The sequence below is a fragment of the Diabrotica virgifera genome, chromosome 5 (assembly GCF_917563875.1).
Source record: "Diabrotica virgifera virgifera chromosome 5, PGI_DIABVI_V3a".
Taxonomy (NCBI): domain Eukaryota; kingdom Metazoa; phylum Arthropoda; class Insecta; order Coleoptera; family Chrysomelidae; genus Diabrotica; species Diabrotica virgifera.
Genome location: NC_065447.1, coordinates 119,871,248 through 119,943,336, shown reverse-complemented (window position 1 = coordinate 119,943,336; position 72,089 = coordinate 119,871,248). Strand labels below are relative to the sequence as shown.

Below are 72,089 nucleotides of genomic sequence, written 5' to 3'. Positions count from 1 at the left end.
ACGACCACAGCGGCTGGACAGCTGAGCCAGCAGTAGCTGTCAGACGTCACCGCTGGAAGCCAGCCGCTGAGAGATTTACTAAGCTTTCCCTATCACGGCTGGATACAACCACTCAGCCGATTTCTGCTGACCGCCAGCCGCTATGGTCGTCCGAACGCACCCATTATTTATATTTATGAGCTCATAATATAAAGACATATCGGTCAACGGACTATTTTAGTGCGCGGAACATTTATGTAAGTTTAGATACAGTACCGTAGTTTTTCTCGTAGTTTTCGTTCGGACATTTTCATTAGATTTAGTTTATAAAATCTGTCATTTTTGTTTACTGTTCATAATTATTTATTTTAGGTACATATTATTTTATTTATACGTATATATCTTCTTCTTCTTTTTCATACAGAGGAAGAATTATTTATATATGTATATATTTTTCACTTCTCTTTAATTTCATTGTTTGATTTAGAATAAATGTGTTAAATTCTTATCTTATCATAATTCATTGCTCTAAATTTATCCCTTTTGGAAGCAGTCTCGCTGGTACTTTTAGTGGTATCAGCTAATTACCTTTCTCAGCGAACCAGCACCTATAGAACCTGAGATTGGAACAATTTCATTAAAGTGGGGTCTATTTACCAGCCTCATAACATGGTCCTTCGAGCCGGATCTGAATATATTTTGGTAATTGCTTATTTTGCTCTTAATTTAACTCATTGAAGATCATATTAATTTTTCTCTTCCATTTTATTAAGTTTCTTTGTTTCTCTTAATATAAATTAACACATTTATTCTAAACCAGGTACTTCTCTGAACTTTAAGAATGGATATTAAAACGGCCAAGGAAAATTGCAAATCTGCGAAAGCGTCTATGACCAGAATTCAGAAATGGGTTAATAGTAAATTAAACTCGGAAACTAATTTATTCATTGTAGAAAATAAAATGTCACTGTTAAAAGATGCCTTTGATAAATTTTCGGTAAATCAAGATATAATAGATTTAGCTACACCTGACACACAAGAACCTGTGGACAGGTCCCTTCAGGAGGATTTGTTTTCTGAGTTATCAGCTCGTCTAGCTGAGAAGATGAATCCTCAGAAGCACAGAGCCGTAATAGATTCAACTCAAGTACTAGTCAATAATAAGACAAGTACGGCACCTAGTGTAAAGTTACCCAATATTTCTATTCAATATTTCTCTGGTGACCCTAGTCAATGGTAAAATTTTTTCGATTTATTTTCTGCCCTTATTATAAATAATAATGAAATTACCGATGTACAACGTTTTATTTATTTAAAGTCATATCTTAAAGGTGAAGCTCTCAAAATGATTAATAATATAACAGTTTCAAATGATAACTTTCATATAGCTTTAAAAACTCTGAAAGATAGATATTCAAACAAGTATAATATCATAAAAGCATTGTTAAACGAATTACTCGATATTAAGTCTCTTAATAGTAATGCAAGCCATATTCAAGTACGCGAATTTTATATTCAAGTAAAAAATACATTGCAAGCTATAAATAATTTAACTCTCTCTGACTCTAAATTATTGCAATTGATTTTGATTAATTTTATTGATAGGCATTTAGATTTTGGTACACGTAGGTTTATAGAATTTGAAAGAAAAGGCGAAAAAATAGACTCTCTTGATGAATACCTTAACTTTATAGATGAAAGATGTTCTCACCTAGAGAATCTAAACGTTAAAGAAAGGAATAAATCTCATTATAGAAAGGAGGAAACACAGGCCTCGTTTCATACAACGGTGGTAAATCGTAAAGCTAGTCCATCTTCGGGATATGTCAATAAATGCTCATTTTACAATAATACGGGTCACAAAATTTACGCTTGTCACGCATATCAAGCACTCTCAATTCAAGATAGGTTGTCTTTTGTGAAACGATCGAAGCTTTGTATAAATTGTCTAGGACATTCTCATCTAATTACTAATTGTACTTCGTCTCAGTTATGTGCTTTATGTCATAAAAACACCACTCGTCCCTGCACCATTCGTCCAACAGTGAAGGCAGCAGGAATATGGGAAGTAGAAGAGGCTTCGCTGATGCATCCAGAGGACAATCTCCTACAGTTTCAGCTGACAGTCAGGTACAACGGAGTGCTACTATTTTAAATGACAATAGAGAAAATGATATTTCTCGAGCAGCGCTAGCTGTTAGCAGACCTCTAGTACAAAAGGGCTCTATTCTATTGGCCACATGTAAAGTAAAAATAGCAGATGCATTTGGCAATTATATCTCGTGTAAAATGCTGGTCGATACGGCTAGTCAGCTATCCTTGATAAAGAGTAGCTTAGTAGAAAGACTAGGTTTTCAAACGTACGCAAACACAACTAGTGTTCTAGGAGTAGGATCTCGGGTAGCTAAATCAACAGAAATGGTTGATCTCGTAGGTTATTCAAGTAATACAAAGAATAGTTTAAATATTAATTGTGCAGTATTAGAAAATATCACTTGTGAGTTACCTCAGGTAGAGATTGATATATCCAAGCTCAATATTCCTCTCGAGTATAGATTAGCTGATGATGAGTTTCACGTTAGGTCAGAAATTTCTATTCTCCTCGGCGCAGATTTCTGTTATAAACTTTTCTCGGATGGCATATTTCACCTAGGTAAAGGACTCCCGACTCTTCAAAATACCTTGTTCGGTTGGATTGTTGGTGGTTCTGTTGATAGAAAATATCATCGCCACAAGGATTCTACTAATCCTTCTCGAAATTTGGGTCTAGTGAGTTATGCATCTTGTGAAGAACAGGACCGACATGTATCGTTGCTAGTGTCAGAGGGAAATGATGAAAGCCTTAACACTCTCGTGGAAAGATTTTGGAAGGTTGAAGAGATACCGATAATCCATACACCCGGGTCTGAAGCTGAAATGGCTGAGCGTATATTTAAAGAAACAACCAAGATATTGCCGGATGGCAGGTATCAAATCTCTATACCCTTTAGTTCTCAAAATGCGACGTCTAAACTAGGCGACTCTTATAGAATTGCGCAGAAAAGGTTTTTAAATGTTGAAAAAAGGCTGATTGCTAATCCCGAAGTATTTGCCCAATACCATTCTATTATAAATGATCATTTGAAGGTAGGAATTTCACAGATAGTCAAAGATCCTCATCCCGTGGTAGGTAAAGATCAACACTTCATTCCTCATTTTAATGTTTCGAAACAGAAAGCGGACGGTAGTATAGGTATTCGTGTGGTTTACGATGGTTCTTGTCCTACTTCTAACGGAATTGCTTTAAATGAAGTAATGTTAAATGGTGGCAATTTGCAGCCGTCATTGTTTTCAATTATATGTCGTTTCAGGATGTTTAAGTACGTTCTTACTGCCGATTTAAGTAACATGTATATGAACATTGCCATTGATCCCACACAACACGCATTATTGCGCATAATATGGCGCAATGATACCTCGGACCCATTGCAGATAATTGAGTATAAAAGGTTGTTATATGGGTTAAAATGCAGTTCATACATTAGTCAAAGAGTTTTAAAAGATATAGCGGACAATGCCCATGAAATGCCCTTGGCCACCAATGCGATTCAAAATCAGACATACATAGACGATATTTTAGCCGGTACCCAAACGTTAAATGACATGCAAGTGTTGTATGAACAATTGTCTACTGTTCTGAATGCAGCTTGTTTTTCTCTTCATAAGTTTAACTCAAATTCATCAGAGTTCTTGATGTCTAACAATCTGGTAGCTCGCGATAATGTAGAAATTCACACTAACGAATCTCAAAATAGTAAAGTGTTAGGACTGCATTGAAATCCGCAAGAAGATAGTTTTTATTTTTCTAGTCCTCGTCATCTAATTGAAGGTAAGCTTACTAAACGTCGCATATTGTCAATAGTAAGTCAGTGTTTTGATCCAATAGGCATCATTAACCCATTCGTTTTAAAGGGAAAGCTGTTAATGCAAAAATTGTGGAAACTGAAAATTGGATGGGATGACGTCATCACGGACGATTCCATCACTAAGGAGTGGTTAAGGTTGGTCAATGGCTTTGAATCATTGAATATGTGTAAAATTCCGAGATGGTATTTTCATAACAAGTTAATACGAGAACAGGAGCTTCATATTTTCTCAGACGCCAGCAAGGATGCTTATAGTACATGTGCTTATATAAGGTCCCTTTATCTAGATGGATCAGTCTCGTCAAGTTTGGTCGCAGCAAAATCTCGGGTAGCTCCTTTAAAGGAAATTACAATTCCTCGATTGGAATTAGCAGGACTAGTGTTAGCTGCTAGGTTATTTGCAACTCTAAAACAGGTTTTTGAGAATGGTTTATCCTTTAGCTCATATCACATATATTCAGACAGCATGATAGTATTAAGTTGGTTAGCCAGTGATTCGTCTAAATGGAAACAGTATGTTGCGAATAGGGTAGCATTAATTAAGGAATTGACTCCAGAGGTACATTTTCATCATGTACCAGGCTCAGGCAATCCTGCGGATATATATTCTCGAGGTTCCTTTCCTCAGGAACTCTCAAATAATTCTCTGTGGTTTTATGGTCCTTCTTTCTTACAAGAAAGAATTATTGACTATTCAAATTTAAAGTTAATCCTACTAGACTCGTTACTGGAAGAAAAAACAGAACATTCTCGTTCACATCACGTCGCAATAGACGATGTGCTAGACTGGGTTGAATTTTTCTCGCAATTTTCTGAATATGAAAGACTAGTTAAGGCCGTTAGCTATGTATTTCGGTTCGTTCATAATGCTCGTTTCAAGGGAAGTAATAGTCGCTTGCAGTCAGGCAAGGTAGTAACCGCGGATGAACGACTAAATGCAGAAAATTTTATCGTTAAAAGTCTCCAAAGAAAATATTTCAAAGCTGAATACAAGGTTCTTTTAGACAATAGCACAAGAAGCTCGTCACGTATTTGGTCTCTATCTCCCTTCATCGATAATTCACGTGGACTTATATTGGTAGGTGGTCGGTTAAGCTCGTCTGAGCTGTCCTTTAACCATAAACATCCAGTTTTGTTGCCAAAGGACGACCACACAGTCTCGCTTTTAATAAAGTCTGTGCATATATCACTCGGACACGCTGGAGTTCAAGCTACTCTAGCTAATATTCGGCAACGGTTTTGGGTAATAAACGGTTTAAATGAGGTCAAAAAGGTTATTCACCGATGTATCCTTTGTCATAGATTTCGAGCAAAATTTGCTACTCAAATGATGGCCGATATGCACAAGGACCGAGTTCAAATTTGTAGACCATTTTCTAAAGTTAGTGTCGACTATGCCGGTTACTTTTTGCTAAAAACCTCTAAATTACGAAAGGCCGCTACTGAAAAGTGCTATATCGCCGTATTTGTTTGTATGGTGACAAAGGCTACACATCTCGAGGTTGTTACCAGCTTGTCAACCGATGCCTATCTAATGGCATTGAAAAGGTTTATAGCACGTAGAGGCAATCCTGCCCTTATATGGAGTGATAATGGTACAAATTTTTCTGGTGCAAGTAACAGATTCGTTGAATTGCACCACTTTTTTGCAAATAATGCAAACTCTAATTGCATCTTGGATTTCTGTGCAACAAATAGAATAGAATTTAAATTTATAGTACCTAAGGCACCACATTGGGCAGGTCTTCAAGAAGCCGCCGTAAAAAGCACGAAACGGCATTTATACCGAATAATGAAAAATCTCACAGTTACATATGAAGTTTTCTCTACAATCGTGACCCAAATAGAAGGAATTTTAAATTAGCGTCCTCTCTCCCCACTTTCTGAGGACCCAAATGATTATGGCTGCCTTACCCCTGGGCATTTTCTTATCGGAACTGCATTAACTGCTCATCCGGAAAAAGATCTCTCGCAACATAATTCGAATAGGTTGAATATATATCAGAAAATTTGTCAAGCTCGACAACTCTTTTGGAAAAGGTGGAAGTTAGAGTATCTTCATCAACTGCAACATCGACCTAAATGGTGTAAACCTGTTAAAAATATACAGATTAATGATCTAGTTATCTTACGCGACGACGATTCGCCTCCCCTTTGTTGGCCACTTGGACGTGTGATTGAGACATATCCCGGTAAGGATGGATTAGTCCGATCTATTAAAGTTAAAACTTCATCCGGGGAGTATGTTAGGCCCATTACACGTGTTTCACTTCTCCCGATTGATGATTCCAAACTCATTGAAGTTGGAATGCCATAGCCCAGGACATGATAGTCCAGTCATATTAGTGATAGAGGTAATAAGATTCAATTTTAGATTTTAGCATTGTTACACAGTAGTATAAGATTAAGTTTACGGTTACATTCTGATCCATCTGGGATCTGGTCCTTCGAGATTTTTTTTGTTCTTGTTTTTTAGCTTATTAATTTATTTAGACATTTTGACAAGACATCGCCTTGTCAAGGCCGGCCAATATGTTCGAAACTCTCACAAAATATTCACAAAATTCAAAGAAGTACGTTCCTTATTTATATTATTGTACATATGCGGCATTTCCCATCTCTAGTGACGTCAAAAATATGATTCTGTCACGTAAAGCAAAAACCCAAAAACGTCAAAGTGACAATATAGAAAAAATTCATCTCCCGTAATTAGCAGATCATCTCGTTCAAGAAAGAAATTAGAAAAATAACCCCAAAAGAGACAAATATTTGTGTTTCTCTCCACATAATAATATAAAGGATAATTAAATAGAAGATACAAATACCCAGAGTCTCTCCCGTTAAGTATTTAGTAATCGTAAATTTGGCCATCTGATTCGTAGCAAAATTTGAGTGGAAATTCTCGTCATACCTAGGCAAGTGGTATTAAGTTGGAGGTAAGGACATTATTTATATTTATGAGCTCATAATATAAAGACATATCGGTCAACGGACTATTTTAGTGCGCGGAACATTTATGTAAGTTTAGATACAATACCGTAGTTTTTCTCGTAGTTTTCGTTCGGACATTTTCATTAGATTTAGTTTATAAAATCTGTCATTTTTGTTTACTGTTCATAATTATTTATTTTAGGTACATATTATTTTATTTATACGTATATATCTTCTTCTTCTTTTTCATACAGAGGAAGAATTATTTATATATGTATATATTTTTCACTTCTCTTTAATTTCATTGTTTGATTTAGAATAAATGTGTTAAATTCTTATCTTATCATAATTCATTGCTCTAAATTTATCCCTTTTGGAAGCAGTCTCGCTGGTACTTTTAGTGGTATCAGCTAATTACCTTTCTCAGCGAACCAGCACCTATAGAACCTGAGATTGGAACAATTTCATTAAAGTGGGGTCTATTTACCAGCCTCATAACACTTAATGTATTAAGAAATGAAAAATACGCACCAATATGTTATATTTTTTTGCATAAAAACGGTGCACCATATGAAAAAAGACAAGAAAGGTTTTTGATCATAAATTAAACGTGGGATATAAAAATGATTTTTAATTTGACATACCTCAGTGGCGTACTACTTTTTCTTTAAACAAATTCAGCCGATTACTCATATGCGCGCCAATGATGAATAAAAAATTCGTAATTGTATGTCAAAAAATGCATAATAATTACCTCTTAAAACCCACCAAATTTCATTTTCATTCCTTCATCAGTCTTAAAGCAATAAATAAATTGGCAGTTTGAAATAAAAATTTCAACACCCCGTATCTCGGAAACGAAGCATTTGCGGACATACATTTATGAAACAAACTGTTACTATTTTCTCATGTAGAATTACCCCCTTAATGTTCGTCATACTTATTTAGGTACTCCCAAACCAGGAAAGCCGCTGGAAAATGTCAAATCATATCGACCCATAAGCTTACTGCCGATAGTGTCAAAGATCCTAGAAAAACTGATACTCTCAAGAATTCAACCACTCCTATCAGATCGAGAACTAATCCCTGCACACCAGTTTGGATTCAGATCCCAACACGCAACCATAGAACAGGTTCATCGGATATGCAGAACTGTTAATCAAGCATTGGAAGACAAAATGTACTGCACTGCCGCTTTTCTAGACATCTCGCAAGCATTCGATAAAGTCTGGCACACAGGCCTTCTATACAAATTAAAAAATATGCTTCCTCTCACTCACTTCCTAATTTTAAAATCCTACCTCCATAACCGTTACTTTTTTGTACAACATAGAGATGAGTGCACGTCTCTATTTCCAGTTGGATCTGGAGTTCCACAGGGCAGTGTTCTGGGGCCAGTGTTATACCTATTGTACACAGCAGACTTACCAACAAACTTTCAAACCACTACAGCTACATATGCAGACGACACAGCAGTGATGTCAGTACATCAGGACCCACGGATAGCTTCTCAACTTCTGCAAACCAGCCTCAACAAAATGCAAACTTGGTTAAAACGGTGGCGTTTTCAAACAAATGAAACAAAGTCGGTTCATATTACCTTCACAAACCGTAAAGGTCACTGCCCGCCTGTATATATCAACAACCACCAACTAAAACAGCAAGCAACAGTCAAATACCTTGGAATGCATCTAGACCAAAGATTAAACTGGAGAACACACATTTTTATGAAGCGTAAACAACTTGGTCTTAAATTACACAATCTTTACTGGCTGATTGGTCACAAATCATCACTTTCGATGAAAAATAAAGTACTTGTCTACAAAGCAATTTTGAAGCCAATATGGACTTACGGGATCCAACTTTGGGGTACTGCATCAAACTCCAATATCGAAATCTTGGAGAGGTTCCAGTCGAAGGTTCTTCGAATAATCACAAATGCCCCATGGTATGTTGCAAATATTATTATTAGACGCGATCTAGAAATTTCAACAGTAAAAGAAGAAATTACCAACTTTGCACAGAAATACGAAGACAGACTGGCACAACATCCAAATGTACTAGCCAGAAACCTGATGAGCCAACCAGTCAGACGGAGACTTAGACGAAATACACCTAGTGATTTACCATCGCGATTTTAGTTATATGTGCCGTAATTCCCAGAGACAAACAATTTTATATCTATGTAAAATATTTGTAAAGAAAATGATTATTGAATCATTTTCTCCAAGTCACCTACACTAGTGGTCACAACATTTACTTATTGTAACTTGTTTTACAGATTGTAAATAAATTAGGACGTTAAATAAAAAAAAAAAAAAAAAAAAAAATTTAGGTACTAACATCCTGTATACAGGGTGAGTCACCACTAACGCGACGGAAGATAACAGCGAAATGGTAAACGATTTGAAAAAAATTTAAATTGAATAGTTTGTAAGTTGATAAAAGCTACATTTTAAAATTATTTTGAAATATACAGGGTGTCCCAATAAATGGCGGCGTATCAAAGTTATACTTTTTCTTATGGAACACCCTGTATTTTATTAAATTTTTTAATTGTTGTAAATAATATGATGCTTATTTTAAATAGAACACCATGTATATTAATAAATAATTATACTAAACAAATTTACCTCTTTCGAATGGTATATGGATGTCCTATACCTAGGTGTCATAGTTTTTGCGTAATTTACAATTATTTAAATTCTTAATCTGTAAATCGATTTTAAAACAAAAGATGTAGTTAATTAATGTCATTGTATGACATTGTCAGTTTAAGACAGTACGGTCTGGTAATTATCAAAACTATAAACATCGGTGTATGATATTCAAATTTTTTTTTACTTAAAAATGGCTTTGGCAGAGCCAATTACATTCCAATTGAATTGTTTCTAAAAATGAATAATCACGATATCTATGAAAGAGTAGACATGCTACTTTTCATTGGGAAATATTATTAAAATTGTCTCTTAGCTTCTAAAGTTTACGCTTAAAGGTATCCTGATAGAAGACACCCAAAAAATGACGTTTTTGAGAGACTTCTCGATAGATTCCGTGCTACTGGTAATGTTGCATATGTACAAAAAGTTAAATAAAAATAAACCATTTATTTTTAATGACGTCAACAAACTTGATGTCCTGCTTTCTGTTACGGAAAACCCAAATACTAGTACGTGAAAAATTTCGAGTCAATTGGAAATCAGTTAAACAAGTGTATGTAGAATACATAAGAAAAACCACTATCATCCGTATAAAACTCAACTACACCAGCATTAGACAGAACAGGAACGTTTAACTTTTCGTTTATAGACTTAAGAATTTGGAGAAGATCCTGATTTTTTTTAAGAATGTATTGTGTACAGACGAATCTACCTACTTTTCATAATAATCGTCTAGTTAATAGACATAGTTCATTTTATTATGATACAGTAAACCAACATTTTACTGTTGATCACCAACACCGATGAAGTGTTAATGTTTGGGGCAGTATTCTGAGCGAGTACGTTATCGATCCATATTTTTTTGACGAAAATCTGAATAGAGCAGCTTTTTTAAATTCCTTAAAATAAGGTTTTGGATCCTTCTTAAAACCTTCCACTTAGCGTGTAAACAAACATTTGGCGCCAATTGGACAGAGCTCCTGCTTATTTTTGACGTGATGTTAAGAACAACCTCAACATAAAATTTAGAAATAAATGGATAGATAGATTAAATAGATAGGTAAAAAAATGGAAAAAATGGGAGATAAAAAGAAAATTACTTCTTTTGGAGGTAATTCATCTCAAATAGATGACATAATTGAAAATAGTTTTAGAATTAGTATTAATACCTTATCTCAAAATAATAATAATGAAATATTAGATAATAGTATTGTAGATAATAATATAAATAATACTGAATTAAATATAAATTTGAATGAAAATATTGATAATACTAAAACAAAAATTAAAAACTTACTTGACTTCATTGAAGGTGAAATGGAAATAGGTAAAAGATTAAGTAAAATAGGAAAAGATAATTTAAAAAATAGAATAATGTTATTAGCAATGGAATATGGAAATATGGAAGGACAAATAAAAATATTAAAAGAAGAAAATAATAGACAAAGAATAGGATATGAAAAATTAAGAAAAATAACACAAACACAAGAAACGAAACAAACATATGCTGCAATAACATCAAAACCAATAAATAATAAAACTGAAAATCAAAAACTAATTGAGACACAAAAACAAATAAACACTCTTTTTATAACAAGTGAAACAGCACAAACTGGAAGAAAAGTACAAGAAGAACTTACGAAAGTTCTAGATCCAGAAAAAAATAAATTAAAAATAAACAAAATGAGAGCATCAGGAAGAGTATTAATAATTGAAACGCCAACACTAGAAGACATTGAAAAAATAAAAAATAATGAAAAAATAAAAGAAAAATTTAAATGTGAACTTCCAAAAAAAGAAAACCACTAGTAATAATGTATGATTTACCAAGCAACGAAAAAGAAGAAATTATATTAAATAAAATATATACTCAAAATTTTGAAAATATAACAAAAGAAGACTTTACAAACAATTTTAAATTAAAATTTAAGACAGGACCAAGAGAGAAATCTACGGTCCATTATGTATTAGAAGTATCACCTGATATAAGAAAACAATTAATAATAAATAAAACATATGTTGGTTTTACAAGTGTAAACACAAAAGATTACATAGTGGTAGCAAAATGTAATAAATGTAATGATCTAGGACACGTAAGCAAACACTGTAATAAAGAAACAACATGTAACCATTGTGGTGAAAATCACGAAAGAAAAAATTGTAATAAAACAGGACAGCCAAAGGTATGCATACCTTGCAAACACAGAGGAAAACAATGTAATAAAGAAACTAAAAATTGTACAACTTATGCTCTACTTTTAAATCGTCTAATTTAAAAAACAGACTACGGTACATAAATATTATTTAAAATTAAATTAAAATTAAAATTAAAATTAAAATTAAAATTAAAATTAAAATTAAAATTAAAATTAAAATTAAAATTAAAATTAAAATTAAAATTAAAATGAAAATTAAAATTAAATTTGAAATTAAAATTAAATTTTATAACATTAAAAATTAACATAATAAAAAATCAAAAATTTCAAAAACATAAAAACCAATGTGATGCAATAGTTAAAAACAGAGTAATGAGAACAAAAAATCATACTTTAAATGCTAAAAATACAAAAAATATAAATCATAATATAAAACAAAAATACTTTAAAAATAATAAAAATTATTGTATCAGAGAAGAGGGAATAAACTCAGATAAAATAATTAAAAATAATAAAATACACAGATATGGTGATAAAATACTAAAAATGAAAATTTATTCGATTCTAATAAACACGGAAACCAAAATGAAATTAATAAAAAAAACAAACCAAATTAATTAATTAATGACAAATAAAACATTCAATATAAAAAGAGGACAAATAAATGGTATGAGAAGTATCACAGTACTACATGAAATAAGAAAAACAGCAGAAGAAAATAGTCTTGATGTGGTTTGCATTCAAGAACCATACACAAGACTAGGAAAAATTCAACACATGCCAATTAATGCACAATGTGCAAGCATAGGAGAAAATCCAATGGCGGTAACCGTATTATTCAATAAAAATATGAGACTTCTAATTCTAAAACAATTTAGTGATCGACACTGTATCTGTGTAGAATTGCTAACAAAAGCAGGTAAATTTATCATAGCTAACCTATATTGTCAGTTCTGTGAAGATATTGATGAATACGTGAAAAAGATAAGAGCTATATTTATAACGTATAGAGAGGAAAAAGTTATAGTTGTAGCAGACGTAAATGCAAAATCAATATTGTGGAATTCAACTCAAACAGATCAAAAAGGATTATTAGTAGAAGATATGATTAATGAACTAGAGTTGATAGTACACAATAAACCAGGAAACCCACCAACTTTTCAGAACAGAGCTGGTGCGGCTAGCAATATAGATATAACAATATCAAATGTTGCAGTAGCACACCTAGTTAAGGATTGGAAAGTGATGGAGCATGCAACAATAAGTGATCACAACCTTATAACTTTCAATCTTAATAACCTGAATCCACGTAATACGGAAATATCTTCGGTGAGATAATACAATATAGGTAAAGCAAATTATGAACTATTAAAGTCTGAGTTTCGACCACCTTGTCTGGTACAAAGGGGATCTAATATAAATATTGCAACAAAAGAATTAACCAAACAAATTAAAAAAGCAATGGATATAGCAATACCAAAAATAAAAGAAAATAGTAAAGTAAAAAACTCAGCTTGGAAGGAAAACCTCACAAGAATGAGAAGCAGAGTTAGATATGCGCGAAAGCGATATCAACGATGTGGTATCTATCTTGAGAGGCAAATCCTTCTAGGTGAGTATAGAAGACTAAAACAAGAATATAAACAAGAAATAAAAATAACAAAAGCTAAAAGTTGGGAAACCTTCGTATCAAGACACTTAGAATTAGATATGTGGGGAATACCATATAAAATAGTTTCTAAAAAAATTAGATGTCCGACAATGCTTTCTACTTTAAAAAAAGAAGATGGAACATTTACAGAAAGTTGGGAAGAATCGGCCGAAACATTACTTAATGTATTATTACCTCCAGATAAATTAGAAGGAGAAACATTAGAACAAAGAAATATAAGAGAAGAAATGATACAAGAATACCAAATAGAAGAAGAAAGAGAAATAGAGGAATTCACAAAAGAAGAAGTATATGAAAGTATGAGAGAAATGAAAAGAAAGAAGGCACCTGGACCGGATAATATTCATGTTGAAATACTTCAAGCATTGTCGGAACAAATAATTCCAGTACTAACATCATTATATAATGAATGTCTTAGACAAAGAAGGTTTCCCAATAATTTTAAACAAGCAGAAGTTATAATAATACATAAAGGGGAAGATAAAGATCCTGCCTTACCGAAATCATATAGACCGGTATGTTTATTGAATACAATGGGAAAATTACAAGAAAAATTACTATGTAAAAAATTAAATCAAATAAGAACAGAAATTGGATTACATCCTGGTCAGTATGGTTTTAGGAAAGGTAGATCAACAGAAGATGCAATAAATAAAGTATTTGAAATAGTAAACGAAAGCATAAAAAAGTATGTTTTAATGATCTTTATAGACGTGTCTGGGGCTTTTGACAATCTTTGGTGGCCGTCATTCTTTGAAAGACTTCGAAGAATGAGATGTCCAAAGAATCTGTACGGAAGTCTCAGAAACTACTGTCAAGACCGATATGCAAGCAAGCCTAAGCTGTCCAACAGGAAAAAAGACAAAACATATCACAAAAGGATGTCCACAAGGATCAGTTTGTGGACCTATGTTCTGGGATGTAATGCTAGAGGAACTGTTGGAACAATTGACTATAGATCCTGAAGTGCTTGGAAGCATAGCATATGCAGATGATTTGTTGTTGATCATAGATGCAAACTCAAGAAGAGAATTAGAAAATAAATCAAATGAAGTATTAATAAGAGTAAATGATTGGATGAATAAAGCAAAATTAACAATATCAGATTCAAAAACAACATATAATTTAATAAAAGGAAATTTAGAAAGAGATCCAATTATAAAAATTAGAGGGAAAACAATAAAAAGAAAAATGGAAACAAGATATTTAGGTATTATAATAGACGAACAAAAATTATTTACAAAATACATGAATTGTGTCTGTGAAAAGGCAACAAAGATCATGCATAGCATTGCTAGTCTAGCACAGAAGGAATATAGAATTTCGTTCCGACAGATGAGAATATACCTAAGTACAATACTTGCATCAATTGTAGGGTACGGTTCAAGTGTATGGGCACATAGATTAATAAATAAAGAAAATGCAGAAAAATTAAATAGAGCTCAGAGAGGATTTCTTGTAAGAATGACGGGAGCATTTGGAACAACTGCAACACAGGCACTCACAGTTTTAACTGGAGTAATGCCAATGCATTTAGAAACACAAAAAAGAGCATGTAATTATTGGCTAAAAAAAGAAAAATATGAAAAAATAATACAAATAATAGGATTAGATATAAGAAATAAAAGAGAATTAAAAGAAATAATAAATAAAAAAAGACAAAATGAATGGGAAAATTCAACAAAATCTAGACGTTTATACAATTTTATACCAATATTAGAAAACATTCCAAATTATTTTAATCCAAAACAAGGTTTAATACACTTTTTAACAGGACATGGACCGTACCCAACATATTTGGAAAGATTTAACTTAAAAGATGATGCATATTGTGAATGTGGAGAACTAGGTACACCAGAACATATAGTGTTACATTGTGAAAATACTATAGAAAATGAAGAACATAGAGAAATGAGAAGAAGATTAGAAAGAATTGAAATAAGAGATATATTACAAAATGAAGAATATTTTGAAATATTAAACAATCTCACACAAATAATATCTAAAAAACAACAAGAAATCTATAATAATAGAAGAAGACAACCAATAATCCAACCCTGATGAAGTTGAATAAGATAAAGTTAAAATAAATAAAATAAAATATAAATTCAAAAATAGATATTTACAATTATAATAATAATAATTCAATATAAAATAAATAAATAAAAATAATAATTCAATACATAATTCATGAAATTAAAAAAAAAAACTACCAACTCTCTTCTGAAAATAGAGGGACTGTCTTTATAACTTAGAAGGGAGTTGATAGTACCAAAAATATTTTAAATTGTTTATTTAAATTTGTTTGTTAAACGTATTAATAGATTATGGCAAATTGTTAATTGTAAAAATAGATTTAATAGTTGAGTAAAAAATGTAAAAATATAAAAAGAAATATCTGTAATCCCATTAGGAAAAAACGACCTGGATTAGTCACTAGAGGCCAGGTCATATGTATAAATAATAAATAAATAAATAAATAAAAATAAATAAATAAATTCGGTCCATATATTTGGCCACCTAGGTCACCAGGATTGACCAAGATGAATTTTTTTAAATGGGGTTTTATTAAAAATATTATAAATGCTACACTTCCTGCCCTACTACTTCAGATGATATTTTTATGAAATTAAGAATTTCGAACGCTTTTGCGTCTGTAACACCAGCTATGTTAAATAATGTAAACAAATCATTTAAAATCGCTTGTTGTATAAACATTTTGAACATGTATTACATAACTGATTATTTCATTCATAGGAGATTCTGACCAATAGAAAGCTACAGAAATCTAAATTAAATCGATAATTTTTGATAATTTCCCGTCGTCAAGTATATTACGTCAGATGCCCTTCGTTGCTACGAAAAAATACATTCAGTGGCATTAATGACAATTAATGTTTTAAAAATTATAAAAGTAATGACTTTCAACCGTCAAATTAATATTTATAACAACTGTTTGTTTAATTGTACTAATTTGTACTTACATAAATAAATTACAATAAAATTTTGGTTTTGAACAGTTTTATTCATGAAATAATCGCAACAAATTGCACTCGATCTCTCAAATTAATATAGAATTTTTGCCCTCGTGACACTTTGACATAATGTCACTCGCCTTCGGCTCGTAAAATTAAAACTGTCAAAGTGTCACTCCCGAAAAATTCAATAATTTTAGAGCTCTTGTGCAATTACTACTGATAATTTTTTACTTATAGTAAGTTGTGGTTCATTTTGTATTTAGTTGCTTTCTTAATATTATTACTTAATAACGAAAAAATTTATTTTACAAATCAGCAAATAAAAATATATCTACATATTTATTTACAACTACACTCTATAACAACTATGCCAAGACGACGGGTTTAAAAATCGAGAGTGACTATAAATATTTTAATATTTTAACCGTTTAAGAAAATTGTAAATTACAAAGAACATATACCATATACCATTCGAAAGAGGAACAAGCTGTGTTTAGTATAATCCTTGATTAATATACATGGTGTTCTAATAAAATAACCATCATATTATGCTACATTGAGTAATCCAATAATGAAACTGTCAATTTTGAACACCCTGTAAATAAATGTGTAATAATCAAGCATGGAATGCCTTAATTATAAGATAGTTACCAGACCGTATTGTCATAAAATGACAATGTCATACAATGACATTAATTAACTTCATCTTTTGTTTTAAAATCGATTTACAGATTAAGAATTTAAATAATTGTAAATTACGCAAAAACTATGACACCTAGGTATAGGACATCCATATACCATTCGAAAGAGGTAAATTTGTTTAGTATAATTATTTATTAATATACATGGTGTTCCATTTAAAATAAGCATCATATGATACATTGAATGCTCCACTAATGAAACTGTAAATTTTGAACACCCTGTAGACAAATGTCTAATAATTAATCATGAAATACATTCAACCCACCCTGTAGACAAATGTCTAATAATTAATCATGAAATACATTCAACCAATATCCAACTATTTAGATGTAAAAGTGATGTTTTTATAATTTCGTAAATAACTTGAGAATAAGCCTTCTTTTAAAACTTTACATTTTAAGAAAAGTCAACATAACTCAGAACACTCTGTACATAGGTATAGGGAAGCCTTATGAAACTATCCCTTTTTCTTTGAGGACAATTAAAAAATTCAATAAAATACAGGGTGTTCTATAAGAAAAAATATAACTTTAATACGCCATTTATTGGGACAAACTGTATATTTCAAAATACTTTTAAAATGTAGCTTTTATCAACATACAAAGTATTCAATTTAAATTTTTTTCAAATCTTTTACCATTTCCCTGTAATCTTCCGTCGCGTTAGTGGTGACTCACCCTGTATAGTTTTGTCACCAAGTCAATACTTTTCCAGATATTTGCGAGTGAATATGTTCATTTTTAACAAAATAACATGTTTTTGGACGGTTTTTCGCAAATAACTCAAAAAATAAGTATTTTATCGAAAAAAATATTCGTATAAAAAATATAGCTTATAAAAAAGTGAAAAAAATTGTGCATCCATGAAGTCTGTAAACCCAGTAGAAGCAGAGTTGTATCTAATGAAAATTAGGTTATTATTCGTCAAATTTCAAATCGAATATTTCAACGTGAAATAACCAAAAAACGAAGCACTTTTCGGGGAAAACTAATTACAACTTTTTTAAAGAGTAAAAAAGGTTTAATTTTGTTAAAAAAAACTTAACATTAAAAGTAAGTGAGTTACGCTCAAAATATTGTTGGTCCCTTTTATTTTTTGGTAAAAAGAATCGCGGAATCACCCCCTAATTAGCATCCTAAATAAAATTAATCGTTACCGCTTTTTTTTCAAAATATCTTAAAAATTATTATCAATAATTATAAAAGTCTGTAATAAAGTATAATAAATTTATAATTATAAAAGTAATAAAGTGTACGTTTTGCTTTTCTGAATATTTTGGATAATTTGTTTTCCTGTTAGACAAAAATTGGTTATGCTATGGCTGTTCAAAATTTGCATACACTTATGATCAGTAATTCGTTCAAGCCATTTTAACTACAGCCTTTTCAACAATAAGCACTTTGAACCGATAAAACTTACAGATTATACAGTACGTAAATCGTTCAGCTGGACATAGGGAATATACACTGAGATAATTATGGCAACTGCAATCTCTCGGTGACAATATAGTTATTAAGTTATTAGCATTAAGGGGCATTAACCTCAAAATTGACAATTAATTTCGGTTGCCACAAATAAACGTCAAAACATGACAATGTAGGGTTTGTCGCAACTCGATACAAATCCGTCCTTGAATCGTTACGCGCATGCGCAATAACAAATAATTATGCGAAGTAACACAATTTTCGTTACTGCGCATACTCGTAACCGTTCAAGAACGGTTTTGCATCGAGTTGGAACAAACCTAATGTAGCTAAATATTTTTGGCCTAAGGAAATGGGAAGACTGTGTCTGTTTAATTTTGAAATAAGTTTATAAATAAAAAATATTTTAAAAATTAAAACACCTAAAATTATTAACTCATTAATCGTAATCTTTGTTTTTGATTTATTTATGGACAGTCTTGCTCTCAAATTCACTCATTTTTTTATTCGTTCTAACAGCTCTATTGCACCAGAAACTCGTACTCGACCAGAAGCTTCAAATTAACACAGGTTATCGCAGTTGTCACAATTATCTCAATGTATACGTTCTGAGCTTCGCTGGTATCGCCAAATAGCTGGATTACTAATGCAAATTTTTAAATTTATTATTTAATTTTTATCGTGTAATATTTACAACGCAAAGAAGTAATTAAATTGTAATCGATGGTTAATATCACTAAGTACAAAATTTATGATTCATTATAATTATTTTTTTAAGATATTGCTAATCCATTTTGACGTTCTATTGATAAAATATTAGTTTCCTTCTTTCTTACTTTGGATACTTCACAATTATTGTGTAGATAGCGCTTAAATTAATAGAGTAATTCACAAAATGTTAAAAAAACAAATTTCAGTATTTAAAACGTAAGTATATTTAAGATAAAAATACATACCACAGTTTTGGCCAACTAATATTTTTTCTTATTAATGTTTTTAATTTCAATGGTTTAAATTAATCACTTTGACATTTATGTCAAATTTCCAGAAAAAGTTCGCTGACTTGTCACTACAGGCGCTCACGAACTTTTCAATATCCCCTCTACCAACGAGCTCAGAGCGGATATTCCCTATGTCCAGGGTAACTTGTGAAGGGGTAACGATAAATTTTATTTACGATGCTAATTAGGGGGCGATTTTGCGACTCTTTAGAGGTTTTTTTTAAACAAAAATAAATCTTTTTTTAACACTTTAAAAGCGTTGTAATAAGTTTTCCCCGAAAAATGCTCCGTTTTTTTGGTAATTTCACGTTGAAATATTCGATTTGGAATTTGACGAATAGGGCTTTTCATTCACAATCATTTGTTTCGAGCTTCTGTCATGTGTCACATAATATCAATAGAGAGTTATCAAGTAACCCTAGGAGAATACGGTAACGCTATTTTACTGTATACTTTACATGTTATTTATAACGTTACCGTATTCTCATAGAGTTACTTGATAACTCTCGAATATATCTGCGACATACGTTATTGGTATATACAATAATACAAACCAAATACGTACGACGTAGATATATTAATATTATGTGACACATGACAGAAGCTCGAAACAAATGACAATCGATGAAAAGCCCTATAAGAACCTACTTCATATTTTATCAATCTACACTCAGGCTTCATACATACAACATTTTTTCACTTTTTTATAAGCTATATTTTTGCTAAGAAAAACCGTCCAAAAACATGTTTTTTTTGTTAAAAATTAACATATATAGGGCTTTTCATCGATTGTCATTTGTTTCGAGCTCCTGTCATATGTTGTATAATCTGTGTATAATATTAATATACACGGATTACACGACATAATATGTCATATAATCCGTGTATATTATGACAGAAGCTCGAAACAAATGACTGTGAATGAAACGCCCTATTCACTTGCAAATAACTCGAAAAGTATTGATTTTTGGGGGTATTGATGAGAAGGGGGTATTTCCCAAATTTTGTAAAAAATGGATGGGATGTAGAATTGTAAACTTTTTCTTATTAGCCCGATCAAAGAACAATCCGACCCCAAAAAAAATAAAAGAAGGATGAAAATTTGGAAATAGGTAGTTGAAATTGTCTATTATTATATAAGAAAAAGTTTACAATTCTACATTACAATACCCCCTACCGAAGGTGAAAAATATACTTTCAAAATAAGTCCGGAATTGGATAAAACGACTAATTCTAAGCAACTTTTGTTCTATAGAGTTTTTTTCCCTAAGTCAATACTTTTTGAGTTATTTGCAAGTGAATATGTTCATTTTTAACAGAAAAAAAACATGTTTTTGGACGGTTTTTCGAAGATAACTCAAAAAGTAAATATTTGAGCGAAAAAATATTCTTAGAAAAAATATAGCTTATAAAAAACTGAAAAAAAATGATGTATGCTTGAGGTCTGTAGACCCAGTAGAAGCAGAATTGTAGCTAATGAAAAGTAGGTTCTTCTTTATCAAATTCTAAATCGAATATTTCAATGTGAAATGACCCAAAAAAGGAGCACTTTTCGGGGAAAATTCATTTCAACTTTTTTACAGTGTTTAAAAAACGTTTATTTTTGTTTTTTTAAAAAAACTTGTAACATTAAAAGTAAGTGAGTTGCGCTCAAAGTATTGTTGGTCCTTTTTATTTTTTGGTGAACAAAATCGCGAAAATCACCCCCTAGTTAGCATCACAAATAAATTTTATCATTGCCATTTCACAAGTTACTTTGCTTATGTATTATTTTTATATTATCCGTAAGTTTCATAGGTTCAAAGTGCTTATTTTTGAAACAACTGTAGTTAAAATGGCTTGAACGAGTAACGAATCACGAGTTTAGGCAAATTTTGAACCAATTTTTGTCTAACAAGGAAACAAAAAGCAAAAATATTCAGAAAAGAAAACGTACATTTTATTACCCTTTAAGATTTTTGGTATTACTAATAATTTTTAAGTTAATTCCATGAACAATTCCATTTTTTTTTCAAAATAAAAAAAATGTTTTAAAACCCAATTTTTTTCAAAAATGGGCACTTTGAACCAATGAAACTTATAGATAATATAAACAATACATAAGTAAAGTAACTTGTAAAGCGGTAACGATTAATTTTATTTGGGAAGCTAATTAGGGGGTGATTCTCGCGATTTTTGTACCAAGAATTAAAAGGGACCAACAATATTTTGAGCGTAACTTACTTATTTTTAATATTTTTTAAAAAGTAAAGTTGTTAATGTAAAGTTTTTTAAAAAACAAAAATAAACCTTTTTTTAAACACTTTAAAAAAGTTGTAATTAATTTTCCCCGAAAAGTGCTCTGTTTTTTGGTTATTTCACATTGAAATATTCGATTTTTAATTTGACGAGGAAGAAACTACTTTTCACTAGCTACAACATTTGCTACAACTCTGCTTCTACTGGGTCTGCAGACCTCACGCGTACACCATTTTTTTTTATTTGTATAAGCTATATTTTTACTAAGAATATTTTTTTCTCTAGAATACTTACTTTTTGAGTTATCTGCGAAAAACTGTCCAAAAACATGTTTTTTTTTTTTTGTTAAAACTGAAAATACATATGTATATTCACTCGAAAATAACTCGAATAGTATTAACTTAGTGAAAAAACTCTATAGAACAAAAGTTGCTTAGAATTAGTCATTTTATCCAATTCCGGGCCTAGTTTGAACGTATATTTTTTCACTCCCGAGAAAATATTTTTCACCCCGTATTTCCCAATTTTTGTAAAATGGAGGGGATGTGGAATTGTAAACTTTTTTTATATATTAATAGCCAATTTCAACTACCTATTCCCAAATTTTCACCCTTCCATTATTTTTTTTTTTAGTCAGATTATTCTTTGATCGGGCTATAAAGCGAAGTGATCTGTTTCTATTGTGAGGTCCAAGAAGATACAATCGTAATTTGTTAACCCAAAATAAAATACTCGCAAATTCCAATTCCGTTACTATACTTTTTTCATGAGTTTTCGTGATGCTCGATACAAAACAAATCGTAACCTCTTTGCCATTTTGTATTTGCGATCTAGTATTACCGAAAATTTTTGGAGTGTTGAATCTGTTCTTAGTATAAATGGCACATGTTATATTGGATAGTATACTTGGAAAATTCTTCCTTCAAGTTTAGAAAAGCTTCTCCCTGTTCCTCTTTTAAATTCCATTTATTTCCTTTCTTTAACAATTTATATAGTTAATGATGTCTTTTTGGCTGTTATTAGGAATCCATTTGTAGAAATAGTTGGCCATGCCGAAGAAACCTCGTAATCTTTTTAAATTTTTCGGCCGAGGATAATCATTTATGATCTGGATCCTGTCTTCTGCAAGGCTGATTCGACTATACTAGTATCGAGTTTAAATCCCAAATGCACTAGTTCATTTTGGAAAAATTCCCATTTTTCGATGTTTAGTTTGAGACCGGCCGAATCTAATTCTTTTCGTGCAATTTTTATGTGCTTCAAATGACTATACGCTGGGAGCTAGTACGTAGAGGGATCTTTAAAAATTCGCGAGCGCCAGTAGTGACAAGTCTGTAAACGTTTACTGGAAATTTGACATAAATGTCAAAGTGATTAATTTAAAATTAAAAATAAAAACATTAATTATAAAAAATATTAATTGGTCAAAGCTGTGGTATAAATTTTTAATTTAAATATACTTACGTTTTAAATACTGAATTTAAGTTTTTTTAATGTTCCGTAATATGTAATTATAAATTAATTTATTAATCTTAGCGCCATCTACACGATAATTGTGAAAGTATCCGAAGTAAGAAATTAATATATTTCATCAATAGAACCTCAAAATGATTAGCAAAATCTTAAAAAAAAATCGATTACAATTTAATTACTTTTTTTCGTTGTAAATATTAAGCGATAACCATAAAATAAGAAATTTAAAAATTACCTTTGAAAGTTGCTTACTAATCCGCTAGTAGCGACACCAGAGAAGCTCAGAGCGTATAGACATCTAGTGAGAAAATTAACAAATCATCAATGTAATGTACTATAAAAACTCCATGCCAATTGAGAATAGAATATAGAACACTAACCGAACGAGTGCAGCACATGGAGTCTGTAATCCGAAAGACATCACCATAAATCGGTATAGCTACTTACTATTTCATCGATGGAGAAAACCGTATAATTTCTGAAATTTGCTGCCAAAGGTATCAGCCAAAAATTATCTTTCAAATGGGTTTTCGAAAATATATTGGACCCCGTGATTCTTGCAAATATTTTTTCCATAATCATCACTATAATGATGATTATTACAATTACAATCTGGTCATAAATGGCCAATGAAATTGAGCGAATTTCCATGGACCGACTCAAACCAGTGTATATTCCAGCGGCCCAAAATGTGCAGGAAGAACATGCATATGCCAACTGTCTGATGAGCAACACAGATCAACGTAGGCGTTCGAAACCAGCAGGTTCCTCACTAGAGAGGAACCCTGCAGGGCCCCCGTAACCGGGCGTGCAATGCGTGCGACCAACCAAAGGTTTGGGCGCCAAACCAAAGGTTTGGTAAATAAGAAATATATATTTTAATTGAGATAATTTTTTATAAAATTTTAATTTTTGTCATGGACTCATAGAAAAATCAAATATTGTGTTATTACTGCAAAAATAATTAAAATCTTATTTTATGTTTGGTGTTAATAAATAGTTACTATAGTTATTATTGTATTTTGAAAAACAATATAATGTCCGAATATAAATATGTTTTTCTGTATTAATGTTTTCTAAAGTAAAAAATAATGGTGGGTAGCTCCCACTAATAAAAAATAATGGAGGGTATGGTGCATAGTTCTAAATATTATTCAATAATTATGCACTGTACCCCAGATTCAAGTCGTACAAAGCAAATAAGCCTAATTTTGCGGTTTGTTGAATTAACCGATAATTCTAAAAAAATGTTCAAATAAGAGAGTTTTTTAGCTTCGCACCTAATATTTGACGCTACATGGGAAGGGTTACTTAATTTTTTAGTTGAACTATTACAAAATTTAAATATAAAAGACATGAGAGGTCAAGGGTACAATGGTGCCTATATGCGTGTATGATAAAGGTAGGATAATCCTCTAGCTTCTTTTGTTCCACGCGCTGTACATAGCTTAAATTTAGTAGGGAATAATGCTGTTAAAGTGTCAAATAAAATAGTAAACTTGTTTAATATAGTATAAGAACTTTACGTATTTTTCTCATCCTCCACAAAAAGACGGGATATTATAAAACTATGAATGTTTCTGAGTCAAATCTAAAACCCTTATGTGATACAAGATGGTCGAGTAGGATAAAAGCTATAAAGCCATTGAAATTTCATATAATTAAAATTTTTGAGGATCTTACAAACATAGTAGATAATGTTTAAGTTAGAAATTGGACAGTATTAGAATAATTGGTCAAGTCCCAAGTACGTTAAATAGAAGATTTGGTATGATGTTTGATGTTTGGTTGATAATGTTTTTGGATTTTTGGTGATATTTTTACATTAAGTGACGATGATATTTTAAAAAAACTGTCTCGTTCTTCAACAAAACTCTTAATAATCAATATATATTAATTTGAAAATATCTAACTACATCTCTACCAAATATCTCCATTTCATTCAATTTCATTAAGAATCCTCCTCACTTTAACTGCGTGTCTCTTGCTTCTGATGGAGAGGGATCATTTTCAAAATTAAAGTTATTAAAAATCACTTAAAAATTACTTGGCAGTGATTGGCAATTACGTGACAGAGTTCTACTATGGCAGAGGAAAGATTATCTGGTGTGGCAATATTAGCTATATAGCAAGAGCTAGTGAATAAAATTGACTTTGATAATATAAAAGAATAATATAAAAGAATTTGATGCAGTCAAATCTAGAAAAACACCCATTCAATTCAATTTGAATTTAAGTATAGGTTTCTAGATCTAAGAGCGTAAGCGCATAATTTCAGACCAATGTTTTTTAAATGTACTTATTTTTTCGAATCCTGAGAAAACTAATAAATATTTTTGAAAAATTTAAACGCAGAATGAAGGATCACATTATTACCAAGGGCCAAAAGTCCATTAGAATAAACAAAAAGTTTTTTTGAATGAGATACCTAAAATTAAGGGTATTGGCGCAAAATGTCGCCTGTCAAAATGTTCAATGTGTTTTAAATGTATTCATTTTTTTCGAATCCTGAGAAAACTAATAAGTATTTTTGAAAAATTTAAACACAGAATGAAAGATTACGTTATTACTGAGGGCCAAAAGTCCCTGAAAACGTCTATAATGTTTATTTTAATAAGTTACATGGGCGAAAAAAAGAGAAAATTTAGTGTGACTTTTAATTTCAAATATCTCATTCAAAAGAAACTTTTTGGTTACTCTAAGCGAATTTCAGCCCTCGGAAATAATGCAATCGTTCATTCTGCATTTAAATTTTTCAAAAATAATCACCTATTAGCTTTCTCAGGATTCGAAAAAAAAAAGAATATGTACATATAAAACACATTGAAAATTTTGACAGGCGACATTTTACGCCTATCCCCTTAAAAATCATACTAAAATTTTCTCTTTTTTCACCCCTGTAACTTTTTAAAATAAACATTATAGTAGTTTTCAGTGACTTTCTACCCTCGGTAATAATGCAATCTTTCATTCTGCGTTTAAATTTTTCAAAAATATTTAAGTACATATTAGTTTTCTCAGGATTAGAAAAAAATGAATGCATTTAAAAAGAATTGGCCCGGAATCTTGCGTCTACGCTCTTAACTAATATATTAATGTTTTATTTGTTTTTTTTTTTTTGCCATCAGCAAATCAGTTACAAGAAAAATAAAATTTGAGTTCTTGCAATTTCTGTTGTTTTATTACGAGTAAAAAATAAAAAAAAAATAAATTTATTTCATAAGTGGATATAGTAGATTTAAGGGCGCTAAAATATATGCCGCACGCGGGCGCCGCTCAGCCTTGCGGGGGCCCTGGAACCCTGTGGCAGATTGACAGTTATCCTACGGCCACATATGTGTTGAACGTCGACGCAGAAAGACCATATAGTTATATATTAGCATAGAGAGAGTGTCATTCAGAGCGAAGTGACGACACCATCTTTTTTATTTGGATTAGTGCTGTTTCACTCTTACGCATAGTAAGCTGCTACAGTTGTCCTCCTCTTCCGTGCCTATATTCACACTGAATGTCATCATAGATTTTCGATACAATGTGTTAGAATTAGAAAGAGATGCAGCAAACCAGTCCATGAGATCTTGTCGTCAGGAAGCGCGGAAGGTAGGCTCCCTCTATGTTAATATATACCTCTATGAGAAAGACAGACCCGCTGGGGAAAGAAGAAGAGACCGGTCAGGTGACGTATGTCAGAACACGATCAAAACTCCGAAAAGAACTGTCACAGTTTTCTTACTTGTTTTTAGTATTTAATTTATTTTTAATAAACCAATAAAGTAGTTTTTCTACCACCGTTTAATAACATGCTCATTATTCGCTATTTTTTCATAGATAATAGCACCCATTACTGTACCCGTGAGTAATAATTCATTACTCACGGGTCATTACTCACGGGCTGAAGTTAGATTCAAGTGACGCATGCCACTTTTAATATTAATCGTATATTATATACTGCAAATAAAATTACCTAGGGCCGATTGTTCGAACGCTAATCAACAATAATCACTATCAAATATTTAATTACTGTCACAACTGTCAATGTCAATTTTGGTTATGTTGCTGAAAACGTAATTGATTATAATTACGAGATTAGTTAATCAATTAACATAACAATTATTAACATCAGCAACCCAATCAAAGTTGACATTGACAGTTGTGACAGTAATTAAATATTTGATAGTGATCATTGTTGATTAGCGTTCGAACAACCGGCCCTTAAAGTTGCTATTTAATACAATAATTATTGTAATTTATATCAATAATTAACTTCGAAAAAATTTTAAAGGAATTTTAACTGTAACAATGTCAGCATATTTTTTACGTTTATATCTTGTTTACTAAAAATTTTGCCGTTTATCATTTATTTTAGTGACAGTGACATTAGCTCATTTTGTTTATGTTAATTGGAATTTATAACTAATATTGTGTTTATCTTACAAGTTATATTGTGTTAAATATGTTATAACATATTATGTATAGTTATACTACTATATGTATTATATATAGTTAAATGTAAATATACATTATAACTATTGAAATACGTCCACCGACAACAGCCATTTCCTATTTATTAGATTAATTGACAATAGGTACAAATTTAAGCTTATCATTTTTCGGAAACGAATAGAATTTATATTGACTATTTCTAGTTGTATTTTTACAATAAATAATAATTTGGTAATAGTAGGCAACCAATCATTCAGCCACGTACTAGGGGTAAATAGCATTTAGGTATTCTTGTAAATTATTATAATTTAAATCTCGAGTAGTTAATAATTAAATTTTTTTCTATTTAAAATAAAAAAAAGGTCGTAGAAAAAGTATAGTATTCTACTCGCATGTAATGGCTATTACATGCTCGTTGAATAATATACTATTAAAGTGTGTCCCGATTACTTAATACTGGCTTATTCGTCTCACTTCAGAACGCAGTCACACACACGTGGTTACCTTTCGACGAGACGGTCAATCGATTACGTCGATTACTTCCTTCCAAATAAAATATACGCTGTGAACTCGTACGTAGAGGGGATATTAATTTAAAAATTCGCGAGCGCCAGTAGTGACAAGTCTGTAAACGTTTACTGGAAATTTGACATAAATGTCAAAGTGATTAATTTAAAATTAAAAATAAAAACATTAATTATAAAAAATATTAGTTGGTCAAAGCTGTGGTATATATATTTTTACCTTAAATATACTTACGTTTTAAATACTGAATTTAAGTTTTTTTAATGTTCCGTAGTATATAATTATAAATTAATCTATTAATCTTAGCGCCATCTACACGATAATTGTGAAAGTATCCGAAGTAAGAAATTAATATTTCATCAATAGAACGTCAAAATGATTAGCAAAATCTTAAAAAAATCGATTACAATTTAATTACTTTTTTGCGTTGTAAATATTAAGCGATAACAATTAAATAATAAATTTAAAAATTACCGGTGAAAGTTGCATTACTAATCCGCTAGGAGCGACACCAGCAAAGCTCAGAGCGTATACGCTCTGAGCTTCGCTGGTGTCGCTAACTAGCGGATTACTAATGCAACTTTCGCCGAAAACTTTTAAATTTATTATTTAATTTTTATCGCGTAATATTTACAACGCAAAAAAGTAATTAAATTGTAATCGATTTTTTTAAGATTTTGTTACAGTTGTTAACAGTATCTGCAGACTATAATCCAAATCAGTCATTAATACCGTGTCATCTGCATAGCGGATGTTATTTACTCTTTGACCGTTTATCCTGATTCCTTCTGAAGAGTGCGATAAAGCGTTCGCTAATATTAAACTCAGAGTAGACGTTAAACAGTATCAGTGGTAGCACACAACCCTGTCTGACACCTCGTTGTATTTCAGTAAATTAGCCTTGACATTGGTAACACATATGATTGCTGTCTGATTCCAATAAATAGCCTCTATAGTTTTAGAATCTTTTTGTCGACTCCGATGTCGTTCAATCTTTCTATCAAGGTCCTGTGCTGCACCCGCTCGAACGCTTTTTCAAAATCTATAAAACAGACAAAAAGGTCTGCTTGCTGATCTTTGCACCTTTGTGCCATAGTTTGAAGACAGAATATTGCTTCTTGTGTCCCCATACCTTTTCTGAAGCTAAATTGTTCTTGACCGGTGGCCTCGTCACATCTTCTATATATTCTGTTCTGTATGATTCGAATAAAAGCTTCAGAATGTTATTTAGTAGACTTATAATAGATCTACCAACAAGATTTTAAGTTTTCAAGAAAATTTTAATTTATTATATATGTACATTTACTAGAGTCACAAATAATTGTGTTAATCATATTATGATTTAATAGGTTATTGTCACAGGAGTCTTGTATAATTTAATTAAATAATTCACTTATTGTAATCATTATTACAGATCGTAAATAAATTGGATGTTAAAAAAAATTTTCTGGTAACAAAACATTTAAGTTTGTTTACTTGTCTATTGTTTTAATTTTCTTCTTCATTTCTTTCGATGTCTGCTCTGCTTTCTGTCGCAGTTGAGCACGAAACATCAAGAAAAAACAATAATTCAGGCATACCTACAGGAATAAACTCCGATGGCAATGTACTTTCCCAAAACACCTTTCCCTGAAGCCAATACTCCCTTATATTGAACTATTATTTTTTATATACTCAGTTTTTCATTAATAGATAAATAAAAAGGAATTTTATTTAAATTTAACATTTGTAAAATATATATTTGCCACTATAATGTATTTTTCTTAGAGATATACTGTAAAACGTGATAGTGGTTATCTCTAATTAATATAAATAAATAGTAATCTCCGATATCCTTTTGTTTATGGATATCATTTAAAACAAGACGGTATAATGAGGAATTTTAATTGTATTCTATGGTTTGCTTTTATGGCCAAATTAGTGTCCACTAACATCGATGGAAATTTGCCAACCTTATATCAGTATTATACAGAGGGAGGTATAAAAGCAGGTTTGAGTGATACCCAGTCTTATTTTACCCTTAACCACAAAAATATTACTATATTTAGTGGTTCTTTGCATTACTTTCGTGTTCCAAAAGTCTATTGGAGAGACAGATTGCGTAAGTACAGAGCAGCAGGATTAATAGCAATTCAGACTTACGTTCCCTGGAATCTTCATGAGTATCGCGAGAATGTTTTTGATTTCGGCTCTGGAGGAAGTGACTTTGAAGAGTTTCTTAATATTGTAGAATTTTTAAAACTAGCGAAAGAAGAGGATTTGTTTGTTATTCTTCGTCCGGGACCATTTATAGATTCTGAGTGGGAATTTGGCGGTTTGCCCAGTTGGTTGCTAAGATATAAAGGAATTAAGGTAATATTTAATTTTTGTAAAATAAATAATACTAAGTAGTTTGTATTTTACCATGTATTTACTAAATATCGATCGTATCAGCCAATAACGTCCATCTTTGAACGTAGACTTCCCCTCTTTTCTCCATTATTTTGCATAATGTGCTATTCGCATCCATTTCAATTCCATAGTTTATTTTATGTCGTCTGGCTATCTAAGTTTTGATCTTATTATAACTATGTTATTATGTATTGTTCTGAAGTTATTTCTTTGTGGCATTTATCTAATTTATTATTCTAATTGGGTGGGAAACAAGCCACAATTTAACTAGAAAAATGATTTTATTGACGTTTCGACTTCCACCTCGGACGTCGTTATCAATATAATTTTTTTTTAATTACATAAATGCCACTGTTCAATGTTCACATGTCAAAACTATTATTATATTTTTAATGGGTTAAATCTCTTATTATAACCCTTATTCTTAAAAAATTACCAGGCCAACCCTGTCCTGTCCAGTACCACCTAGTTCATCCCAACTTAATTCCATCCCTTCCAGTAGACAATATTTGACAATTTGCGATTGACAAAAATTCTCTTCTCCTACACCAGTCAAAGGGTGAGCTTCTCTCTCGTACCTCTCGCCACACGTGAGGGTGTAAACTCTCTGCTCTTTTCTCTACGATCTTTCGATGAATCATCGGTACCGCTCATCCCTTGACGGTACATCTCATCAATCTCTTTGTCTAGCGGCCACCCAAGATAGTCGATATCCGTTAAAACCGATACGAACAATCAAAAGTCGTGCACAAACAGTTAATTCGCCAGTGACGCCATACACGATTTCGCAGCAGTCAAAGCGCGAGGCACGTGGAACGGGAACAGTCAATGCGTGTGTGACCGACTTTAGTGCTTGGGACAAGATTTCACAGTTTGGTAAGACTTTTTATCTACATATAAATACAGGGTGTAACAAAAATACAGGTCATAAATTAAATCGCATATTCTGGGACCAAAAATAGTTCGAATGACCCTAACTAACCTTAGTACAAATATGCACACAAAAAAAGTTATAGCCCTTTGAAGTTAAAAAATGAAAATCGATTTTTTCGAATATATCAAAAACTATTTGAGATTTTTTATTGAAAATGGATATGTGGCATTCTTATGACAGGAGCATCTTAAAAAAAAATTATAGTGAAATTTGTGCTCCCCATAAAAATTTTATGGGGGTTTTGTTCCCTTAAACCCCCCCAAACTTTTCTGTACGTTCCAATTAAATTATTATTGTGGTACCATTAGTTAAACTCAATATTTTTAAAACTTTTTTGGCTCTTAGTATTTTTTCGATAAGGCAGTTTTTATCGAGTTGCGGCTTCTTTTTTAATATGTTTACATAAAAATTTTATGGGGGTTTTGTTCCTTTAAACCCCCCAAATGTTTGTGTACGCTCCAATTAAACTATTACTGCGATACCATTAGTTAAACAAAATGTTTTTAAAACTTTTTTGCCTCTTTGTATTTTTTCGAGAAGGCAACTTTTATCGAGATATGACTTCTTTTTTAATACGGTTCAAAATATACCTAAAAATGTAAATCATACATAAATTTTCATATTATTACCAAGTCTCCATAATCGTACTTACCATATACAAATATGTGGTGGATTTGACAAATATTCAAAATATCTCGATAAAAACTGACTTTTCGAAAAAGTACTGAGAGCCAAAAAAGCTTTAAAAATATTTTGTTTGAGTAATGGTACTACAATAATAATTTAATTGGAACGTACACAAAAGTTTGGGGGGGCTTAAAGGAACTAAACCCCCATAAAATTTTTATAGGGTGTCCAAATTTCACTATAATTTTTTCTTAAGATGCTACTGTCATAAGAATGCCATATGTCCATTTTCAATAAAAAATCTTTAATAGTTTTCGATATATTGGAAAAATCGATTTTCATTTTGTAACTTCAAAGGGTTGTAACTTTTTTTATATACACATTTGTACTAAGGTAAGTTTGGTTCAATCAAACTATTTTTGGTCCCAAAATATGTGATTAAATTTATGACCTGTATTTTCGTTACACCCTGTATTGTCTGTATAAAACCTTATACAGGGTGTTTCATTAATAATTGTCCATATAGTAACTGGGAAATCCTTAGCACAAAATACGAAGATTTAACCTAAAACACTTAAATAAAATGTTGTTCCTTACTGAGTTACAGGGTGTTTTATCTAAAAATTATTTTTGCTCAGCGTTTTAAAACTATTCGACGTATCCTTTTCATACTTGGTAGAAAGTATAAGTACTGTAAAAACTACTAAATTATGTTAAACAAACGTTTCTGCCTATTACCAGAGGCGTACGACGGGGGAAAGTGATTGGTTGACCCTTTCCAAATTCTACGCCACTGGCGGAATTGCTATTTTAGTTCAATTTTTGGATTCTCCAACATTTTCTATGAAAATAATATACTCTTCATTCGTAACTATAAAGTCATTAGTTTTCGAGATCTTTGAAGTTAAAAATGAAACGACACGGTTATTTTGATTAATGTATTGTGTCGCTTCATTTTTAATTTCAAATATCTCGAAAACTAATGACTTTATCGTTAAGAATGAAGAATATCTTATTTACATAAAAAGTATTGGAAAATCAAAAAATTACACTAAAATAGCAATTTCGTCAATGTCGTATAATTTGGAAAGGGTCAATCAGTCCCCCTGTCGTACGCCTCTGGTAGTAGCTAGAAACGTTTATTTATCTTAATTTAGTAGGGTGTACAGTACGTACACTTTCTGCCAAGTATGATAAGGATACGCCAAATAGTTTTAAAGTACTGGGTACAAATAATTTTTAAATTCTAATTACATGAACCATAATATCATAAATTAATCAAAATACCTGTGCCGTTTCATATTTAACTTCAAATATCTCGAAAACTAATAACTTTATCGTTACCAATTAAGAGTATATTATTTACGTAGAAAGTATTGGAGAATCTAAAAATGGCGCTAAATTAGTAATTCCTCCAGTGGCGTAGAATTTGAGAAGGGTCAACCATTCACCATCCCCTGTCGTACGCCTCTGCTAGTAGATAGAAAGGTTTGTTTATCATAATTTAGTAGTTTTTACAGTACTTATACTTTCTACCAAGTATGAAAAGGATACGTCGAACAGTTTTAAAATGCTGAGCAAAAATAATTTTTGAATTTTTAGATAAAACACCCTGTAACTCAGTAAGGAACCACATTTTATTTAAGTGTTTTAGGTTAAATCTTCGTATTTTGTGCTAAGGTTTCTCCAGTTCTATATGGACAATTATTAATGAAACACCCTGTATATTCCAACTTGAACCTAGTAATCCTCATACATACAGTCCACATTATACCCTATGAGATTATATTTATAATCTCACATATGTACTAGCTTTATCGTACAGCCACAAAGAAATAGCTTCAGAACAATATTAAAATACAAAATATTAATAAATTAAACAAAAATGTTGTTGCTTAGTAAAAAAATTCTTCTAATAATTTAATTTAATCTGACTCATTCATATCGGCAATTCAGACATATTATACAGTTTAAAGTAGAAGACTTTAAAATAATATTGCCAATATTTCGTCGCCTCAAAGCGATAGTAGGATATGTACATATCCTACTGTTGCACTAGTGCACCGTATATGCGTATATACCATACACATCGCATCGGTCCCATATGACTAACTGGTTGATCGGTGCACTAGTGCAACAGTAGGATATGTACATATCCTACTGTTGCTTTGAGGCGACGATTTATGAGTTGCGTTCCTGGGACGACTTTTTGAAAGATAGTTCATTCGATTACATGAAATCAACTTTAACTCAAGAATATACGAAAAAAAAACCGTCACAAAAAAAATTATATAAAATATAATGTACTAACAAATACTTACATTGTTCTTTTGGCTGTGCTTCTTGCTATGCCAATAACAGGTTCTGGTCGTATCTCTTGCCACTATCCTGGTAGGTCTGGATCCCTCGTATGAAAAAAGTTGATTAATAGCAAGCTGAAAATTTGTTAATAGCTTAAGGGTGTCTAGTCGGACAAACTTTGATATATAGGAACACTGGAACAGGGGAAGTTTTAATTGTGGAACAGGTTAAAAATTTGGAACGGTCAGACCACGAAAACGTCACATGTATTTTGTCCGACAGAACTTCCAATTGATTTGTTACCCTTTCATTAAACTCTCATGCAAAAAATCAGGCTGCTATTTGTCACCAAATGGGAATTATAATGAGTGGAACACGTAGAATATTTCAAATGAAAGGAATTAAGACAGGTGATAAATAGCAGTCTAATTTTTGCATGAGAGTTTAACGAAAGGGTAACAAATAAATTGGAAGTTCTGTCGGACAAAATGCATGTGACGTTATCGTGGTCTGACCGTTCCAAATTTTTAACCTATCAGTGTTCCCATATATTAAAGTTTGTCCGACTAGACACCCTTAAGCTATTAACAAATTTTCAGCTTGCTACATATTAATCAACTTTTTTTTTTCATACGCGGGATCCAGACCTACGGCAAGTAGGTCCATTTTTTCGTTCCCTTCAATACCGTATATCCAGGCCCCCAGAATAAACTTACTTTGATACTTTTTCCGAGCGGAAAAGAGAAGTCCAGTAGAACTTTATTTGTAGTTACTTTAGCTTCTCACAGCCCCTGTAATATCAAGGCAGTGAAGTGTTTGTTAACTATCTCACCTTGTTCAATTTGAGCTGGCTGTACCTTTAATTATCATACCCCTGGTATATAAGTTATTATTGATTTTACATTTTATAACCATGTTATAAATCGTACCGGTCAGATCGGAGGATATAAGCCCGAGCTCACTATGCAGGTAAGACTGAGTAGCCCGTCCCCAATACGGCCCGTTCTAATGGCTAATATGGAACCCCCATGGGTCTATAGCACCAAATAACATGTTTTAATAAGATCAATCCAAATAAACATCCAGGGGTTAATGCACAATGTGAGATATGCATAGGAGATATAGCTATGCCATTAACTGCAGATTTGTCAACTGAACACTACTTCTAATGACACGACATCTACAACATTCTTAATCAGCAAACCATCAGACAGCCATACCACAACAACTAACTTATCATATGATGCGATTTTTCTTGCAATGACTGTGCTCCCCAATCACGATGTGTAACAGCATCGAACTCGTGGAATGGATGAAATAAGGGTAAAAGTGTTACTTGGTGTTACCTGTCTCAGAAAACTGGCGAACTCCGTTACAGGATCCCTATCTAAAACGTTGTTTTATTGAACATTACAGTAGACTCTGACTTCCCCTAGGAGCCTGATCCAGTGCTTTTACTAGTTTTTTTATGGGAAGTTCTACTTGGGCCATATCTGAGGATGACGTCTGAGTATTACCGCCACCTTAAATCCTTTTATCATGTATGCTATATAATTTTTAGTCTCCTCGTTAGTGTCCTTAACCGGATAGGGTGGGTTTTACCATTTACGTCCTTCGAATTTTGTGTGGGTTTTCTTTAGTCCCGTTTCAGCTGTTGTTTTTTCTATTTCCGAATCTTCTTCTTTTGAGACCCGAATAGGCATTTGGTTTGGAGAATGAGTTCCTCTAGACTGTTTGTCATAACTGTCTCAGAGTCTATTTCATTCGAGACACTTGCTGGTTCAATATTTGGGACGAAGACGGAATTCACGACCGGACTCGCATCTATTCTAGTTATCTTTATGTTATTATTTCAAAACTCGAGAGGTCACTCATTTCTAAGTCCTCTTCATCTCTTTTTCCTTTTACTCATTGTTCTCACGAGTTGCTGTCGAAATGCTGTCAGGCACTGGGCACTTACTGCTATATGGCTTTAATTTCTCAGTCTTCGCCAGCCCTCTAGATTATCTCTTACGGAAACACTTTTTTTCCTTAACTATGCAGATACTGAGAACAATGGTATTACAAGTGAGGATTGGGAAGTGCAATGGTCGCAGCAAATCACACAATATAATGATCCAGTCGGGATATTTTTGATTTGCTAATTGAACATAGTGTTAGTGTACTTATGTGTGAGTATCTAACACAGCTGTATACCATATCCTCACTTAATCCGTGAGTATTTATTTACTCTTATACTGAATAAGATCGGCTCAGCTCAACTTCTATCGCCGATAGTGAAACACCAGATTAAAGATGATAGTACTTTATTTAAATCGACACTTGTAGCTCGGGAGAAATACAAAATAATAATATACTTGCTCTTACTGTCTGTGACACTGATTGGATGAATGATAACAATGATAATTAAAGTAACATCTTGACAGTATGAAGTGATTCAAATGAATGAATATTAATGTATGGTTATCTTGTAGTAGTATTTTTCTGGGTCAGGCCCACGCGTATTATTTAACAAATATCTTATTACCAAATATTAGAGAACAAAGGGTATATATTAATTTTGTTCTAGCAAACAGTCAAACTAGTCCTAAACCGTCAGCAAACAGTTGGTCAGTGAGAGAACATAATATCAAAGAAGACTAACACACCCACTGTTAGTATTCTTTGATAATACAGTCACCAGTGCCACAGCATATAAAACGCAACAGCAGTGACACACTAGAAGGCGGGAAAAGTTCGCGCACTATTACTGCGCAGATCGTCGGCCGTTTTTCGCGTAGTACCAGACAGTGTAGAAAATCGACAGTGTTGCCGATTTGTACATAATTTTTAGATTTACTTAACTTTTATGACATTCTGATAATAAATATTTTTTAACATAATTTTACACGTATGCCTGTGGCAATTATGTCAATAATTGGGACATAACACAAAATATTGCCGATGAATGGCGATTGTATTGTTAATCTTTTGCAGAAATTCCAGAAAATATTCAAAAAGAATCTCTTACGGGTAATAAAGTTAGTGCAAAAACTGATACTGCAGCAATGCAGAAATAAAAAAAATCACGTTTTCTAAGCCAAGCCGCACACCAAAGAAACATGAAACGAAAAACATGAAACATGAAACGAAAAACATGTTTCATGAAAAGAAAACACTGCTAAACAAATCTCAAAGTCCGTCTACCAATGAAACGAGTGTGATTCATGCTCATGACACATTTTTATTTTCGGAGAGTTTCATAAATGGCCGGATATATATTTGTTTAGCAGTGGTTTATTTCCATGAAACGTAATTTACGTTTCATGTTTCTTTGATGTGCGGCCTGCCTTAGATATCGTTGTCTGTCGACGTTTAAATGCGATCTGTGAGCAAATATTAAATTAGTGTTAGCAAAAGTGAAGGAGTAAAAGAATGTTACTCCTTTCAAACAGACAAAAAATGTTAAATTATTTTAATCACATAAAGTCTTTATTTTTACAAGACGAGGATGAGGAAATTTTATTTGAAAGCGTTCCAGATGTAGTTTTATTATAGTAATATATTACATATAATTTTGTTACAAGTATTTTTGAGTTAAAAAGTTGAATGATAGTATATTATTCAACGAGCATGTAATGATGGTTATTACTCACGATGATGAAGTTTGCGACACGAGCCGTAGGCGAGTGTCGTAATTCATCAGAGTGAGTAATAGCCATTACATGCAAGTAGAATACTATACTTTTTCTACGACCTTTTTTTAATTTTAATTAGTAAAACAACATCATTATCAACTAGTCGAGATTAAAATTAGATTTACAAAAATAAATTTTGTTTACCAATAGTACACGGCTGAATAATTGTTTCTTATTCTTGCAGTACCGTCTCCTATCGGAGGTTGGCTACCATCACAGCAATCTTAACTTTGTTGGCTGCAGCTCTGAACAACTGTATTGAACTGCACCCATACCACTCCCTTAAATTTTGCAACCAGGAAATCCTCCTACGTCCCACATTTCTCTTTCCCGAGATTTTTCCTTGGATTATGAGTCTTAGCAAAGAGTACTTTTCTCCTCTCATTATGTGGCCTAGATACTCCAGTTTTTTCGTTTGTATGGTTTTCATGACTTCGTTTTTATGACAATAATTGTTTACTTACTATTAATTAGCAATGCTCTCTTAATTATGTATTGTAAAAGACACAACAAGAAATAGTCAATTCAAATTATTTTCATTTCCCAAAAATACAAGTATTTTGTACCTACTGTCATTGTAATAAATAGGAAATGGCTATTACCGGTGCGTGGACGTATTTTTAAAAAGTTATAATGCACATTTATATTTAACTATATATTATAATATAACAATATAACTATCTAACTTTTTGGTGGCTCACACATGCATGTTCTTGGCTTAACACTGATGATGGATTACTTGTTAATCCGAAAACGTTTTGTTTTGTAATGTAACCCTTATAAGGGTCTTTTAAATATGCATTCTACAAAGGATCCTGTATTTTTTATCTATAATAATATGTTATAATATATTTAGAATATACAAGATAACTTTATAAAATAGACACAACATAAGTTTTAAATTCCAATTAACACACCAAATACGTCACTGTCATTGAAAATGGTAAACGTCAAAATTAATAACAGTAAACAAGGTATAAAAGTAAAAAATATACTAACGCATTGTTACAGTTAAAAAGCCTTTAAACATTTTTCGAAGTTAATTATTGATATACATTACAATAATTATTGTGTTAAATAAACAAGTTTAAGTACTTAAGTAATTTTATTTGCAGTTTATATAAGACTAAAATTAAAAGTCACATTCGCCAGTTGAACCTAACTTCAGCCCGTGAGTAATGAACTATTACTCACGGGTAAAGTAATGGGTGTTATTATGTATTCAAAAATAGCGAATAATGAGCATATTATTAAACGGTCGTAAAAAAATAACTTTTTCTTAATGTATTTTTATTACCCTTAGAAATATAATTTCATATAGTGACATCGGCAACACTGATGAACGAACACATAACATCACCACTGAGATGTACTACGCAAAAAATGGCGACTCTGTACTTTTCAACTTCAAAGGCGGCATCGGAAGTGTCCTTGCTGGTCTAGTTTATTATGCTGTGCCAGTTCTATTCCCTCTACTCGCGCTGGTCCACTATTCGCTGATGGTTTCAAACCGTTTGAAACTGATGCTAGAACAAACCTATTAACTCATCAAATTTTATGTGCAATTGTCCAAATTATTGTTTATGATTCGAAATAGTTAACTAAATTAGCAGACCGCACACGTTTTAAAATAATAACAAATTGCTTTAATATGATATACAGAGTGATAAAAATATTGTTTAATATCGGATGTGAAAATTGAATATTTGAGATTAAACATACCATACCTTATGCACAACTTGTCCTATATGTACTTAGGGCGTTCCCTTTTAGCCATCGTAACATAATTTTTCATGTACTTATCGTTTATTATCATAAAATATAGTAGTTTATATGTAAAATGTCATAAGAAAATATTTTCAGAACCACATGATTTTATAATAAGTAACTGCATTTTTTGTTATTTTAGGTAAGAACGAGTAATAAACTTTATCTACATTTTGTAAACGTTTATTTTCAAAAATTAATTGAATATATCACCCCTCTGCAATTTACAAAAGGTGGACCCATAATAGCAATCCAAATAGAAAATGAGTATGGAAATACAAATGATGGAATTCATCCTGTAGATATCAACTACCTTATAACTTTAAAAAATATTTTACGTCAATATGGAATTGTTGAACTTTTGTTTACCTCGGATACTCCATCTGCAGGATTTACTGGCACTGTTCCAGGTGTATTGGCCACAGCTAATTTTCAAAATAATCCAATTTTGGAATTAAACATACTAAAACAATTTCAACCAAATAAACCCTTAATGGTAACTGAATATTGGACCGGGTGGTTTGATCATTGGACAGAAAAACATCAAACCAGGTCTGTTGAAGATTATGGAAGGGTTTTAGATAAAATTTTAAGCTGCCAAGCATCAGTAAATCTATATATGTTTCACGGTGGTACCAGTTGGGGATTTATGAGTGGCGCAGAGTTAAAAAACAAATCTGTTAAGGAAATTGACAACAAAGGTAAATGTATTACATTTCTTAATATGACGGCTACTACTCAAGTTATGACATTGAGAAAAGAATATGCATAGCTCCGGTGAAATTTTACTTTCACATGAAACAAATAATTCTCCTACTAATTATATTGTTGTTACTCCATCATACATATCTCTCAATAAATTCACACATTGATCGAAATCTCCTTTCTTATGAGTTCCACAGAAACTCTCGAGTCACCCTATCATACGCTGTATCAAGATTACTGAATATCATATGATCATTAGTATATTGAGATATTATATTTTTTATCAGCTGCCTTACTAGACGAAATCATTTAGCACAAAATAAATCAATTTTAAATACAGCACCTAGAGATTTGCAGTTTTTGCATTATGTTCAGGATGACGTCAGGAAAAAAGTCTACTATTCAAAAGTGGCTGTAAATGCATAATTTCACTTTAAAGGGTATAAAATACATCCGAAACTGCATAAAAATATCAAGATTAGTATATTAAGGACCAAATTTTGTTATTCGGGGGAACTGATGGCGTATTCGTGTTCAGCAACACCAAAAACCATAAGTAAACCGTTTGAATCAATTTAATGCCGAAAACTATCTAGAGAAGTTGAAGAGAAGATGACCAGCCTTAGGCACCAGGTGCTCTGTGGCTCGGATTGGATGGCGTATCAGTGTTCAGCAACCCCAAAAAGTCATGAGGTATCCGTTTGCATCAATTTAATGCCGAAACCCTCGAAACTCCAGAAGATTACGTGCCGTAGGCACAATGTGCTCCATGGGTCGGTCTGATGGTGTATTCATGTTCGCAACCCCAAAAACCCAAAAGTAATCCGTTTGCATCAATCTAATACCGGAGACTCTCGAAACTCCAGAAGATAAGGTGCCTTAGGCACCAGGTACTCCGGTGTCTGCTCTGATGGTGTATTCGTGTTCAGCAAGCCCAAAACCTATAAGTAATTCGTTCGAATCAATATAGTACCGAAGACCCTCGAAACTCCAGAAGACCCTTTTATTGATCTTGGGCAAAAGTTGCTCAGGGAGTTGGTTTTGATGGCATATTAATGTTTAGCGACCTCAAAAATCCTCCTGTAGTCCATTTGCATCAATTAAATGCCGAAATACCTCGAAACTCCAGAAATAACGTTGCTTGCAGTGGTCCTGGGCACCAGGTGCTCCGGAGGTCGGTTCTGATTGCGTATTAGTTTTAAGTGACCTCAAAAATCCTCCTAGAATCCATTTGTTTCAATTAAATGCCGAAATCCCTCGAAACTCCAGAAGATGACGTGCCCTAAGTAGTGACCCTGGGCATCAGGTATTTCGGAGGTCAATTATGATGGCCTATTCGTGTTTAACGATCCCAAAAGCCCATGGATAGTCCGTTTGCATCGATTTAATGCCGACAACCCTCGAAACTCTAGAAGATGACGTCCCTTGCAGTGATCTTGGGCACCAGGTGATGTGGGGGGTCAGTTCTGATGGCGGATTCGTGTTCAGTGACGCCAAAAACCCTCCGAATAACAAAACTTGGTCCTTAGTATACTTATTTTGACATGTTAATGCACTTTTGGATGTATTTTATGCATTTGAAAGTGCAAATATGCATTTCGTCCCATTTTTGAATAGTAGACTTTTTTCCTGACGTCATCATGAACACCATACAAAAAATTACGTCTCTAGGTGCTGTATTTACAAATCGATTTATTCGGGTGTTTTTAGTGCTAAATGCCCCGGTCTATACGAAAGAAATTTCATGTACTGTTGCCCTGCATAAATTCAAACTTCTTTTCCGATATTTGGGATTGTTCATGTACCTATATGTTACAGTTCAAGTTGATTATCCAGTTGGAGTTGACTTTTCCTAGTTCGAGTCGGCTCAAACGGCTGGTTTTAGTAAAAGTTGATTATAAATATAAAATGAAGATTTTTATTCAACATTTACTAGTAAAAGTAGACTCCAACTAGTTAAAGTATACTATTTCCAATGCCATTTAGTAAAAGTTGATTCAAACAAACAACCGATTCTAGAAATTAAATGTTACTGTATATTATGCTCAAATGGTGATATTTATAGTCCAGGCTGTATCGTCGCCCCCGTTAGGTAAATTATTCCAGTTCGATTTTTTTGCATAAACTTACTCAAAAAGACGTCCTTATAACGAATCCACAGGGTGTCAGGTGGTACCGTAATCGAAAAATTATTTAAACAATTTTTTAAACAAATTCACAAAAAAAATTCACTTCGGACATTTTTTTACATCATCATTTGGGTCATTCGGAGCAAAAGAGGTCTTTTGTGATTTTTCTGTAAAATTTATTGTTCTCGAGTTATACGCGATTTAAAATTTGAAAAATGCAAAAATGACCATTTTCAAGGCTTAATAAGTCAGTTAAAAATTATTATTATGAAAGTCAGAAAGTCACCAAATCAAATTTTAACGACCCCCCTACAAGGTACTGAAGAAATATTTGTCATTATTGTATTACTAAGCTGTTAGTTTTAATTATTAACAATGAGCGCTAGGAGCGTATTGAGGCGGCTGTCAATGTGAGTGCGACTGAGATGCACCATTGGACGGTCGGAATGGAGGATCTTACTCGCACTCACATTGACGGCCGTCTCAATACGCTTTTAGCGCTCATTGTTGATAATTAAAAATAACAGCTTAGTAATAAAATAATGACAAAAATTTCTTAAGGATCTTGTAGGGGGGGCTTTAAACTTTAATCGAGTTTTTAAACTTTAATAATAGTTTTTAATCGAGTTATTAAGCCTTAAAAATGGTCATTTCGCATTTTTCAAATTTGAAATCGCGTATAACTCGAAAACTATCAATTTTAGAGAAAAATCACAAGAGACCTTTTTTGCTCCGAATGACCAAAATAATCTAAAGAAATTTGCCCGGAGTGAAATACTTAGTTATTTATAAAACAGTTCGTGAAGTATGCTTTTTGCGCACATACGCGATGTTTAGAGCAGGAGCGGATCCGAGTGCTATACATCGCCTAAGTTCGCAAAAATTACTTCACGCACAGTTTCATACAATATTTTATCTACCAAAAAACAAATAAAAAACTGCAACTCTTCGTCACTGGAATACATTCCTATTTTACAATTTTTTAGAACTTTGACATTTAAAAATTCAAACGTCTATCAAACCACAAAACTGTCAAAACTTTTTTTGTAATTTATTGCTCACATGTCATCACCATGACAAGGCGAAAGTTAAGGATATTTGATTATATGAAAGTGTGCTAAAAAACAGTGCGAAAAAGTAAATCCCATTTAAAATACATTATTACTTCAGGCACACTTTAAACCTTCATGTTCTGCTATCTATATTTACAATTTTCACACAATAAAATCTTATACATAATATGAGGTAGAGTAGATAAGAATATTTTTGAGAATTTGGTTAACAAAAATTGGTTAAACAATTTTTCGACCGCGGTACCGCCTGACACTGTGTATTTGTTATAAGGATGTATTTGTTTGAGTAAGTTTGTGCAAAAAAAAAATCAAATCAGAATAATTTACCTAACATGGGCGATGTTACAGCCTGGACTAATAAGTAGTTGAAACGGTCAAAACAAAGAGACGCACACTCATCAAAAATGCACGTGAGATTATACTCGTATAAATTGTATAATCTACTTTTACTAACAAGAGTTAGAAAGAGTCAACTTCAACTAGTAAAAGTTGATTTAAATTTTTCAAATCAACTTTTACTGCTCGTTTCAGTTGGAGTTGACTCGAACTAGGAAAAGTCAACTATAACTGAGAATCAACTTGAACTGTAACATATAAGTACATATATCAATTACACGCTTCCATATTTTCATCACCCTGTAGTTTATGCGTTATTGAATATATGTATCTCCTTTTATTGTATAGGTACAAATAACAAGAATAAAAAAACCGCTAAACGCCGTAAAAATGAGTGGCGCATACAATATCCCAGTTACAAATGAATATTAGGTACGTGGCGCGAAAATCTATTTTCATTTTACAAGATTTGTTGTAAAAGGTATATTTTAAAATACCCTAAATAAGGGTCACATTAAAACAAAACGTTTTCGGATTAAGAAATCCATCATCAGTGTTTCTAAAAACCAAAAAATAGCATGCCTGAGCCACCAAAATGTGTTGGGTAAAACCACTTTAAATGTGAACAATTATGTTATGTTACAAGTTTATATTAATAGTTTAATGATGTTGCAGATATGCCTGTATATTACCCAAGGCAACACAGGACTCTTCACACGTGGTTGGAATTTTTTTTTGGAGAATTAAAACCTCACATATTGGATTTCAATGGCCAACTCAATATTAAGAAGTGTTAGTTTTATATCGAAAAAATCAATGTTTTTAATAAGTTTTCTGCTAATAACTCTAAAAGTTTCCTTTTTATCAAAACAGCTTTACTTAACAAAAATGTACATTTTGAAAAAGTAAACAAAACGTTTTTTAATTTTCTTTAAGACCAATAGTAATCGAGCTATACTTTATTATATATGTTAGCTCTTCTTCGTCAAATGCTAAATATTGCAGTTTCAAAATCAAAAGACGGGAAAACTATGCATTTTTCAAGGATAACTTGTTCAAATTAATTTAAAGTATTTAAAAATATCTATCTCCAGAAATAAAAAAGAGTCTCTAGCTCAAAATTTAAGTGACTTATAATGAAAAGAATGTCAATCCCTATTTTTTTTCAGCGAAAAAGTGATCGGAAGCAACCCCCTAATCAGCACCCCAATTAAAATTAGTCATTGATCTTATTTGGTCTTCTTTATTTATATATTACTGATAGGTTCTAGAAGTTTGACCGGCTTAAAATGATTAGTTTAAAAAAAAATGGAGTCAAAAGCAAATAACGAATTTTTGTAGTTTGGAAAAATATGGCCTTTTCTTCAGAATAGAAAGATTGGCATCAGAAATACAAAAAGATGTTTAAATATGAAATTGTAGTCTATTTAATTTCCAAGAACCTGGTTTGCAAAAATTGTTTCTACGGCAAAAATTGAGTGAGATATTAACAATTAAAACTTGTAATAACATGCAAAAACCACCTTTACCAACCCTTTCAAAGTCACCCGTGTTGAGCTGACCCCCCACCCCCCCACTTGCAAAAATCAAAAAACAAATAGCCCTGATTTATGAGCTATTTATGAGCTCTCATATTCCGCAAACTAAAAATTTTGAGCTCGTTCCACTGAGCAGGAATTTGATACTTTAGTGGGGGGGCTGAGTCCACTCCCCCCACTACTTAAAAATAGGAATATTGAATCGGTTTTTGCGGCAGAATTACGAGCTATTTATGAGCTCTTGAAATTATATAGTTTAGATTTTTGAGCTCATCCCCTTCACCCCCAAACAACCCTTTAATTGATTTAACTTAAGAGAAAAATGCTTAGAAAACTTAAAATATATCGTATTGCGGATATAATTCCTATAGCTTATATACTCTAAGAATAAACTATTAAACCACGTGCATTTCGATTATTGAGCTACAACCCCTTCGCAAGAAAACCACCCTATCTTCCCGGCTTAAGAGAAAGTTGTACTTAAAATGCATTAAACTAATTATTTGGCGACTACATATCATTGAATAATTTATAAGCTTCCAAATTACGCGCATTTAGATCAGTAAATTGCAATTTATTTTGTATAGTGCAGTCACTGAAGGTAAAAATCAACGATTACCTTCAATTTCGGTGAACCTTCATCGATTTTCACGAAAATTGGTCAGTGGTTAGAGGATACGTCAAGAAACAAAGGTGACATGGTACCACCTTGCGCCTTTACCCTGAGGGTGGATACCGCCCCTTCTCGGGGGTGAAAATTGTTTTATTAAAAATAACTGCACAAATCAATAAAAGAACAAATTAAAAGCAAAATTTATTATATAAAGTTAATAAAATAAGTCAATACTTTTTAAGTTATTAAAGATCAAAGATTTTAACTATTCGTGAAAAAAATGCATGTTATGAAGCGGTTTTTCGTAAATCACTGAAAAACTGTAAGTTTTTACAAAAAAGTTAATAGTAGTTTAATTCGTATAGCTTATATTCTAAGAATAAACTCTTAAATCACGCGCCTTTCGATTATAGAGCTACAACCTCTTCGTAAGAAAACCATCCCATATTCCCGGCTTAAGAGAGAGTTGTACTTAAAATAATTTAAATTAATTATTTGGCGACTACATATCGTTTAATAATTTATGAGCTTGCAAAATATACGCATCTCAATTATTGAATTGCCATTTTCTTTCTATAGTGCAGTCACTGAAGGTAAAAATCAACTATGACCTTCGATTTCGGTAAATCTCCATTCATTTTCACGAAAATTGGTGAGCGGATTTTGATGCCATCAACTTTTTCTGGAGCTCATTTTTGATAGGTATTTCTAAGTACTTTGACAAGCATTTAGTACCTAAGTGTTATAAAATGCATCTCTTTCCCGTTATTTCAGCTTGAATTCTTAGATTTGAATAGTCGCAGAAACAATATATATTTAATTACCAATAACTTACTTTAAATTAACACTAAAGGATTTTTCAAGTAAGCAATTTATTATATTTCTTATTAGCTTTAATTTTAGTGATGAACACTTTTTTGTAAAAACTTACAGTTTTTGAGTTATTTATGAAAAATCGCTTTAAAGCATGCATTTTCTTTTACAAAAATTAAAATATTTGATCTTTAATAACTCAAAAAGTATTGATTTATTTTAATAACATTATATAACAAATTTTGCTTACAATTTGTCCCTCTCTCGATTTGTGGGGTTATTTTTAATAAAGTAATTTTCACCCCCGAGAAGGGGTGACATATAGCCCAGGTTAAAACCCCAAGTTGTTATTGTTAATTCGTGGAAATGAATGGAGATTTACCGAAATCGAAGGTCATAGTTGATTTTTACCTTCAGTGACTGCACTATAGAAAGAAAATGGCAATTCAATAATTGAGATGCGCATATTTTGCGAGCTCATAAATTATTAAACGATATCTAGTCGCCAAATAATTTATTTAAATTATTTTAAGTACAACTCTCTCTTAAGCCGGGAATATGGGATGGTTTTCTTACGAAAGGGTTGTAGCTCTATAATCGAAAGGCGCGTGATTTAAGAGTTTATTCTTAGAATATAAGCTATACGAATTAAACTACTATTAACTTTTTTGTAAAAACTTACAATTTTTCAGTGATTTACGAAAAACCGCTTCATAACATGCATTTTTTTCACGAATAATTAAAATCTTTGATCTTTAATAACTTAAAAAGTATTGACTTATTGTTATTCTGAAGCTATTTCCTTGTGGCATTTTTATAATTAAGTATTTTCTATTTTGACAATTTATTTTAATTCAATAATTTATTTTAATAGTATTTTATATTTTGACAACGAAACCCGATTTGGGCTTCGAAACGTTAATAAATTAATTTTTTAGTAAAATTGTGGCTTATTTCCCATAGAAAATACTTAATTATTGACTTATTTTATTAACTTTATATATTAAATTTTGCTTTTAATTTGTTCCTTTATTGATTTGTGCAGTTATTTTTAATAAAACAATTTTCACCCCGAGAAGGGGCGGTATCCACCCTCAGGGTAAAGGCGCAAGGTGGTACCATGTCACCTTTGTTTCTTGACGTATCCTCTAACCACTGACCAATTTTCGTGAAAATCGATGAAGGTTCACCGAAATTGAAGGTAATCGTTGATTTTTACCTTCAGTGACTGCACTATACAAAATAAATTGCAATTTACTGATCTAAATGCGCGTAATTTGGAAGCCTATAAATTATTCAATGATATGTAATCGCCAAATAATTAGTTTAATGCATTTTAAGTACAACTTTCTCTTAAGCCGGGAAGATAGGGTGGTTTTCTTGCGAAGGGGTTGTAGCTCAATAATCGAAATGCACGTGGTTTAATAGTTTATTCTTAGAGTATATAAGCTATAGGAATTATATCCGCAATACGATATATTTTAAGTTTTCTCAGCATTTTTCTATTAAGTTAAATCAATTAAAGGGTTGTTTGGGGGTGAAGGGGATGAGCTCAAAAATCTAAACTATATAATTTCAAGAGCTCATAAATAGCTCGTAATTCTGCCGCAAAAACCGATTCAATATTCCTATTTTTAAGTAGTGGGGGGCTGCTGACTCAGCCCCCCCCCCACCAAAGTATCAAATTCCTGCTCAGTGGAACGAGCTCAAAATTTTTAGTTTGCGGAATATGAGAGCTCATAAATAGCTCATAAATCAGGGCTATTTGTTTTTTGCAAGTGGGGGTGGCCAGCTCAACACGGGTTTCAAAGTCACCCCTTTTTTCGACTGAGGATTTTTAAAAATTTAATATTTATAGACTTAAAGATCATGTAAAAACCTATAAAATTCTTTTCTACCAAACTTTCTAAGATAAAAAATAAAAAAGTTACGGTTAAAAAAATCACTATATTTTTTTGAAAAAAAAAAAGGAGAAATCCAATTGGAAGCATAATAATGCCACCACAAAACTGGTGTTAAAAGCGAATAACGAATTTTTGTAGTTTGGTAAAAAATGCCATTTTCTTCAGAATAGAAAGATTAGCATTAGAGATACAAAAAAAATGTTTAAATATGAAATTGTAGATTATTTAATTCCTAAGAACTTGGTTTGAAAAAAATTTTTCTACGGCAAAAATTGAGTGAATCGTAAATGAGTATATCGAAAAACATTGATTTTTCGATATAAAACTAACACTTTCGATAGCGAATAAATCGAAAACTATTAATTTTATCAAAAAAATATATAGAACATTTTTTGCCTAGAATGAATGTTTTTATCAACTTTTGCGGTCAAAATATAATAAAAATTTGTACCCCCGAGATGGGGTGGCAACCACCCCCATGGTAAAAGCGCCTTTAGGCGTCATATAGATTTTGTTCCTTGGACTATCCACTACTTATTCTCAAATTTTCAAGCAAATCGATCCATTCTGTAAAAATTGCGAGGTGAAAAGCTTCGGTTCCTGGACTATAGGGAGAAGGAGAAATATACCTACACACAACCAAATATAAAACGAGCCGATATTTGATATGTTTCATATACATAAACGAGGTTATCCTGTAGGTGTTATTAGTTATTTTAAACATCTTTCATCTATGCCCTTTTATATTTTGAAACTCGCTGATGAATTCAAATGCTCATTGAAAATATTTTCAACGAGTGTATGGTTTCAAGTACTTCCGACGTGAAGCACTTCTGATCGTCGATAATAACAAGAATGAACTATTATTGTATCATCAATAGGTAGTACCGATATCACTAATATAATATTTCTTGTAGGATTTGATCCAATAGTAACAACTTATGATTACAACGCTCCCATTTCTGAAGCTGGAGATTACGCGGACAAGTATTTTAAAACCATTGAACTCATAACTAAATATGATAAACTTAAAATAAAAAAGCCGTCAGTACCAAATCTACAGCAACGTATAATCTACCCAGAAATTAATATTATAGGTGAAATATCAATGAATGAAATGTTAAAACAAATTCCTAGCGTTTATGTAGATACGCTTTTACCTATGGAATTGCTGCCAATAAACAACGGGTCAGGACAGAGTTATGGTTACATCATTTATAAAAAATCACACATAGACATCCCGGAACGTTCAATTTTAAAAATTTTCGGAAGAGTATGTGATACTGTTTTAGTTCTTGTCAATGGAGAGCTTCAAAATAAAATTTTGGAATCTAAAGACGATCTAAACGAATTCGGGTTTTGGAGAAAAAAGGATTCTGCTTTAACTCTTGGTGATAATTTTATTCGAAATGCTACTTTAGAACTTATAGTAGAAAACTGGGGCCGAGTTAATTACGGATATTTGGAGCAATTTAATCAATTTAAAGGACTTTGGCAAGGTAAGGGTAACGATAGCTTATAAAATTAATTTTTGTTAGAAATCAAAGCTGTTCTAATAAGCTCGTAATCATAGATAGTAACAAAATATTGAATTCACGTATTCAATATTTTTAAAGAATCTATCAAATGACACCAAACACGAGCCCCCACGGAGGTGGGGTGGGGGCTTATTTTAAATCCAAAGTTTGTCTATGATGTTTGTCCCGTACAGGTCTATGATGTTTAGTGGATAGTTTTAAAAATCAGTAGGTATTTATTTGTTTGCAAAACATTAATTTCATTCAAATATTAATTTTTTAATTAAAATAAATATAATTTTTCATTCTATAATGTTGGATAATTTTATTTTATTCTGCTAAAAAGTCTGTAAACAAATTTACTATAAACAGATGCATTATATTAATGTCTGATCCTAAGTATCTTTTAAAGAACGTAACATCTCATTAAATTAAAATTGTTCTAAACGGCGACTTTATTTTTTATTTAGCGTGTGGCATTTCGACACATTTATAAGATTACAATAAACATTACAATAAACGTTAAAATTGACTCAATATAAAAATACATACCCAATTTATAGGCGAACGTCAAGGTTTTTTTATGTAATTCATCGACTCGATCGTCGCAAGCAGGAAATCTCGTAAACTGCCCTCAAGGAACTCGCTGTTGGCACTCCTCCGTTATGTGCTTGATAGATTGGACCTCGCGGCAGCTGCATGACGGTAATGGTAGCTTACTCCATTGTTCAACATGTACGCACATCGACCATGTTGAGTTCTGATGCGATTAAGTGTGCACCAGGTGTTAAGTGATAGGTCAAATCCAGGAGGTGTCTCCGTGATGCAAGGTATGACTGTATTTGGTTGAGCTTCCGACCATTCATGGATCCATTTGGTGATCATGTTAAAACCGGTGGCTGCGGCTAATTCTGCGGTTTGCATTGGAGATTTTCTGGAGCGCAGTCGACTTTTGGTTGCATCTTCTATATAGTTATGAATCGGCAGCGCCGTATTGCTAAAGATCTTGTTATAGATATATTCCTTGGTAGCAGATTGAATCGGCGAAGGTGTGGTGATGGAATGTCGCTTAGCACTGCTAGCCAATGGGTTGGTGTAGATTGGTGTAGATGGACATTATTTTTTTAGTGAGCACTGTTGATCCAAAATTAAATGGCGAAAATATTAATTGATCGATAATTAATTGTTTTTTTATTTTTTATATTTTCATGACAATAGAAGATTCATATTTAACCCAAACAAAGGCTGATGGCACAAAAACAAAAGTTCCCTACTTTTGATTAAAAACTTTTCCGTTTGTAAATACTAATCTCTAAATGATTATAAAATTTCACTATAAACTTTTAAAGCTTTGCTTTAGCGTTTTAATAGATTTGGTTTTATTTGGTTAATACACTGCATGTGAATAATTTTTTACTTGTAAGTTACAATTTAATATTGGCTACGAGGACGTTTACTTAGTTGTATTGGTAGTAGTCCAATCAAATAGAATTAAATATTGTACATGTAAATCAAAATGTAATTCCGTACCTACAGGTTGAAACAAATTTTATATCAAAGTTTAGATGAAAACAAAAGATATTTTCAAGAAAATATATGATTCATATAAGGGGATCATTGTTTATAATGAAAAATGGGTAATTTTTGCAAAAAACTTACCTACTTTTTACCTAGGCCCCGGGCGTGAAATACACATTTTTTTTACTATACATACAATATATAATATTAATTTGTCTATTAAAAACACAGATACAACTTTAAAAATTTAAAACTTGTTTATTTATCTAAAATAGTAACATTTAATACACAAAGTAAGCAGATAAATAATATCTCATAAACTATTAAATATTTTTCAACCAATTTTTTTGGCTTTGTACTGGTAATATAACGCAACTTTTCTTGCTAAATAATAGTTATTTATGTATCAAGGGCATAAAATAGATGTTTATACCCTAAGGGCGACAAGCTTATATGTCGCCTGAGGGTATAAACATCTAATAATGCAAGTGGTACATACAAAACTTTATGTCATACCGGTTCATCGCATCAATTAAAGTTTTAATTTTATTTTATATTAATTAGAAGTAATATTGTATCGGAACAAGGATTTAGTACCGTTGCTAGGATAGTGATGTTGGTTAGCAATTTGTTATTAACGTAAACAACGTTTTGTTTCTTTTACTGGGCTATATAGTAGTAAGATAGTTGCTAAATTAGTAATTCTTATTAAAATATACATTACAACTACCTCAAGATCAAAGTCTCAAGTCTCAAACGGCACAAACCATTAAAATGGTTTCACTTTTAATATAAATAATTTTAAAAATACTATTTTTTACGAGTTCAGAAATAATATATGTATTTTTAAATTAATTTTGGTGTTCTCTAATCTGGGAATAATGTTACAAAATGCCACACCTTTCTAGATATTTTTTCTTTCTTATTTAAATGATTTTTTTTTTACTTTTAGGCAATGTGACACTCAATGACCGCTTAATAAAATTTGACACCATTTTTCCCCTACAGTTTACAAAATCTTGGATAAAAAATATAAGTAGTTGGAAAAATCCTACTTTTTGTGATGGACCAAAGTTATATAGAGCTGTACTAGAAATAAATGATTTGAGGGATACATATGTGGACATGAGAAACTGGAATAAAGGAATCATTATTGTTAATGGATTCGTATTAGCCAGATATTTAAAACTTGGACCTCAATTAAGTTACTATTTACCTGCACCATTTTTAAAATATGGAAAAAATGAGATACTAATCTTTGAACATTTTTCACCTTCCAAAACTATTAATTTTACAGATCGTCTTTTATTTGGTAACTCTTAACATATTGTAGCAATATTACAGTTGAAATAAAACTCACAGTTTGATTTATCTACGACTATATTTATTTATACAAATTTACACTTCCAAATTCTATCTACCACTAACTTAATTTACAAAATCGCACGTTACACCAAACGTTATGTTCTGGAACATTCAGGAAAGATCCGCGCGCATCTCTAGCCCCGCTTGGTCGATTCTCTGACGTCACGTCACGTCTACTGTTCTCCGGATCTTTCTAGCCTAGCTTCTAGCTCCCACACCTAGAAATTCAGGTACCTTAAGCTAGCATGGCCACATGAGCAAAACCCAATTTAACCTATTCCATAATTTTTCACCAATTTTTCACTAATTTATTACCACCCTAATAATTTTTCACCCCTTAACCCCACTTCAGGAGAGATGTCACGCTAGCTTAATATTCAAGCTAGCAAAATTCTCGATAAAATGGCATTGCATGAGCGGAATCCAATTTAACCTATGCAATAATTTTTCACCCATGTTAAACTAATTTATTACCACCCTAATAATTTTTCACCCCTTAACCCCGCTTCAGGAGAGATGTCACGCTAGCTTAACATTCAAGCTAGCAAAATTCTCGATAAAACGGCATTGCATGAGCGGAATCCAATTTAACCTATGCAATAATTTTTCACCCATGCTAAACTAATTTATTACCACCCTAATAATTTTTCACCTCTTAACCCCGCTTCAGGAGAGATGTCACGCTAGCTTAACATTCAAGCTAGCAAAATTCTCGATAAAACGGCATTGCATGAGCGGAATCAAATTTAACCTATGCAATAATTTTTCACCCATGTTAAACTAATTTATTACCACCCTAATAATTTTTCACCCCTTAACCCCGCTTCAGGAGAGATGTCACGCTAGCTTAATATTCAAGCTAGCAAAATTCTCGATAAAACGGCATTGCATGAGCGAAATCAAATTTAACCTATGCAATAATTTTTCACCCATGTTAGACGAATTTATTACCACCCTAATAATTTTTCACCCCTTAACCCCACTTCAGGAGAGATGTCACGCTAGCTTAATATTCAAGCTAGCAAAATTCTCGATAAAACGGCATTCCATGAGCGGAATCAAATTTAACCTATGCAATAATTTTTCACCCATGTTAAACTAATTTATTACCACCCTAATAATTTTTCACCCCTTAACCCCACTTCAGGAGAGATGTCACGCTAGCTTAATATTCAAGCTAGTAAAATTCTCAATAAAACGGCATTGCATGAGCGGAATCCAATTTAACCTATGCAATAATGTTTCACCCATGTTAAACTAATTTATTACGACCCTAATAATTTTTCACCCCTTAACCCCGCTTCAGGAGAGATGTCACGCTAGCTTAACATTCAAGCTAGCAAAATTCTCGATAAAACGGCATTGCATGAGCGAAATCAAATTTAACCTATGCAATAATTTTTCACCCATGTTAAACGAATTTATTACCACCCTAATAATTTTTCACCCCTTAACCCGGTTTCAGGAGAGATGTCACGCTAGCTTAATATTCAAGCTAGCAAAATTCTCGATAAAACGGCATTGCATGAGCGGAATCCAATTTAACCTATGCAATAATTTTTCACCCATACTAAACTAATTTACTACCACCCTAATAATTTTTCACCCCTTAACCCCGCTTCAGGAGAGATGTCACGCTAGCTTGACATTCAAGCTAGCAAAATTCTCGATAAAACGGCATTGCATGAGCGGAATCCAATTTAACCTATGCAATAATTTTTCACCCATGCTAAAGTAATTTATTACCACCCTAATAATTTTTCACCTCTTAACCCCGCTTCAGGAGAGATGTCAGGCTAGCTTAACATTCAAGCTAGCAAAATTCTCGATAAAACGGCATTGCATGAGCAGAATCAAATTTAACCTATGCAATAATTTTTCACCCATGTTAAACTAATTTATTACCACTCTAATAATTTTTCACCCCTTAACCCCGCTTCAGGAGAGATGTCACGCTAGCTTAATATTCAAGCTAGCAAAATTCTCGATAAAACGGCATTGCATGAGCGAAATCAAATTTAACCTATGCAATAATTTTTCACCCATGTTAGACGAATTTATTACCACCCTAATAATTTTTCACCCCTTAACCCCACTTCAGGAGAGATGTCACGCTAGCTTAATATTCAAGCTAGCAAAATTCTCGATAAAACGGCATTGCATGAGCGGAATCCAATTTAACCTATGCAATAATTTTTCACCCATATAAACTAATTTATTACCACCCTAATAATTTTTCACCCCTTAACCCGGCTTCAGGAGAGATGTCACGCTAGCTTAATATTCAAGCTAGCAAAATTCTCGATAAAACGGCATTGCATGAGCGGAATCCAATTTAACCTATGCAATAATTTTTCACCCATGCTAAACTAATTTATTACCACCCTAATAATTTTTCACCCCTTAACCCCGCTTCAGGAGAGATGTCACGCTAGCTTAAGATTCAAGCTACCAAAATTCTCGATAAAACGGCATTGCATGAGCGGAATCAAATTTAACCTATGCAATAATTTTTTATCCATGTTAGACTAATTTATTACCACCCTAATAATTTTTCACCCCTTAACCCGGTTTCAGGAGAGATGTCACGCTAGCTTAATATTCAAGCTAGCAAAATTCTCAATAAAACGGCATTGCATGAGCGGAATCCAATTTAACCTATGCAATAATGTTTCACCCATGTTAAACTAATTTATTACCACACTAATAATTTTTCTCCCCTTAACCCCGCTTCAGGAGAGATGTCACGCTAGCTTAACATTCAAGCTAGCAAAATTCTCGATAAAACGGCATTGCATGAGCGAAATCAAATTTAACCTCTGCAATAATTTTTCACCCATGTTAAATGAATTTATTTCCACCCTAATAATTTTTCACCCCTTAACCCGGCTTCAGGAGAGATGTCACGCTAGCTTAATATTCAAGCTAGCAAAATTCTCGATAAAACGGCATTGCATGAGCGGAATCCAATTTAACCTATGCAGTAATTTTTCACCCATACTAAAGTAATTTACTACCACCCTAATAATTTTTCACCCCTTAACCCCGCTTCAGGAGAGATGTCACGTTAGCTTAACATTCAAGCTAGCAAAATTCTCGATAAAACGGCATTGCATGAGCGGAATCAAATTTAACCTATACAATAATTTTTGACCCATGTTAAACTAATTTATTACCACCCTAATAATTTTTCACCCCTTAACCCCGCTTCAGGAGAGATGTCACGCTAGCTTAATATTCAAGCTAGCAAAATTCTCGATAAAACGGCATTGCATGAGCGAAATCAAATTTAACCTATGCAATAATTTTTCACCCATGTTAAACGAATTTATTACCACCCTAATAATTTTTCACCCCTTAACCCCACTTCAGGAGAGATGTCACGCTAGCTTAATATTCAAGCTAGCAAAATTCTCGATAAAACGGCAGTGCATGAGCGGAATCCAATTTAACCCATGCAATAATTTTTCACCCATATTAAACTAATTTATTACCACCCTAATAATTTTTCACCCCTTAACCCGGCTTCAGGAGAGATGTCACGCTAGCTTAATATTCAAGCTAGCAAAATTCTCGATAAAACGGCATTGCATAAGCGGAATCCAATTTAGCCTATGCAATAATTTTTCACCCATACTAAACTAATTTATTACCAACCTAATAATTTTTCACCCCTTAACCCCGCTTCAGGAGAGATGTCACGCTAGCTTAACATTCAAGCTAGCAAAATTCTCGATAAAACGGCATTGCATGAGCGGAATCAAATTTAACCTATGCAATAATTTTTCACCCATGTTAAACTAATTTATTACCACCCTAATAATTTTTCACCCCTTAACCCCGCTTCAGGAGAGATGTCACGCTAGCTTAATATTCAAGCTAGCAAAATTCTCGATAAAACGGCATTGCATGAGCGAAATCAAATTTAACCTATGCAATAATTTTTCACCCATGTTAAACGAATATATTACCACCCTAATAATTTTTCACCCCTTAACCCCGCTTCAGGAGAGATGTCACGCTAGCTTAATATTCAAGCTAGCAAAATTCTCGATAAAACGGCATTGCATGAGCGGAATCAAATTTAACCTATGCAATAATTTTTCAAAAATGTTAAGCTAATTTATTACCACCCTAATAATTTTTCACCCCTTAACCCCGCTTCAGGAGAGATGTCACGTTAGCTTAATATTCAAGCTAGCAAAATTCTCGATAAAACAGCATTGCATGAGCAAAATCCAATTTAACCTATGCAATAATTTTTCACCCATGCTAAACTAATTTATTACCACCCTAATAATTATTCACCCCTTAACCCAGCTTCAGGAGAGATGCCACGCTAGCTTAATATTCCAGCTAGCAAAATTCTCGAAAAACGGCATTGCATGAGCGGAATCAAATTTAACCTATGCAATAATTTTTTACCCATGTTAAGCTAATTTATTACCACCCTAATAATTTTTCACCCCTTAACCCCGCTTCAGGAGAGATGTCACGCTAGCTTAATATTCAAGCTAGCAAAATTCTCGAAAAACCGGCATTGCATGAGCGGAATCCAATTTAACCTATGCAATAATTTTTCACCCATGTTAAGCTAATTTATTACCACTCTCACCCTAATAATTTTTCACCCTTTAACTGCAGTTCAGGAGTGATATTCCGCTAGGTTAATATTCAAGCTAACAGAATTGAAAAAATATCCAAAGAACCACAGTAATCTGCAAGGTTTTGACAAATTTATTACCACCGTAATAATTGCGCACACCTTAACTACCCCTCGAGGGGTTTCAGTAATTCTATTAGTTCAAATTTTCGGGTGAAAATTGTTTTTACACTTTTACTGCACTCTATTTATAACTTAAATAAAGAAGGTCTCAGGTAACTTTTTACTATAAGTGTTAACCAACCTAAAAATTGTACAACACAAAACCAATCTTATTTGGAAACGTTGTCGCTAGCTTTAAAACTCGAATCAGCAGAATAAAAAAAAGCTCTATGAAATATCACAATGCTCTGCTAGTTATTTGCTAACCTATTACCACGCTAGTAAGTTTTCACCCCTCAACTACTGTTGTGGGAAGCCAATAATGATTTAATTTAAAATAGTAAAAACTTTTTTATAGTTTTTTTTTATTTTTTTTTTTTATTTTTTTTTTATTATTTGCGAATTTATTACCACCTACCTACTAATATTTCACCCCTCAACTATCCTTTGTTATGACATGTTAAACTCAGAAAAATAATGAAGACCATTTTCAAGTACCACTGTGCCATGCGAAGTTTTTAGCTAATAATTCTGCTACATTGAATGTTGATCTGACAAAACAAAATTTAAAAAGGTATTTTCAATAATTTTTCTGTATTGAACTTTTAATTGAACCTTTTATTATTTTTTTAATCGTCATATGTTTCACCTTAACACACTGGTCTCTAATTTTGGGCTGTTATCGTCCTGTATAAAAAAAATGCACGTTTTTGCATTTGAGAAGTTGGAAATACACTCAGCAGCAAAATTAACGCACCACCTTAAAAATGAGACATTTTTGATGCCTTGAATTTCCTAAACCTCTTGTCCGCTTTGGGTGATTTTTTTAATATGTTATAGTCTTGTTCTTTAACAATATCCCTGTAATAATATTGTTGGTAGACAGGTAAGCTGTCATTATATACCGGGTGTACCAATCATACTGTGTTTATTTTTTCTAAAATTCGGAACACCCTGTGGAATATTCTAGCATTTATAAAATGTTGAAATTAAAACTAAATTATAGCTTTAGGCTTTCTTAACATTTTTCTTTGATTTATTCGCTTATATTCGATAATGAAAGAGATTTGTAGGTATGTACTTTTGTATTACAAATGAGGTTTGCTATTTGGTTTTGAAGAATATTATTACACATCTCGAGAGCTACTGTTTCTACCTCTTGTAAGGTTCTAGAAGGTGACAAACGCTGTCGTAGTCTTCTGTCAATATGTCCCATAAACGTTCGATTGGGTTAAGATCTGGACTATGCGGTGGCCAATTCAAATGTCCAAAGATGTACCTGTTGTATAAATATTCGGTTACAGCTCGTGTAACGTAAGCTCTTACATTATCCTGCATTACAAATATAAGGAGCCGATAACATGGTACTTCACTACTTGAACACATTCATCACGGGTCAGATTCCTTGTAGCACGTTCCATTTCCACCAAACAAAAACAATTACAGACTTTAAATAATAAATCTACTAATTTTCACAACAAATTAGAACATTTTTTACTGCTAACAATTTGACGTTTATCAAATTGTTAATTACTTATAGCCCACTGTAGGCTTCCTTAACTAAGCAGAAAATGAGGATTTATCGACGAAAATCGTGGCTAGTTGTTAAAAGTATCTAATTTTTTAGTTTCTCATATAAGCGAATAAATCAAAGAACAAAATATTACGAAAACCTAATGCTACAATATGTCTGTAAACCTGTATTGCCCCAGTTCCCAATATATATTTTCATAACTGTAGCAGTTAGTGCTAGGTTTGTTCTAGTTTGTTCTGTAATTTTGAAGTTTGTTCTAAAAAAATAAAAGAGTTATTGAAAAAAATATGTGGCATTTTAACTTTACATAAACTTGTACGGCGCACTCGAAAACAAAAACTTTCCGAAATATTCAAACAGATAGCCACTTAGTGCTAGGTTTGTTCTACCTCCAGGCGAAAGCGAGTAATTAGTTTCCCATAAACAAAAAAGTTATTCAATATACAATGTGGCGCTCCAAGTTTACGTAAAGCTGTACTGCCCATATGGAATCCAAACGATCAGAGAAAATCTGAATAAACCACAAGTTAGTGCTAGGTTTGTTCTGCATTTTTGCCAAAGCGTGTAATTTGTTCTGCATAAACAAAAAAGATATACAAGATATAATGTGGCGCTCCAAGTTTACGTAAAGCTGTACTGCCCATATAGAATCCAAACGATCAGAGAAAATCTGAATAAACCACAAGTTAGTGCTAGGTTTGTTCTGCATTTTTGCCAAAGCATGTAATTTGTTCTGCATAAACAAAAAAGATATACAAGATATAATGTGGCGCTCCAAGTTTACGTAAAGCTGTACTGCCCATATAGAATCAAAACGATTAGAGAAAATCTAAATAAACCTCAAGTTATTGCTAGGTTTGTTCTGCATTTTTGCCAAAGCATGTAATTTGTTCTGCATAAATAAAAAAGATATACAAGATATAATGTGGCGCTCCAAGTTTACGTAAAGTTGTCCTGCCCCACATAGAATCCAAACGATTAGAGAAAATCTGAATAAACCACAAGTTAGTGCTAGGTTTGTTCTGCATTTTTGCCAAAGCATGTAATTTGTTCTGCATAAACAAAAAAGATATACAAGATATAATGTGGCGCTCCAAGTTTACGTAGAGCTGTACTGCCCATATAGAATCAAAACGATTAGAGAAAATCTAAATAAACCTCAAGTTATTGCTAGGTTTGTTCTGCATTTTTGCCAAAGCATGTAATTTGTTCTGCATAAATAAAAAAGATATACAAGATATAATGTGGCGCTCCAAGTTTACGTAAAGTTGTCCTGCCCCACATAGAATCCAAACGATTAGAGAAAATCTGAATAAACCACAAGTTAGTGCTAGGTTTGTTCTGCATTTTTGCCAAAGCGTGTAATATGTTCTGCATAAACAAAAAAGGTATACAAGATATAATGTTGCGCTCCAATTTTGTCTAAAACTGTAGTGCCCTTCAAACGTTTACGGAAACGATATGATTCGGGGCTCGTATAGCACTGATCATTTGAAGAAAACTTGTTAGAAAAAATAGTCTATAATCAAGAATAAAACAAAAGATTTGCTTTTTGTCTTGTTTGACCCCACCGAAGTTTTAAGATCATCGTAAGTTTCCCATTTATTGTTATTTCGTCGGCAGTGGGAAATATAATGTCCAATTGGTTTTTCGTTTTCAGGAGAAACAAACTCAACAATGCCTTTAACTTGGTATGTTTTGTTTTTAAAGGTACCTAACTGTTGCTGGAATGTCGGTTAACTCGACTAATGTACAATTTTCAAGACAAAATCCTGGATGGAAGCAAAAAATTGCTTGAGAACGTAGCAACAATTAATGTCTCTTCCACAAACGGAACACCTAGATATGGTTACACTTATTGCATTTTACAAATTCTTGATTCCCTTCCTTGACAAATACTGTGTGTTATTAATAAACTGAATTTTTATTTATGCTAAAAATATGCATGTATTGCTGCTGAACTTGAAATTTCTCATTGTTTCAGTTTTTATTTTGTTATTATAACGCTTATGGAAAAATGTATCTGTATCCAGAAATTTAGTGTTTCATTATAAAAGTTATTTTAAGAACAGCTGTTAAGCTGAATAATCCCTTGTAAATACCATCTACTCTATTGTTGTATAATTTTCAGAATTACTTAAGCTGGCAGGACCGGCTTCCAAGTCAACTGTAGGTACATAATATTATTTTCATCAGATCAAATAATAATATGTATGTATTTTCATTCATGCGTAATTTCAAAAAACTCTTATTAGTTTGATTCTCAACGAAGAAAATACGCCCAAAATTATTAAGATCTATTTAGTCAAATTGACTGGACCGACTGTGGAAATTAATAAGTTTTGCAAAAAACGGGAGAAGCAATTTGAATTTGGAAAGATCGATCAGGCGCATCTTGAGCGTACTTTTTAGCAATAAAACTCACAAATTTAGATACACTTAAACAGATGTTAGTCAATATACAGGGTGTTTCAAAAGTAAAATTTAAGGGGATTCTTTGTTTTATTTTACGAAAAAACTTTATATGAACTTATGTTTAAAACGTCTTAATTTTTTAGATAAAAGGTAATAAAATAAATAAAAGCTACCTAATGTAATAAATACAATGACGAGCGAGCTAATAACCGGCAAAATAGCACAAAAGATTGAAAGCATATTAAGTTGTGAGGTAAGAAGAAATGAAACTAATCGAGTTGGAAAATTTAGCGACATTAACCTATAAATTTATATTATATTGATTGTTGTCCACCTTTAGACGTATCGCACGAGTTTGGCAACTACCACTGTCACAGTGACAGTTTTAGTTGACATACTCCTCTGATGCGTGTAAAGATTGGAAACAATCAATATAATGTAAATTTATTGGTTAATATCGCTAAATTTCCCAACTCGACTAGTTTTATTTCTTTTTATCTCACAACGTAATACAGGTTTTCCATATTTTGTGCTATTTTGCCGGTTATTAGCGCGCTCATCACTGTATAATAAATAATCATCATCATCATCAATGGTGCTACAGCCCTATGAAAGAGCCTCGACCTTCCCAAGTGTATTACGCCAGTCAGTCCTATCCATTGCCAACCGTTACCGGTTTGCTGCGTCTATTTTTCTCCCATCCTCATCTACACCATCCTTCCATCTGAGTTTTGGCCTACCCCTATTTCTACTTCCCACAGGTTGTGACATAAGGGCTCTTCGTGGAGGGTTGTTCTGCTGTGATCTTGCTAGATGTCCTGCCCATCTTAGTCTTTCTATTCTTATAAGAGATTCTACGTCTTTACCACCAAATTTTTGTTTATATCTGTGGTATACCTCGTAGTTTTACCTCCTCCTCCAAATGACATTTTCACAGATGCCACCGAATATTCCTCTCAGGATCCTTCGTTCAAATATATGATAAGGTTTTCATCTGTCTTGGAGATATTCCATGTCTCCGACCCATATGTCAACACTGATTGTATAAGGGTTTTGTATATGGCTATTTTTGTTTTTTGGCCTAAGTTTTTGCTTCTCATATGTCTACTTAGTCCAAAATGGCATTTGTTTGCTAGGATTATCCTTTGCTTGATTTCTTCCGTCATGACGTTCGGTCATGACGTTCTCCTTGGTGATCAAGGAGCCTAAGTATGTGAATTTGTCCACCACTTCAAAGGTAGAGTTATCAACCGTGAATTGGTGACCGATGTTTCTGACTCTATTGTTGGGTGTTGATGCCATCATCTTAGTTTTCTCCTCGTTTACTTGCAGGCCCATATTTTTTGAGGCATTTGAGAAGGTGGTATACATTTCTTCTAGCTTGCGTGTTGTGCGGGCAACTAGGTCCACGTTATCTGCATATGCCAAAATTTGGGATGACTTATTAATTCATTGGTTTTTTCCAGTATTTGCCTTAGCACAAAGATCTGGTCTGTTGTTGATCGACCAGGCTTAAACCACTTTGATATTCTCCAATTTATGAATGTGCACTTAGGCGTCCATATAAGATTCTCGAAATATATAATATTATATAAATAATATAATATTAAAATAAAATTTTAATATAATATTAAATTAAAAAAATTAAAAAAAAAAAAAAAACTGTATCCCGAATAAAGTACGTGCCTCCTAGTGGCGGGATACGGGCAACAATACATTGGCTTATAGGGCAGTCCTTACAGTAGGGATCCTGGCCTATACAGAAAAATGCAGGCGGGTGTGGGGTAATACTGCACTTTGGTTGCATTGGTGGTGTATTGGCTAAACGTGCAGGGCAGGGTATGGTGCTGATAGAAAAGGCATTCAGGCATCAAATATCAAAAAAAAATCTTTTCATGCCATAATAATGAAAAGACCTTCTCCAACGCAATAAAAACTTATACTGAAATGATGGCATCTCCTGAGGTAAAATGTTCCGGAAGTAAAATGAGCCTCCGTTCGGATCTCCGGGTGAGGACTATCTCAGGGGGAACACCATTACAGGTTAAAAAAATCAGGATAGGGTCTTGGAATCTTGGTAGTCTTACAGGTAAGAGTATGGAGTTAGTGGATGCGCTCAAACGAAGAAGAGTTCAAATTGCTTTTATTCAAGAAACTAGGTGGAAAAGAGAAAGGGCGAAAGAACTAGGTGAAGGATTCAAATTGTGGTATGTAGGGAGTAGTAACACTAGAAATGGAGTTGGTATAATTGCTGATAGTGAAATGAAAGATAACGTAGTAGAAGTTGTAAGAACGAGTGATAGAATGATGTCAGTGAAATTTGTAATTGATAAAGAGGTATTGAATGTTGTATGTGTGTATGCTCCTCAAACAGGTCTGGGTGAGAATGAAAGAAGAGCTTTCTATGACCAATTAGGAGACGTACTGAGTGATATTCCAGCAGAGGAGAAAGTTATAGTAGGAGGTGATTTCAATGCACATGTGGGCCAAGCCAAGACAGGATATGAAACAATACATGGGGGATTAGGCTTTGGAACTAGAAATGAAGCTGGAGATGACATGCTTGAATTAGCAACAGCATTGGATATGGCGATTGTTAACACATTCTTTAAAAAGAGAGAAACTCAACTTATTACCTACAAAAGTGGACAACATCAATCCCAAATAGACTACTTCATGATAAGGAAAGAAGACATACGTGAATGCAAGGACTGCAAGGTAATAGTTAGTGAGACAGTAAGCCAACAACATAAGCTGCTTGTTCTGGACATCGAAGTAAAAAGCGAAACTAAACAAAAATATCGGAGAGGACCACAAAAAAATCAAGTGGTGGCTGCTAAAAGATGAGAAAGAAGGTCTATTCAGGAGAAGAATAGTAGAAAAAATATGTTGGAACATGAAAGGAAGTCCTAATACAATTTGGAGAAAAATGGCCAGTAGTATTAGAGAGACTGCTATTGAAATACTTGGGAAAACGTCAGGAAAAAAGTTTGAGGATAAAGAGACTTGGTGGTGGTCAAACGAAGTACAAGGAAAAATAAAAGAGAAGAGAAAATTATATAAAAAGTGGCAAGAAGCCAGATCCGACACAGATCTTCAAAACTATATGGTGGCGAAAAAGGAAGCGAAAGTAGCAGTAGCAAAAGCCAAAGCAGAAGCGTATTCAAACCTATACGATCAACTTGATACCAGGGAAGGCGAAACGAAGATATATAAAATAGCCAAACAGAGAGCAAAGAAAGCAAAAGATTTTAATCAGATTAGATGTATCCGAGATGAAAATAATAAAATACTAGTTCACGAAAGGGATGTCAAAAAGAGATGGAGAAAGTACTTTGACAGCTTATTAAATGAAGAATTTGACAGACAGCCTGTAGAGTCAACGGAGACAGTAGCAGCAATGGTCACCAAAATAACAAACGAGGAAGTGGTTCAAGCGCTTCAAAAAATAAAGAAAGGAAAAGCGGTAGGACCAGATGATATTCCTGGGGAAGTATGGAGAGCATTGGGAGAGACAGGAACAAGGTGGCTAGCAGGTCTATTTAACAGAATTATGGAAGTTGGACAAATGCCAAACGAATGGAGAAGCAGTATACTGGTACCTGTTTACAAAAACAAGGGAGATATACAACAATGTACAAACTACAGGGCTATAAAACTGCTTAGCCACACCATGAAAATATGGGAAAGAGTAATTTATAGACGGATACGTGAAGAGACCGAAATATCCGAGAATCAATTTGGCTTTATGCAGGGTAGATCAACAACAGATGCAATTTTCATTATAAAGCAGTTGATGGAAAAATACAGGAGTAAAGAAACAAACGCTCATATGGTATTCATTGATCTTGAGAAAGCATATGATAGAGTTCCTCGAGAGATTCTGTGGTGGGCACTCAATAAGAAAGGAGTCCCTGGTGAATATGTAAAGATTGTGAGGGATATGTATGAGGGAGTAACGACTAGTGTTAGGACAGGTGTGGGAGAGACTGATTTTCATGTGAAAGTAGGATTGCACCAGGGCTCTGTGCTTAGTCCGTATTTATTCTCATTAGTTTTGGACCAGATAACAGCGAAACTACAGGGTAACATTCCATGGTGCTTAATGTATGCTGATGATGTCGTGTTAGTAGGAAATAGTGAAAGAGACTTAGAACAAAAACTGGAACAGTGGAGACAAGCTCTGGAGGAAAAAGGTTTAAAACTTAGTAGGACAAAAGCAGAGTATTTGGAATGTTCATTTAAAGATGGAGTTACTACAAATAAAATGGTGTCTTTGGATGGTGAAATGATTGTGAAAAGCAATAGTTTTAAGTACCTAGGATCGGTATTACAGAGTAATGGAGAAATTGATGGAGATGCATGCAGTAGAATTAGGGCTGGATGGATGAAGTGGAAAGAAGCGAGTGGTGTGTTGTGTGACAGAAAAATTCCAATGAAGCTGAAGGGAAAATTCTATAAAATAGCCATAAGACCAGCTATGATGTATGGAACTGAATGTTGGGCAGTGAAAAAGAAAGAGGAACAACGAATGCATGTGGCGGAAATGAGAATGCTTAGATGGATGAGTGGAGTGACAAAGAAGGATAAAATTAGAAATGAGTATATTAGGGGAAGTCTAGGTGTGGCACCAATTGATGCGAAAATGAGAGAGCATAGGTTAAGATGGTTTGGTCATGTTCAACGTCGAGACGTTAATCACCCAATACGAAGAATAGCTGAAGTGCAGATTCCTGGAAGGTGTAGGAGAGGAAGACCAAAGAAGACCTGGGGGGAGACGATAAGGCAGGACATGTTGGTAAAGGGGATTAACATTGATATGACCGAAGATAGAATTGTGTGGAGAAATGCAATTAGGGAAGCCGACCCCGCATAGGGATAAGGCAAAGAGAATGATGATGATGATGAATATTAAAATAAAATAAATAATAAATAAATTAATAAATAAAAGGTACAGTAGAACCCCGTTAAGTCCGCCTCCGATAACCCAGAAGTCCGGCTAACCCGGACCGATTTTCATCAGACAAACATTTCAACAATAAAAACGTAATATTGACAACCGAACCTGACTGAAATTTTTACCAAGGAATGAACAATACTGTATACAGGGTGTCCCGAAAAGATTGGTCATAAATTATACCATAGATTCTGAGGTCAAAAAGATGTTGATTGAACCTAACTTACCTTACTACAAATGTGCACATAAAAAAAGTTATAGCCCTTTAAAGTTACAAAATGAAAATGAATTTTTTCCAATATTTCGAAAACTATTAGATATTTTTTTATTGAAAATGGGCATGTGGCATTCTTATGGCAGGAATATCTTAACAAAAAATTATAGTGAAATTATTGCACCACATAAAAATTGTATGGGGTTTTGTTCCCTTAAACCCCTCCCAAACTGTCGTGTACGTTCCAATTAAATTATTATTGTAGTACCAATAGTTAGACACAATATTTTTAAAACTTCTTTGCCTCTTAGTCTTTTTTCGATAAACCCGTTTTTATCGCGATGCGGCTTCTTTTTTAATATGTTTACATAAAAATTGTATGGGGGTTTCGTTCCTTAAAACCCCCCAAATGTTTGTGTTGAAAGATAAAATTTTGGTGTTGAACAGTTTTATTCATGAAATAATCGCAACAAATTGCACTCGATCTCTAAAATTAATATAGAATTTTAGAGCTCTTGTGCAATTACTACTGATAATTCGATGAAATAAAATTATTTTAACATAATATTCGAAAGTCAAATCAGTAGACAACAACAGTGGTTTTGAATCGTCGCGTCGTCATGGAAACCAAGATTGTCGTCATGCCAACCAATTATGCTGAAAGTTTGGGTTTGGCAACCTTGTCAAAGAATTAATTTGTGTATGTATTTTCAGTAGGTAGTAATTGCACAAGAGCTCTAAAATTATTGAATTTTTCCTGAGTGACACTTTAACAGTTTTAATTTCACGAGCCGAAGGCGAGTGAAATTATGTCAAAGTGTCACGAGGGCAAAAATTCTATATTAATTTTAGAGATCGAGTGCAATTTGTTGCGATTATTTCATGAATAAAACTGTTCAAAACCAAAATTTTATTGTAATTTATTTATGTAAGTACAAATTAGTACAATTAAACACACAGTTGTTATAAATATTCATTTGACGGTTGAAAGTCATCACTTTTATAATTTTTAAAACATTAGTTGTCATTAATGTCACTGAATGTATTTTTTCGTAGCAACGAAGGGCATCTGACGTAATATACTTGACGACGGGAAATTATCAAAAATTATCAGTTTAATTTAGATTTATCTAGCTTTCTATTGGTCAGAATCTCCTAGGAATGAAATAATCATATTAATTAAATTAATTGATTAAGAATTGGTCATTTTTGAAATTACTCATAGAAAAAATATTGTTCCTAACTCTTGCAGAAAGTCTCTTTTCCGCACTCGACTGCTTGCCGAACTTCGCTTCGCGCAATCGCGTGCAGAAAAGTATGACTTTTTCCGCACTTGTTAGGAAAATAGCTATAACATAACAAATATTGTTAATTACTTTCAAAATTTGGATATATTCAATAAAGAATCGACACAGAAAAATATAATAATTAATTAATTCTAATACTCTATCAGTTTCTGTATTTTCCCTTATTTATCTAGATATTTATTTAAAATAAATATGTAATTAAGTAAATACCAAATGAAATATAAAATTTCTTAAGCCGGCCCATTTCACTACTTATTTATTACCTGAAATCCCTTTATACCTTCGACTTTATCAGCGGGTTACTCTTAAATTCTGCATAAGTAAATTCTTATAATTATTGTGAATCAGCTTTATAACAAAGTTAGCACTATATTAGTTGTCTATTCAAATTTTTCTTTGGATTTTCTATGGGGCAGTACATTTAGGTAGAATTGAAGCAACGCATAATATCTTGTGTAACTTTTTTTGCAGAACAAACCCAGCACTAACTATGGTCTACTTAGATTTATCTATTCCACGAATATACGACTGTTTTGGATTATCTTAACAACGAATATTTTACTGTGCAAAATATAAAGAACGAAACTAAATTGCAAGTTACCAGTGTTGCTTATTGAAATAATTCTTAGAGCCATTTACTTTCGTACTTCTTATTTTGCACAGTAAAATATTCGTTGTCTCGATAATCCAAAACAGTCGTATATTCGTAGAATGACGTATATATATTCAGAATTTCTTAATTTAATTTCTTAATGGTTTTAATTCTATATATGGGACAGTACAGCTTTATGTAAAATTGGAGCGCAACGTTATATATCTTGTATAACTTTTTTGTTTATGCAGAACATATTTCACGCTTTGGCAAAAATGCAGAACAAACCTAGCACTAATTTGTGGTTTATTCAGATTTTCTCTAATCGTTTGGATTCTATATGGGGCAGGACAACTTTACGTAAACTTGGAGCGCCACATTATATCTTGTATATCTTTTTTGTTTATGCAGAACAAATTACATGCTTTGGCAAAAATGCAGAACAAACCTAGCACTAACTTGTGGTTTATTCAGATTTTCTCTAATCGTTTGGATTCTATATGGGCAGTACAGCTTTACGTAAACTTGGAGCGCCACATTATATCTTGTATATCTTTTTCGTTTATGCAGAAAAAATTACACGCTTTGGCAAAAATGCAGAACAAACCTAGCACTAACTTGTGGTTTATTCAGATTTTCTCTGATCGTTTGGATTCTATATGGGCAGTACAGCTTTACGTAAACTTGGAGCGCCACATTGTATATTGAATAACTTTTTTGTTTATGGGAAACTAATTACTCTCTTTCGCCTGGAGGTAGAACAAACCTAGCACTAAGTGGCTATCTGTTTGAATATTTCGGAAAGTTTTTGTTTTCGAGTGGGCCGTACAAGATTTTTTTTTTAGCTAATCCCTCGACAACTAATGGCCATTGGCATGGTCGGTACGGTAATTTTGAACAGTTAGGTACCTAGTGTCATGTGTAGTGTGTGTGTTGAGTAAGTGTCTTGTTACTTTGCAAAGTCGACGTCATTGTCTTTGCAAAGAGACGCTAATTGTATCCGAATGTCTGCGGTCCCTCCGGTGAGTTCCTCTGCGGGCCCTCGACAACTAATGGCCATTGGCATGGTCGGTACGGTAATTTTGAAGTACCTAGTGTCATGTGTAGTGTGTGTGTTGAGTAAGTGTCTTGTTACTTTGCAAAGTCGACGTCATTGTCTTTGCAAAGAGACGCTAATTGTATCCGAACGTCTGCGGTCCCTCCGGTGAGTACCGATCCCACAAGGACAGAAACAATATTCATTTATTAATTTATAATAAATAAAAAATTCCTGATCCTGGTGAGATTCGAACCCACAACCTTTCGGATTTTTTCGATCCAAAGGCAGGCGCTCTTACCACTGAGCCACGGAGGGGGTTTGCCGTACAAGTTTATGTAAAGTTAAAATGCCACATATTTTTTTCAATAACTCTTTTATTTTTTTAGAACAAACTTCAAAATTACAGAACAAACTAGAACAAACCTAGCACTAACTGCTACAGTTATGAAAAGATATATTGGGAACTGGGGCAATACAGGTTTACAGACCTGGCTACAATTTACTTTTAATTTCAACATTTGATTAATGCTAGAATATTCCACAGGGTGTTCCGAACTTTTAGAAAAGAACACAGTGATTTGTACACCCGGTATACAATGACAACTGACCTGTCTAGCAACAATATTATTACAGGGATATTGTTAAAGAACAAGACTATAACATATTAAAAAAATCACTCAAAGCGGACAAGAGGTTTAGGAAATTCAAGGCATCAAAAATGTCTCATTTTTAAGGTGGTGCGTTAATTTTGCTGCTGAGTGTATTTCCAACTTCTCAAATACAAAAACGTGCATTTTTTATACAGGACGTTAACAGCCCAAAATTAGAGACCAGTGTGTTAAGGTGAAAAATATAACGATTAAAAAATAATAAAAGGTTCAATTAAAAGTTGAATACAGAAAAATTATTGAAAATACCTTTTTAAATTTTGTTTTGTCAGGTCAAAATTCAAAGTAGCAGAATTATTAGCTAAAAACTTCGCATGGCACAGTGGTACTTGAAAATGGTCTTCATTATTTTTCTGAGTTTAACATGTCATAACAAAGGATAGTTGAGGGGTGAAATATTAGTAGGTAGGGGGTAATATATTCGTAAAAAATAAAAAAAAATAAAAAATAACTATAAAAAAGTTTTTACTATTTTAAATTAAAGAATTATTGGTTTCCCACAACAGTAGTTGAGGGGTGAAAACTTACTAGCGTGGTAATAGGTTAGCAAATAACTAGCAGACATTGTGATATTTCATAGATCTTTTTTTTTATTCTGCTGATTCGAGTTTTAAAGCTAGCGACAACGTTTCCAAATAAGATTGGTTTTGTGTTGTACAATTTTTGAGGTTGGTTAACACTTACAGTAAAAAGTTACCTGAGACCTCCTTTATTTAAGTTATAAATAGAGTGCAGTAAAAGTGTAAAAACAATTTTCACCCGAAAATTTGAACTAATAGAATTACTGAAACCCCTCCAGGGGTAGTTAAGGTGTGCGCAATTATGAGGGTGGTAATAAATTTGTCAAAACCTTGCAGATTACTGTGGTTTTTTTTTCAATTCTGTTAGCTTGAATATTAACCTAGCGGAATATCACTCCACAACTGCAGTTAAAGGGTGAAAAATTATTAGGGTGAGAGTGGTAATAAATTAGTTTAACATGCGTGAAAAATTATTGCATAGGTTAAATTCGGCGCACATGGATTCGCTCCCAACTCCTATAAAACCACTTTTATTGTACACGAGTTGGCTCCGACACTCTATATATATATTATACCCGAAAGTTAAGTTTGGACCGAAGGGTTGGGTCTTCCTACCTGAACCCGGGAGCGAATCCATGTGCAGCCGTTAAATTGGATTCCGCTCATGCAATGCCGTTTTTTTCGAGAATTTTGCTAGCTTGAATATTAAGCTAGCGCGACATCTCTCCTGAAGCGGGGTTAAGGGGTGAAAAATTATTAGGGTGGTAATAAATTAGTTTAAC

The 72,089-nt window shown here is 32.7% G+C and overlaps 1 protein-coding gene across 1 annotated transcript; it reads left to right on the top strand.

The window, feature by feature from the left end:
- The first annotated feature begins 29,920 nt into the window (after positions 1 to 29,920).
- On the top strand, positions 29,921 to 53,301 carry LOC126884318 (beta-galactosidase-1-like protein 3). The gene is made up of 4 exons (XM_050650257.1): positions 29,921 to 30,439; positions 39,927 to 40,485; positions 49,813 to 50,394; positions 52,883 to 53,301. Exons 1-4 carry the CDS (start codon positions 29,960 to 29,962, stop codon positions 53,251 to 53,253), a joined length of 1,992 nt encoding a protein of 663 aa, XP_050506214.1. The 5' UTR covers positions 29,921 to 29,959; the 3' UTR covers positions 53,254 to 53,301.
- The last annotated feature ends 18,788 nt before the right edge of the window (positions 53,302 to 72,089 follow it).

What these genes read in the sequence shown, in the direction of transcription:
- LOC126884318 (XM_050650257.1), top strand. Translation starts at nt 29,960, where the DNA reads ATGAGGAATTTTAATTGTATTCTATGGTTTGCTTTTATGGCCAAATTA. An exon ending in TAAGATATAAAGGAATTAAG is followed by an intron (nt 30,440 to 39,926) that starts GTAATATTTAAT and finishes TTGTTATTTTAG; the next exon opens with GTAAGAACGAGTAATAAACT. An exon ending in ATTTAAAGGACTTTGGCAAG is followed by an intron (nt 50,395 to 52,882) that starts GTAAGGGTAACG and finishes TTTTACTTTTAG; the next exon opens with GCAATGTGACACTCAATGAC.